Source organism: Aulonocara sp. 'chitande type north' Nkhata Bay, linkage group LG23 (genome assembly GCF_057382095.1).
Source record: "Aulonocara sp. 'chitande type north' Nkhata Bay isolate Kocher_YH1m ecotype deep benthic linkage group LG23, A_spYH_male_GT1.1, whole genome shotgun sequence".
Classification (NCBI taxonomy): domain Eukaryota; kingdom Metazoa; phylum Chordata; class Actinopteri; order Cichliformes; family Cichlidae; genus Aulonocara; species Aulonocara sp. 'chitande type north' Nkhata Bay.
This window is the reverse complement of record NC_141365.1, coordinates 5,282,511-5,344,975: the sequence shown is the minus strand read 5'-3', so window position 1 is coordinate 5,344,975 and position 62,465 is coordinate 5,282,511. Positions and strand designations below refer to the sequence as shown.

At 40.5% G+C, this 62,465-nt stretch overlaps 2 protein-coding genes across 4 annotated transcripts; both read right to left on the bottom strand.

Annotated features, from left to right (window-relative positions):
* Positions 1 to 19,600: 19,600 nt before the first annotated feature.
* Positions 19,601 to 36,340, bottom strand: plpp2b (phospholipid phosphatase 2b). Its single transcript, XM_086283000.1, has 6 exons — positions 35,859 to 36,340; positions 26,554 to 26,705; positions 26,095 to 26,357; positions 25,822 to 25,879; positions 24,647 to 24,823; positions 19,601 to 23,724 (listed from the first exon to the last, which is right to left on the bottom strand). The coding sequence occupies exons 1-6, from the start codon at positions 35,917 to 35,919 to the stop codon at positions 23,569 to 23,571; spliced, it is 867 nt and encodes a 288-aa protein (XP_086139126.1). The 5' UTR covers positions 35,920 to 36,340; the 3' UTR covers positions 19,601 to 23,568.
* An 8,367-nt stretch (positions 36,341 to 44,707) lies between these two features.
* mier2 (mesoderm induction early response 1, family member 2) lies at positions 44,708 to 60,731 on the bottom strand. Of its 3 annotated transcripts, XM_086283692.1 has the most exons (13): positions 60,668 to 60,731; positions 59,339 to 59,510; positions 57,923 to 58,036; positions 57,588 to 57,696; positions 56,801 to 56,880; positions 56,129 to 56,198; positions 54,096 to 54,241; positions 53,507 to 53,588; positions 51,548 to 51,642; positions 51,322 to 51,452; positions 49,644 to 49,786; positions 48,957 to 49,057; positions 47,445 to 47,581 (listed from the first exon to the last, which is right to left on the bottom strand). In XM_086283692.1, the coding sequence occupies exons 2-12, from the start codon at positions 59,483 to 59,485 to the stop codon at positions 49,002 to 49,004; spliced, it is 1,173 nt and encodes a 390-aa protein (XP_086139818.1). In that variant the 5' UTR covers positions 59,486 to 59,510; positions 60,668 to 60,731; the 3' UTR covers positions 47,445 to 47,581; positions 48,957 to 49,001. The 3 variants fall into 3 exon arrangements, with proteins under 3 accessions (XP_086139816.1, XP_086139817.1, XP_086139818.1); XM_086283690.1 differs by lacking the exon at positions 48,957 to 49,057 and having other exon boundaries at positions 44,708 to 47,581; XM_086283691.1 differs by lacking the exon at positions 48,957 to 49,057 and having other exon boundaries at positions 44,708 to 47,581; positions 51,548 to 51,639.
* Positions 60,732 to 62,465: the final 1,734 nt, after the last annotated feature.

Sequence of the window (62,465 nt, the reverse complement as noted above, 5' to 3'; positions counted from 1 at the left end):
GGCGAGGAGTTGTGTGGTTGCTGTATCAAGACTCAGTGGTTTTCCTTTTTCTCCCCACAAACTCGGCAATGCATTCGAGAAAAAAAACTTACACACCCCTCACCCCGCCTTTCATCCTCGTCAGTGTGGAAATAAATAGACTTTGCACTAATGTTTGCATCATTTTAGTCATTTGTAGATGAGAAAAAAATAAGCTTGACCACAGAGAACTGGCAAAACACATTAAAAGTAAGGCATCTGAAAACCACATAAATGCAACAGTGATGATGGTGCAACACTCACAAGGCTATTCTTTTGACGTGCACTTTGTTGTTACCTGGAAAAGGAGAATTATTCTGGAGGAGAAGGGAGAAATGGTGGAAAAATTGGTATTCTGGTGGCATGACCCCTTTAGCTGGGCTCATAATTAGAGAGATAGATATTGAAAAAGCAATTTCTGACAGTGGAAATCACAACCTGCCAGAGGTGGAGCTGGAAAATATAGATGGGTGTGTGAGAGTGTGTGCGTGTGTCTGTTTGTGTGAGAATATATATGTGTGTGAGAAAGAGACAGAGAGAAAAAGGCAGAGGGGGGTAGGGAGGGAGGGAGGAGGAAGAGAATAAAGGATGAAGGACAGCAGGGGGGATGCTGAGAAAGACGAGCCAGTAGGAGGGTTAGGAGATTGAACAAGAGAGAGAGAGAGAGAGAGCACGGGTGATGAAAAAAAATGAGTGTGTGTGTGTGTGTCGCTTGTGCATGTGGGTTTTGCGTGTGCGTGCATGTGTTGAGCAGACAAGTAAGGGAATGAAAAAAGAGAGAAGGGCGAAGGGGAGCAAGTAGGGAGAATAGAGAGGGAAGGAAAGAAAGAAGGGAAGAGAGAGAGAGAAAGAAAGATTTTATTGCCATTTTTTCCCATGAATTTTAATGCACAGCACTGGTCTCCCTCCCGGATTCTGGGATCACATTTATTAGAAAAAAAAAGTCATGAGGAATGCAGTGCTTTGCAGTCTGCTGCTGCACAGGGAGATGTTTCTTGTTGTGTGTGCACGTGCGTGTGCGTGTGTGTTGGGGGCATAGGGAAGAAGGCAGGTGGGAGGGTTCATGGGATGTATGAGGCTATGTTGTGCTGGCGGGGCATAATAATATAGATGATAGAAAATGATAAGTGAAGGACACATATTATTGCTATTGGCAGGTCAGGTGAAGGAGTGCTCTAGGTGTGTGTGTGTGTGTGTGTGTTGGCTGAGCTCCAGTGATTAAACACACTCCGTCCACAGTGCCCTTATACTCAACCGCTCGGAGCAAAGGGACATAAAAAAAAAAAAGCTCTACAAAAAGGAGAGGAAGCCGTGGTCGCAACGTCACGGGACCTTTCGGTTTTACCTCAATTATGTGAGGTTGTTAAGAGAGGTCTATCAGACTCATGTGTGCCGAGTTTAAGCAAACACATAATGACCGCACACACCTGTCTCGGGGGGGACGGTGGAAAGTTCCCAAGGGAGTAGGGCTGCTTTGCTAAGAAAAGAAAACAGGAGCGAAGGCCAAGACGCTGGTTATGCATAAAGTATCACCGAGCAGCAAAACATCAGGAGGGAGTGGCGATGAAAACAAGTTCGCTTCTCACTATTCTTTAGAGACAGCTTCATTCCTTGTGGTTGCCAGCAGCAATATCAGTGTCAAACTGTGACTGATATTCATACTAAATGATGCCCCAATAACAACGGACAAAGCCTACCGAACAGACATCCTGTTGAGACGATGGACCGTTGTATGTTTTGTTTCCGGCGGGCAGCGTGATGAGAGTGGTTATTGCTGCTTTGCTTGGATCAATAACCTTCACCTGTCTGGATGTTTTCTCCCTAGACATGAGAATTTGTGTTATTATACAGTGATACTGCATCCAGAAATAAAAATGCAAGCTGCTACATGTTCTCAGAAAGTCAAGAAAGGATAGCAGTGATGAAAGGAAAAAGTCTAGATGACCTGACATCACTTCAGAGCACTCAAGCTAATACAGAAAATATAGCCAACTATGTAAAGCATTGACGGTTTCAGAGATAGGCCTTCAAAATACAGGGTGGACCATTTATATGGATACACCGTAATAACATGGGAATGGTTGGTGATATTAAAGTCCTGTTTGTGGCACATTAGTCTATGTGAGGGGGCAAACTCCTCAAGACGGGTGGTGACCATGGTGGCCATTTAGAAGTCGGCCATCTTGGATACAACTTCTGTTTTTTCAATAGGAAGAGGGCCATGTGACACATCAAACTTATTGGTAATGTCACAAGAAAAACAATGGTGTGCTTGGTTTCAACATAACTTTATTCTTTTATGAGTTATTTACAAGTTTCTCTTTGTTCACAGCCATTGACATGTTGAAGAGGTTAACGTGAGGAGCAGATCGAAATTGTGTTGATATCTGGTGAACGCAGTAACCGGGTCATTGCAGCAGATTTCAATACAAGACACTCTACGAGACCACCCATCTCCCATGCTACAGTCAGCAAACTGCGTGCTAAGTTTCGTGAAACTGGTTCAGTGTTGGATTTGCCAAAATGTGAACGCAAGAAAACTGTCACTAATAAAGAAACATCAGTGGCTGTCCTAGCTTCATTCAGCAAGAGCCCACAGCGTAGCACTCGCCGCATGTCACTGGAGAGTGGCACTAGTCGAACGTCCCTTCAGCGGATATTAGCTACTCACAAATGGCACCCTTACAAACTCCAGCTTCTGCACCATCTCAACGAGGATGACCCAAATCGGCGCACAGAATTTGCAGAATGGGCAAAACAAAAATTGGAACAGGACCCTCAGTTCACGCAGAAGATTTCGTTCAGTGATGAGGCAAACTTTTATGTGAATGGTGAAGTTAACAAACAAAACCACCGCTATTGGTCTGACACTAACCCACATTGGATGGATCCCTCCAAGACTGTTGGAACAACAAAAGTGATGGTTTGGTGTGGTATATGGGGTACAACGATAGTGGGTCCATTCTTCATCAATGGAAACGTCAAGGCCACTGGATATTTGAAATTGCTACGTGATGATGTGTTTCCCTCTTTATGCACTGAAGCTGGCACGTTCCCTGAGTTTTTCCAGCAGGATGGTGCACCACCACATTATTAGTGCCAGGTCCGAGCATTCCTAGAAGAACAGTTTCCTGGAAAGTGGATTGGTCATCGTGGGCCAGTTGAATGGCCCCCAAGGTCTCCCGATCTGACCCCCTTAGACTTTTATCTTTGGGGTCATCTGAAGGCAAATGCCTATGGTGTGAAGATACGAGATACATTTTTATTTTGTATTTTCTGTATTTTCCCCACATTTGGGGTTAAAATGTTTGCTATACACTATAAAGCTCTCAAGATGCTTTTGTGACACTTTAACTGTTTTTTTTATTAGACATTATTATTTTTATTGTTTATCCTGTTACTCTATCTATCTATCTATCTATCTATCTATCTATCTATCTATCTATCTATCTATCTATCTATCTATCTATCTATCTATCTATCTATCTATCTATCTATCTATCTATCTATCTATCTATCTATCTATCTATCTATCTATCTATCTATCTATCTATCTGCAGATGTGGATCAGTGAACTTACCACACATACTAGGGCAAGTTGACTGTGAACGCACAATATCCCCCATGTGTTTTGCAGTTTTCGAGTAAGGTCAGGCTTTGAAACCAAATGCACAAGCTGAGGTGTGATCTCTTTTTAAGTTTGAAAAGACACATGAGGGGTACTTCCCAAAGTCTGACCTGCATAGGCTGATCTGCTTAATGTCCTCTTTGGTCATGCTGGGCACAACAGTTGTGGCAGAAACACTAAACTGCTGTGAACCGAATAATTAAACTGAGGTTGCAATGCAATAACTTATCGCCAGTATGGTTGTTTATGGTTTTCATGACCAAAATGAATTAGTGTAACTTACGGAGGCCCATCCATAACACGGACGCTGTGTAACAAGTTAAATTCCACTTTCTTCTAAATGTTCTGAGATCTGAAATTGCTTGATTCAAACATTAAACACGTCTCCATAATGTAGCGGTTTACACATTCACCTAAGCAGAAAAAGATCCCCAGTTTGATCCTGGGTGGAGACACAAATCCCTTTGGGGTCGTGTCAGGAAGGGCATCAATAAAATCTGCCAAATCAAACATGTGGAGCTACCCGCTCTCTGACCTCTTATGAATCAGGGAGTAGCCGAAAGCAGCTTTTAAGCCCTCGAATAAACACCATTGTCCTGTAAGAATGTAGGCAAATAAGAAGAGTTTGTTCATCTCAACTTTCTCCAACACAGCAGCAAAGGGGATGGATGATCTTAGATTAAGGTGCCCTGCGTGGGTCAAACTTTAGGTTTCCCAGCCTCACCCCCTCTCCCTAATTTCATCAGTTCCTTTAGTTTGGTATAGAGAACGGCTCCTGCCTTGCATTGGCTTGAGTGACAGGAAGACAAGGCCACAGTGTTGTCACAATGCCCACCCCCCGCCCCACTCTCCCTCACCCCTCCCCGCTGCCTTACTTTGACCCCCACCCCCCTACCCTTCTTTCTGTCCCTCATCAGACAAGCTGGGTGTCAGCGCAGAGACGGCCCTGTGATTTATTGGTCTCTACTCCTTTGGGACCCCTCCTCCCCAACACACAATCTCATCCTCTACCTCCTTCTCATCCCCTCCACAACACCCTCCATGTTTCCCATCCCCACCCCCACCCCTGCCCCCAAACCCTCAATCCAACTCCTCCCCTTCTGTCCTCTCCTGCTGTATAGCCCCCCGGGGAAAAGAAGGGGGTAATGACCCACATCAGCAGCAGCTTCACTCACACACACACACACACACACACACACACACCTTCTCTCCTCGTTGCAGGCGGATACAAATAAATACCCTGTGTGACACCCACACATACACACATATGCGCACATAAAACAGCCGCTGACACATTTATGCCCACAGGCATGTGTATCTTAGAACTGAGGAATTCCAGTGTTTCGGCATAACATTGTGTCCCTGCTCAAAAGTCTCCCGCAGTCTTTTGCCCACATACCATAATGCTGATGAGATCAATACAGAGCAATCTTTTCCTTTGATATTTGCTAAATTGTTCCATTTGTAAATAGGACGGCATTTTCATCATGACCTGTTGTAGCCTCGGGAAGATGGAATGCACTCCTCTCCTTTTCACTGGCATTTTTTTTCTTTATAAAACAGAACAATGGAGTGATTTGTATGACGGTGAAGCCGAATAAGATCTCCTTTTGACTTTCCAAATGTCTGGCGGTGTAGCTGCTTGCACAATTTGGCCATGAAATCTGAAATGGCATTGTGTACTCAGAGGTAACGATGAGGCAAGGAAGCGTCTTAGAGGGGTTTCCTCATAGACCCCCATTGCAAAAAGATAACTTCATACGTGCCAGAGAAATTTCGAGACAAGGTCAATGCGATGGTTCATATTCCCACATTTTCTTTTTCTTTCTTTTCATTTTTTTAAGGAGCGAGTGAGAAAAGAGCATCTTTTCAGAGTTTGATTTTGAATGCAGGAAGGGAGGGAGAGTGGAGAGGTTAAATCTGAGCATTGACTTGCAAATGCTACTGACAGCACTCTGCGTGCGCTGTCACTCATCTCACACAGCGGTGGGATGCTCTCCTGTGAGAAGTATGCAGCCACTGCCACAGGTTTCCGCTGTAACTGAGTGCTGTGAAAGTGGAGAGTGCAGATCGGGTCATAATTTGTATATTTATACTTTTTTTTTTCCACAGGAAGAAAACTCACATAAACTAGAAAACAAAATCCCGTTGGGTCGATAGAATTTGCCTCCAAAATGTGTCTATAACAACACGACTCTCCTTATCAACAAAAAACTAATAAATAATTTGAGTACCTCACATTTATGCATGAAAAACATTTTAAAAGAAAAAGCACACAGTTACAGCTTAACTGTGGTCCTGTAGATATCAGGGTTCGTTTAAATAAAAGATTAAACATAGAGCTTTTCTTTTTAAAAACAACAACACAAATATATCAAACTCCTAATATGTATTTTGTGAATTTGTACTTAGACGTGCAACGAACAAGCTACCACATTGCATTATGCTGCCACCTGCTGTAATCTATAAGTAATGCAATCAGCGGCATATGCAGTACCGTAGGCTACATTGTATACTGTATCTTATTTATGTGTCATTCCAGGACGGTATAAATGAATAAATCATTGTCTACGCTGTCTGTCATACCTCATATAGCTTCATATGTTCACTGGGGGTTTGTAATAGCAGCACTGCGGACTTTGAATCCTGTGACCTCGTACAACCTGCTTTTCCCCCAGGGGTAAGGTCACGGTTACCCGCTGGGCAGCATTTTCCACTAAATCCAGGAGCTCACCAGGCGGACACAGACACGCTGACAGACTGCATACCCATCAGAAGCTCTGCTGGGCGTTTCTAATCGCCAGCTTCACTGCGCTTGTCCGTCTCAGACGTTGAAAACCTTCATCAGTGAGTGGAAACTGACGCTAAATACTGTCGCGTGCCAAGACGCCACTATCCTGTCCCAAACTGCAGTGAAGAACTTTCACCACACGGTGTCACCATTACACAGTGAATCCCGTGCTGCGTGTAGCTCTGTTGTTCCGCTCAGGAATGAGCCAAACAGAAGTTCACACTGCGGTGTACTGATGTAGGTATATGTTTGCCTGCCAGGTGCTTCACACTTATTTTTGTAAATGTAAGTGATTGACCTTTTTGTGGAAGAATTTTGGCCCATTTTTCAGTTGTTGAGGTTTGCGGGCTTTCTACAAAGATCCCACTACAGCGTTTCAGCCGGATGGTTCAGGGGCGATTCTAGGAATTTCTAAATTGGGGGGCTTCACTGGCAATCACAAAAAGGTATCAGAACACTTTTGTAACTTGTCTTATAAGCCAATGTTATATTGATTACGTTTTTTACATTAATACAACAATGATCAACATTTTTAGCTATTAAAAGCTTACAGTCGAGATTATCAGTTTTAAAGTATTTGTAACAATCATTTAAGTGTATTTGCTCTCAAACAAATCAATGTTCTCAGCTTGTGCTGTATAGATTTTAAAATTCTCTTACATGCTTTGTTCCCTTACAAACCACAAGCTTTATTTAAAAATACAGATAAATTTAAGCTATTAACAGTTATGCAGCTACAAATCCAAACAGAAGTAAGCCAGTCACATGAAGTAAGATAACAGCCACATGTTTTAAAATCAGTATTTGCCCTCATAAAAGCTATTCTAAGCATTACAGCAGTATTTGGCTGTATACTGTGCAACACAGAGAAAAACACAACATCCCAGTTCACAGCTTTAGAGCTTTATAACCAACCATGAAGAAAGATGTGATCGGCAGCCAAGTTGTTTGAAAAAATTATTTGAAGGGGGCATGTGCTACCCCATGCCACCCTTCAATTTGGTATAGCTTTAGCTATCAAATGGATGCAAACAGCTCCATGATCTGCTTGGTGGATGGTATGAGGTGTGTTTGTGCTGTTTTGGTTGATTTTTTCCAAATGTGGTGCTGTGCATTACAGTCCAACAGGACATAGTTCCAGAAGTCTTGTGGTTTGTTTAGATGCAGCTTTGCAAACTTAAACCGTGCAGCCATTTTTCAGAATGAAGACGCTTTTTCCTGTTAACCCTTCCAAACATGCAATACTTGTTTAATCCATATCTAATTATACTGTTGTGAAGTTTAACATTCAACATGCTATCTAAGACCTGTAGTGTCTGAGATAGGGCTCTTAACTTTTGTTTTTGTGTGTGCATGGTCTGACTTTGGGGTGGGGCAGCAGTGGCATGGTGGTCAACTCGATCATCAGGCCGGGCTTTTCTTTGTGAAGTTTGCATAGGTTTTCTCTGGGTACTCCGGCTTCCTCCAACAGTCCAAAGATATGTAGTTAGTGGGGTTAGGTTAACTAATTCTAAACCCAGCATTATTTAATCTCCTGATTACTAAACTCCTCCCATCTGCACTGATTGGTGGATACCTCTCCCCACTCCTGGTCTTACAGAACAAGCTTGGGATTCTTGAGCAGCTGCCCGTTCATATTTGAAACTGAAGCTGAATTTCAAACTAATTTGTAATTAGGTTGCAACAGTTGAACCAGATAATAAAGGACTGACATGTTGATCCTCTGTGTTTCTGTCTTACTACTGAGATGATGTCTCGCATTTTGATTGGCTGCAGAACTGAAAAGTCAGCACTGCAGAAGAGACACTTTTCTAAAGTCTGGCTTTAGAAAACAGTGTGGAGGAGGCTGGGAAGACTGTCATTATGGGTCAAGTGCAGGTTAACATGTCTTCCTTTATTTTGCTGCGTGTTCTACACTCAACAGGAAATACTGCAAGTCACCACAAAGTTACAAGCTGTGCAGATTTTTACAGAATATGATGGAAACTACCGCAAATAAAGAAAATGCTACAATAAATACTGAAAAGGCTGAAATTAGTTCTTAGTGTACTTTGGCTTAATTACTATTAACATTTCAGTTTTGCACCTAAAAGAAGAATAACATCAAATGATGTGCTTCTCATAAGAAACCCTCAAAAACAGAAGTGTGTGTGGAGATGCATCCACAGTGAAATGCGAAAGTGACAATTAGACTGAACAGCACAAATAACCTTTAATTTTTTTTAACAGTCATTCCAAACAAAGAAGAAACCAAAAAAGAAGGACATTCATGAGTGTGAGAAGATTACTGAACAACCTTCAGCTTCTTTTTATAAAAGTTACTTGCACATAAAATGCTGTATATTTGTGCTTCACATGCTGAACCATAACCATAGTTTGTTTAGATTTTTGGTCAAAATTTCAGGCCACCTTACTGAATTAGCAACATTTCCCATACTGTTCCACACAAACAAGCTCTTTGTCCCACATTTAGTTGGTTGGGATCAGGTCTAACCACAGCACTGACAGATCACTGACCAGTAATGGTTCCACCCCAGCCTGGGCTTTTTCAGCTTTGCAGGGAATTGCTGGCATTGTTTTTCCCATAGCTGTTATCGGGATCCATGATAATAACCAATTCTCCTGCTTCCCTTTCACAGTTGTGACAAGTGTGGAGTAACCTGGGGCCAAGAAGGTCAGTCGTCGTCTCCTACCAAGGATCTCGGTCACTGCACACAGCCCGAAGGAGGCAGTTTCTTTCAAGGACTTTTTACAAAGTAAAGTAATATAAAACGAAATATTTTTGCTTGAGGTTCATATATTATTAAATTGCCTGTTGCTGTGGAAGTTAAAATTACTACTATATACTAAAGATGATGATTTTGTGGTTGCTGAAAGAGGAACTGACAGGATGTGTTTGAGTGACCTTCACTGCCTAAACTTGGTCCCCGGCAAAATTTACTGCACCAAAATTGTGTAATTACCACTTGTAGCCACGTAGGCTGCTTTTGCAACTGCTTATGCTGCTACATACTGCAATTAATTTTGACTTTGAAACAAACTAAAGTCTTTTTTTTTACTTTGATGTTTCAAAAGCATAATAGTGACCTCCTGGAAAAGTTCCCGTGTCAACATGAGCCACAAAACATACAGACTGCTAAAAAGGAAAAAGACTTTAATTTTAGTGTTGTTGAAACAGTTACCCTTTGTTGGCACCTTCTGTGATTAAGTGTGTGTTAGAGAGGTAGTGGAAACTAAATGGGTCTGAAATTAAAAGCCGTAATAAAGAAAAAATAATAAGAAAGCTGTAACCATTAAAGGATTTTGGCTTCTATATACTGTATCCCACAAGCTATTTGTACATTTTACATATCAGAATAAGTAAATTCAGATTATAGTAACTAAGAATAAAAAAGCATCGTCTTTTTCTTGGAATTTTTGTGTAAAGTCTGCACAAATTGGAAATTTTGTAAATAGTATGGAAATATGCAAACAACAGTAAACCTACCCATGAAAAGAAAAAGTCATTTAACAGTCATTAAATGCTTTAGCATAAGGGCTGTTTGAGGATTTTTTTTAATTCATACAAAAGAAAAACAGCACTTCAAACTCACTTTAAAGAAAAAGCTTCCAGTATTACATACGTTACCTACCCTATCTTTAAAAGAACATAATCCTTAATGTCTCAGGCCAGACTGTAGGTTTTTCTTTATCAGTTTTACCTTCTGAGGCAAAAGGAACTTTCTTTCTTTACACCTCCTAGTAATATCTGCCAGCACTTTCCTTTCTCCAGAAGATTGTTGAATTTAAGAATATGAACCAGTCTTTCCTTCTCCGTCTTGGCTGGCATTAACTACACTAACATTTTCCCTTCTTTTATTCACTGTTTGTTCTTGATCTGCAGATTTCTGGCACAGGAAGGCAACTTGTATAGTTAAGCAGACCTGAGCCTCCAGTTTCCCCTTGTGGTCCTTTTTTCTTTTCTACAGCTACGTGCACTGCGGCTACAGAGGAAGAGAAAAGACAGTTGGAAAGATTAAAGATCATTTTTCTGACAGTCTACAGAGAGGAAAAACTGACTTAATGTTATTCATAGCGAGAGTGAAATCTTTTTCAAGAGTCAGAAGTCAAATACTCGTGTATATGTAGAACATCCTCATTCTGCTTTCTCCTTCTGGTCCTGCTGTTTGAAGAGATCATGTAATCTTGAACACAGTCCAATAGAAAGAGGGGAAAAAATCTTGCGAAGCTGTTGATTTCATATTTGGCTCTTTATGACAGACCCAAGTTAGAGTCGCAGTATTAAATGACAAGCTCTGCATGATATACAACACCTCCTAACCCCATTGAGGTGACTGTCTGTGTACTGATTTAACAACTGGTCAGAACGTTTAGTTTTCATTCCCAAAAAATGCTGTTAAAGTGTTATTTAAGAAATACGAGAATTGTGAATTACCATCTCGACACTGTGCAAATGCTGAGTTAGAGAGTTTGAACTGTTTGTCTTGGCCTTACTGTGGGGTTCAATCCACAAATACAGTGCACTGACGCCTGTATCTGCTCTAAGTTTCCAAAAGATAGTACACATCTCTCTGGAATCTAAATCTGGAAACTCCAGCACGGCATAACAAAACTATAAAACAGACTCATGGCTCTTGGCTGATGAGATGGGTGGTCTCTGTAGAGTCTTTTACAGTCTGTTACTGTATATTCGCATATTTTTCCTGTGTAAACATGTGACAGAAACAGAACTACACCTTTCCGGATTAACCTTCTTGTGCATTAATACTAAGAGATGAATATATGTGGCCTCGACTACATCGTGCACTTCCATTTGCAATGACATCATTTGAGTCTGAAACAGAACCTTGGGCTGTTTCCCAACGCAGGCCGTGTCACACATGGCAAGGTTTGTTTACCTCTCTGTGTCACTACTATTCCACAGTGGGACACGTTTTCCCCTCAACCATAAATCTACAAAGTCTTGCATGACTTGCAGAGTTGAGGTGGAGGGACATGAAGCCCATGGTCAAAGCAAGTAAAGCAGTGTGTGTGTTTAAATATATAAATCCCTCATCAGGGTCACTGGTGGTAGTGGCGAGGATGGCCAGCAGCCAGATAAGCTGCTTCTGCTCTCTCTCCTTCTGACTCTCTCTGAGCTGCCTGAAAGAAATGTGCCATTATCCAGCGAGGCCCCTGCAGCCGGGCCCCTGAGCACAGAACTAGTGTCCAAAGCAACATGCAAATGCCAAGACACTGGAGACTGGAAGCTGCATGGGAGAGAGCTTTAGATACCTCCTCAGACTGTTTACGACCACCTCTGCTACAGCCAAAAGTTCCTCCTGCCTCACTACCCTCTCTTTACTACTTTTTTCTTCCCAGCAGGCCACTGCTAGTTAGAATGAAGCGGTTTCAGTGAAGCTATGCAGGCTTTCCTCAGCCAGTGTGAGGCTGATCTCCAGAAAATTTAAATTAGTCTGGAGACTTTAGAAGGCTTTTCTCAAACCAAAAGTCTCACTCAGCTGTCCAGACTGCAGCTAAGATTGCAAGAGTCACAAATAATGCATTAAATGTTCCTGCTTACTATATGTTCATCTGACCGTTAAGCAGTAAGACAGGCCTCAGTAATTCCTTTACTCACTTATTTCTCTTGGACACTTTGTTTCAAGAGCTTTGATGGGGCAAAAAAAGGTGATGACTAAAAGCATGCTGTTCAGCAACAACTTCACGACTCTATATGGATGCTCATTCCTTGATCCATTCTATGGTCTTTAACTGAGAGACTCAGTGGGCTTTCCAAGCAGTGCTTGGAGCCAGGATACGATACTGGTCAAAGTCAGATCGCAGACATATGTGCTTCACATGCAAATATTTGACAAGAGGTCAAAAAGTTCATTTAATCATTAATACAACAATGGCTTTAGAGTCCTATCCTTGGACAAGTAATGGGCAACTGTTCGTTACAGAGCAGTGCATCAAATAAGAAACATGATACCACTATATAGTGGGGCAAAAAAGTATTTAGTCAGCCACCGATTGTGCAAGTTCCCCCACTTAAAATGGAGGTCAGTAATTTGCACCAGAGGTACACTTCAACTGTGAGAGACAGAATGTGAAAGAAAAATCCATGAATCCACATGGTAGGATTTGTAAAGAATTTATTCGTAAATCAGGGTGGAAAATAAGTATTTGGTCAATAACAAAAATACAACTCAATACTTTGTAACATAACCTTTGTTGGCAATAACAGAGGTCAAACGTTTACTATAGGTCTTTACCAGGTTTGCACACACAGTAGCTGGTATTTTGGCCCATTCCTCCATGCAGATCTTCTCGAGAGCAGTGATGTTTTGGGGCTGTCGCCGAGCAACACGGACTTTCAACTCCCGCCACAGATTTTCTATGGGGTTGAGGTCTGGAGACTGGCTAGGCCACTCCAGGACTTTCAAATGCTTCTTACGGAGCCACTCCTTTGTTGCCCGGGCGGTGTGTTTTGGATCATTGTCATGTTGGAAGACCCAGCCTCGTTTCATCTTCAAAGTTCTCACTGATGGAAGGAGGTTTTGGCTCAAAATCTCACGATACATGGCCCCATTCATTCTGTCCTTAACACGGATCAGTCGTCCTGTCCCCTTGGCAGAAAAACAGCCCCATAGCATGATGTTTCCACCCCCATGCTTCACAGTAGGTATGGTGTTCTTGGGATGCAACTCAGTATTCTTCGTCCTCCAAACACGACGAGTTGAGTTTATACCAAAAAGTTCTACTTTGGTTTCATCTGACCACATGACATTCTCCCAATCCTCTGCTGTATCATCCATGTGCTCTCTGGCAAACTTCAGACGGGCCAGGACATGCACTGGCTTCAGCAGCGGAACACGTCTGGCACTGCGGGATTTGATTCCCTGCCGTTGTAGTGTGTTACTGATGGTGACCTTTGTTACTTTGGTCCCAGCTCTCTGCAGGTCATTCACCAGGTCCCCCCGTGTGGTTCTGGGATCTTTGCTCACCGTTCTCATGATCATTTTGACCCCACGGGATGAGATCTTGCGTGGAGCCCCAGATCGAGGGAGATTATCAGTGGTCTTGTATGTCTTCCATTTTCTGATGATTGCTCCCACAGTTGGTTTTTCACACCAAGCTGCTTGCCTATTGTAGATTCACTCTTCCCAGTCTGGTGCAGGTCTACAATACTTTTCCTGGTGTCCTTCGAAAGCTCTTTGGTCTTGGCCATGGCGGAGTTTGGAGTCTGACTGTTTGAGGCTGTGGACAGGTGTCTTTTATACAGATGATGAGTTCAAACAGGTGCCATTCATACAGGTAACGAGTGGGGGACAGAAAAGCTTCTTACAGAAGACGTTACAGGTCTGTGAGAGCCAGAGATTTTCCTTGTTTGAGGTGACCAAATACTTATTTTCCACCCTGATTTACGAATAAATTCTTTACAAATCCTACCATGTGGATTCATGGATTTTTTTTTCACATTCTGTCTCTCACAGTTGAAGTGTACCTCTGGTGCAAATTACTGACCTCTGTCATCATTTTAAGTGGGGGAACTTGCACAATCGGTGGCTGACTAAATACTTTTTTGCCCCACTGTATGTGTATGTGTGCTTTGGCTCTAGTTTCTTCTTTTGCTAATGTGCTGCAGTAAACCGTGCGGTCAAAGTGGAGATTTTGAGATCAGCTTATCTCGTCCACTTTGTTGGCAGCCACGTCTGTGTTGTCTGTTAATACAGTGTCATAGAGCTTAAGACGCCTGGTAACTACCGATTATGACCTTTACTTCTCGAGAAAAACATCTGCAAATAAAATAAATACAATTTTAGAAAAAGAGTTATTATCATAGTGGTAGCTTCTCATAAAATAGTCTTGATATAGTTCACATGCACCAGGCACTGTTGATGTTCAAGAAGCTGTGGCTTCCCTCCGTAGAAAATGTCCATAACTGACCATCAGTGAATTAAATACAGGGAGAGCCTACTTGTAAACTTTATATTACAGGCGTAGTTGGGGTTGTAGTGTTGTCGGGCTCTGGCTACAGTTACGCATCACAACTTTTGCTGCACAGTAATTCAGTCAAGCATATCAAGGTCAGAAGTTGGTATCTGTTTGTAGTGTTGTTGCCCTCACCAACATTTTAATCACTCCCATCGTCTACCAGTGTAATTATAATTTACCAACAACTGCCAGTCAGTAACAGAATTATTCTGGTATTTCAAATAGAAAAACATGTAAGAACAATCAACCATCCCGTCTTCTGAATAAAATTTAAAAATGCATTCAGTTTGGGTGAATATATGGATGTACCAAAGACAAGCAACGGGTTTGTAGGCTGGAAATAAACCATTTAAATGCACATAAAAAGGAAAATAGGATATTAAGCACAGCATGTTAAGAACAAATATTCTGGCTGAGCTAAATGTAAAAGAAATACATTTTACTTTGAAAGATAATGATATCTCTTTAAAAATAGCTGGGCAAATGTTTTAAGAACCGTAGATGTTTAAATTATTTAAACATATGTTTGGTCTTTTTGTCATTGTGCAGGAAGACAATAGCACAAACAACCAGACAGAAGTGTGATGAACCTGACAAAGAGATATAAAGTTTCCCTTGGATAATGGATGATTGGGTCAAAGGTAATTGTTAAAATATATTTATACAGAAAAACAAGACTCTTGAGATTGAGTGTAACACATAGGACCTAAAAAAAGAAAAAGAAAAAAAAAAGATTAACTACTAAAACTCTAACCATAAAAACTACAAAAGGGTCACTCCAAACTATTCTTCAGACTAAAACTTGAGAGCCAATTATACTTTAACCTAATGGTTGATGATCCTGCATAAATAATGTAGGTATGTTTGAGAATGTCCTTTTGTATGAGGAACAGAGTGGGCTCAATTAATGTGTCTCTTTGCAGAAGCATAGCGTTTAGCGATGATGAAAGGACTAGCTGCTGTCTATAATAGGAAGAGAAAAACAACAGAGACTAGCTGCTCATTTCTGGAGGCATTTTAATTGCTAGAATACAGAGCCAAGCTAAAAATGTCTCCACTGGCTTCCAGCATGAGAAAGTAACAAAAGCTGCTCCCTGTAACACCTCCAAATCAATACTGGAGGGGAAAAAATGGTAATTTTCAAAATTAACATCATACAGCAATGTACTAATAGCGCTAGATGAAACTAGTTTTCCGCATCAAAAAGCAAAAAAGAAGGAAAAAAAACCTGCTAAAGTTTACAGAGTAAAAAGATATTCTCAGTCAGTAGCACCAGTAGTTCCAATAGTGGTGCTCCATGCATATCTGTGGTTATGAGACTCTAAACACTAATTGATTTAGATGCCTGCCCCCCTTTAAGTGCTGAAAATATGATATAATCAGTTCCAGCTCAATAGAAGCCACAGAACAATTAAATTAAACACTGGAGCCACTTCTGCTTATATAAAACAGCTCATGTCTGATTCCGACCTTCCCTTTTCTACTTGCATACTCCCTTACTCTCTGTCCATAAACTAATAGATAGACAATACAGATTATTGTGATTGATTATCACTTCCCCTCATTATATTAAAAACTATAATTTTTCCATCAGAAATTCACTCATAGTTACAAAGATACAGCAAGAGGAAGAGAAAAAAGGGACGAATTAAGAAGAAAAGAGTTCTAAATAAGATGATTTTCATTGTGTGAAATAGGATTTCAAGCAGCACCCCTTCCTGTTTTAAATATATGGCCATCTTCCACGGGGACGTTGACCAAAGTGAGTATATAACATCCAGCGTTGTCTACCGCAGCATCAAAATACTGGCAACTAAGTCTTTTTCTGTCATGCGTTACTGCTTTCAGTGCTGAGGTTTTTCCAAAACCAGTCATCTCAAGAGCCACTTCGCACCAGACTCTCAGTCATTCACATAATTCCATCTCGGAGGACGGGACCATTCATGGTTTGTGATGGCTTCTAAGGAATATTTTTCAGCTTGTTTCCGTAGAGTAGATCCGATCCATTTGTTGTTTTTTGTTTTTGTGCTTTTTGAACATGCCCTTGAAAGGAGTGAAATACTGGAACTGCAGAAAGTAGCTTAAGTACAGATTAGAGTGTTTCTATTTATTCCCATTCAGCTGACAAAAAACATTGTTCTTACTTCTGCTACACTTGAGCAGGTGATGAATAGCTCTATGATTTATTTTGGTAATAATATAGACTTTTGCACACCACACTCTCCTGTCTGTACACAGGATCTATGGAAACGGCTTGTTAAGCAAGCTTCCTAGTTAGCTGATAACTTTACACACCACTGTTTCCTAAACACTAGCAGGGGCCAAAGGGCTAAAATAAAATGATCCAAACAGGAGTTCACCAAACAGCGCGTGAGTCATGGGTCTAAGTATACATAACCATACACAGAGTCTATGGTTGGAACTACCACTACTACTTTTAGTTAAGTACAGGATGTTAAGGCACAATCAAATTAGGATTTTGATGCATCACTACCATCATTACTGAATATTTCTTCCTCTTCTTCTTCTTTTTAAAAAAATCTAAAACCAGTGGAATCTCTGTCTGCACTCTACCTGAAATATTTCTTTAATCTTTCATTAACCTTTAGTTAATTGTTTAGTAAACTCATAAATGCCCTGGTTACCAACATCTCGTGACACAAAGGGTTATATTTTTCACCAGACCTGCAGGGTAATATATTCAGTAGGGGTATAGTATGCATTTCTCTGGAGAAATTAATGACACAGCGGTGAACTCACATATTGTAAATCACCCTGAAGAAGAAGCAGCTAAATGGCTAAATAGTCACGTAAATAGAAGACCTTAGTGTTTTCCATTTCTACTTGTTTTGACATCGCAGTAAAAAAATCACCCTGTGTCTGCGTAACTTTCACAACATGCAAGTGAGTAATATTGTTTTAAATGAGGAATGGTAGTGGTTTTCAGTACCGCTGCCAACAAAACTCCCACAAATGTACCCCGTGGGTCCAGTGTTTATTTCGTTATAAATATATGTGTTTATTTTTGTGGCTTGTTCCATTCTCCAGCCGAGACGCACTGAGACAGCAGAGCGAGGCTTGATTAACCCTTCCTGATTCATCAGCAACAGGATTTTTTTTTCATGATGAAAAGAAATACATTTATTCAGTATGTCTCCCAAGGTAAAACTAAATAAGAATTTCAGTGCAGCAGCACTCAAAGCATTTGGTATATCTGAAACCTCACATACTGTGCGAGTCAAATATTCCCCATTTTGACGTTTGAAAGCAGCAAAAATTCCCTAAATGTGATTTATTTACTATAAAAGTCACTGACTTTTCCAAAAGTGACCACAAAAACACAAAAATGAAAATATTTTTTAAATTTTACACCACTGTACAAGTGCACCAAATTTGTGTATATTGAGGCTGCTCCTGTTCAAATTTCACCGGTGTGGGTCAAATCAAGGAAAATTGTGGTTTAGGGAATCTTGGAACCGTGAACCAGTCCATCCCTATCTGTGTGTATTTGTTTATGGGACAGTGGTGACAGAGATTATACTAAACCTTGACACTGTCAAAAAGAAATATTTGTATTACAACCACATTTTCCCATGTTTCTGCAGAGAAAGGTACCTGCTGCCATTTGAAAATATGAAATAGTAAAACACTAAAGGACCAATCTTACGTGGTGCACACGTGGAACAGAGGTCATACAGAGGTTAGAGGGTGCCCTAACGCAGACATGAGATCTGCCCCTGCAAGCACTATACATAATCTAAAAATAAATTAGAACCAGGCTGAGATAAAACCAGAGGGGTTTAAAGGCACCTGAGTATATTATATGAAGGTATTTAAAATCCCATCCAAACAGTTAACAGCATAACAGGTTGTCCATTTTCTTCTCCTCACTTCTAATATAAAATATTCCAGTCTGTGAGTTAAAAACCTGCTGTGTTGTAAACTGTTTGGATGTTTCTGGGAAAAGAGATTATTTTATTGTATAAAATAGCGCTGCTGCTCAGTAAACTCAGCCAGACAAGGAAAAATCCATCTTTGACTCCAGCCTGTCGACGCAGTGAACTCATTCTCATTTAAAAAGTGCTTTACAAAAAACGAACATTACAGCTGATGCAGCTTATTCGCAGCATCAGGTGGCCCTGAATCCTCCCTGAGTTATGCTGCAATAAGTCTTGGCTGCTGAGGGTTTCCCCTGATGCACCGAGAGCTTCTTCTTCACTCACTATATTTTTATACACCACTTTGCATTTAATTACTATTATTAATCTCTTTTTCACAATGTGTCTTTTGTCACGCCATCAAACCTCTGGCAGAACAGGTTTCTTTCTGTTAAAATTCAGTTTTTCCTTCCCACTGTCAACAAGTGCTCATTGTTTGGCTAATTGGGGTTTTCTCTCTATTATGGTAGGGTCCTTACAATATAAAGCACGTGGCAACCGTTGTTGTGATTTGATGCTATATAAATAAAACTGAATTGAACAGAAGTCAACTGAGCAGTAGAGGTTTGGGAAATTTAATGATAGATACCATCTCTTGTCTCTGAAACTTTAAATAAGGATCAATCATTACTAAAGTCAGAGGGACTGACATTTCAATATCTAATATTTCAAATAGATCTCTAATTTAAGATTAATTACACACAATCATTATTAGTAATTCTTGAGTCAAAACTGGCCTATATAATACTGAGAACACGTGAAATATTAACAGTATCTAGAGCTAGAATTATGGCTCAGTACCTTTATGTGACCCTGTGATTCTTTCACATAACTCTCTTGCTGGCTGATTGGAACCCACACCCAGTTTCACACCTTGGCTCAGGCAATTAGAGGATCATCAGGGGGTCCTTTTGTCCCTCTGTGGGGGGGATACTCCCACTAGGTTTAAATCTGGGACTCTCCACCATTTGACCTTAGAACTGAAGAAGCTTCTCGGATGAGAGGTGAAACGTCTTCAAGCAACTTAAAGAAGTCCAGACGCTTTTCTTTGCAAGCTCCTTTCACATAACTCTCTTCAGCAACCTAAACCTGAAGTAATGCCTTTATAAAGCATGGCAATATCTATATTATATATGAAATCTATGAAGCTTCAAATCTTATTGTTAACGCTTTTCATAGACAGCTCTGCTTGTATTGCAACATCAGTCATGCTAAAGAGATACATTCCAACAATACATTTGAAGTGTAAATTATAACTTTATTTAAAATTTGCTGCTTTAAAGACTATAGATATAATCTATAGGTTACACACAAGCAAACACAACATGAACCACAGGCACAAGTCGATATATAAACAGAAGTATCAAATCTAAAGTATTAAACCAATAAAGCATACACATGGAGACTTATCGCCAGCTGAGAACTTTAGTTTCCAAAAAGCTTGAGGGGAGTCGAACACCATGATACCTCTACACCGTCATCCTCATTTTCTGCTAGGGATGGGTATCGTTTAGGTTTTATCCGATACCGGTGCCAAATCGGTACTTTTGAAACGGTGCCGGTACTTAAACGGTGCTCGAACCGGTGCTTAAAGAATGGAGAACACAAACTTTGTCCAAAAACCTCTCACGTTCAGCTGGTTTTTTTTGTAAAAAGATAACAATGTTAGCCTTTTCTGCAGCTATGTGGCATATCTCTGCAGCTATGTGGCATCACTCTTGGCTGGAAGCAGTGCTTAAACAATGGAAAAAACACAAACTTTGTCCAAAACCTCTCATGTTTAACTGTTTCCCACTTTTTCTTTGGTCATTTTAGCCTTTTTGGCCAGGGTGAAGGGAGCATCTGCCATCAAACAAGAGGACAGCCGCATGTAGCTATGATGATGTTTGCTAGTTCACCTTACATGCATTAATGTAATAACGTGGTTAGCCTACTCAACGTAAATTACACACGAACAACATGAAGCTACTCATGCAGAGAAGAACGGCTGCTGCTGCCATCATCATCCTCATCATTTCTGCTACACTGGCAGGGCTAGGGGCCAGGACTCTATTCTTCGGGTTTTTGGGGGATGTTGCTCCGGGCCCGATAACTGGCAACCCACCCGACGTGCACGGTGTGAGGTCTCGCAGCAAGCTATCAAATACGGCGCATTTCTGGGCTTTTAAAAAAAACGCTATGCGTCGCCAGGTGTTTCATCGGATTTGAGGTGTTACCTCCTTTGACAGTATCACAGTATCAGCTTAAAGCACTTGTTGCAGGCTGCTGAGTTTGCATCTTTTGCTGTGAAGTACAGCCAGACTTTTAACCGCTTCGCCTTGGACATTTTTAATCTGTAGCTCTGCTCTAACAGAACGTACGTACCTGGCCCCGCGTACTATCCTCGGAAACGTAAAGTGATTGGCTAGACTTGTATCACAGCCCAGGGGAAAAAAAGCACCGAAATAAAGCACCGAAATGTGCGCTGCTTTTCGGTCTGGTTACTACCGTTTACGTCAGAACCGGTGCCATGACACCGGTACCCATCCCTATTTTCTGCCATTCGTCAGGTTGAGTTATATACACATGCTTTAGATATAAGTAGCAAGCACAAGCAGAGCATTGCACATCTGTGCAACCACTTCCAGATGCTTCTTGTTGTAAATGTGCACTTTAAATGTGTGGAAATCCCTGTGGACTAAGGTTTGCCATAGGATACCCCACCCCCACTACAGCACAGCTTTGGGGCCTCACAGTCACTGCCAGTTAAGATTCCCTCTGTGTTCTTTTCTCACCAAGTCCATCAGCCTATCAGGTTTGTGGTCTGTCTGATCTATTGTCCATCATCCCGGTGCTTGTTTATACACTGTACAAGATCTACACATGAGACCTTATGCACACCATTCATCAGCACAGGAAGGGGAAAAGGAACATGGACCAATGTTTGAAGTGGAACCAGAGCAGTGTTACAAGCTTCAAATACACAGCTGGGTATGTAACTCTTCATCATTACAGCAGCCATTTAAGAGCCCTGCCAAGGCATCTGGCATCCGTTTGGACCTGGAATTGGATTTGTTTGTGTAGCAAATCCAACAGGCACCAGTCTGAGAAATCCCGGGCCAAAGCACACTGTACAGGTAAGACTAAAACATCCCTACATTTGAAATAAAAGCATACAATTTATATATTAATCATTCTTTTTGTTGTTGTCTGTTATTTATTTCAAATATAGGTGTATAAACACACACGTACTTCACAAAACTTAAAAACATGTCTTATAGCATTCATGGATACAGTATTTGTGGCTCATAGTGGCAAGCTGGGGTGATTGCACAAAAAACCTTAGAGCTGGCACTTCCAACCTTATAAAAGTACATAAAGAACATTTTATATTCAAAATAACTTATTAACCACTTTCAAAATGGCTGTCTCGTCCATCTTTGATTATTATTTGCTAAACAAATTTTTTTTTTCTAACAAAAAATTAGAAAAAAAGTGGAAAAGGGACACAAGATAGAGGCAACGTTTCTTAATATTTGATTGATTGTATAGTAGTGGTATGACACATCAAGTCCAGCAGAAATAAAAGCTACAGGCATCAATGGTGTCTGCTACTGCAGTCCATTTCACATAGGTGATCAAACAAATCATTAATCTAATCCACAATTACATGTTTACATTTCAGAAACTTTCCAGTCTGGACATGAGCCTAAAAGCTGAAGATTCGATGTGTCCTCACCTTAGCTCAGTTTCATGCTAAACGTAATGAAATCAGTGATATCACATGACAGTTAGTGAAGTCTGCCAACATGAATGAGCACTAATCTAATTAGTGTGTTGTCAGCTGGTAAACCTGTCTAGCACTTTAAGAACAAAATGTTTGTTCTAGCAGAGACACAGATCTGTTTGTACGGCAGTTATGAAACATTACTGGATGTTCTTGTTTCCCATGTTGGTTAACCGGCTCTACAGCTCATGTAAGCAGCTCTGGATGGTCTATAGCTAACGTTTCAGGAGTTTTTAGGGCCACATGCCAATAAGATTTTCGCCAGAGCCAAAGAAAAACCACCACAAAATCAGCAATGTAATAAAAAATTATAACAACATTGTTAATTCGGGTAATATTTACTCAAGCATTTTAAAAATGTGTTTATCAAACAGGCAGCAAGATCCATAGATGTCTGTTGAACGAGGTGACACGGACTCCACGATTTGGTCGACTGCCAGGAAAAAACCTGTATTTTAGCTTTTGAGACATGCTGTCAACATGTCAGAAATTCAGTATTCTTCTACTGTAGGTCCAATAAAATGACATGAATCCACCAACACTTAGAAACATTCCTGCCTGAACATTCTTCTCGTTACAATTATTCTAGACAAATTTGGTTTTCTACTTTCACAAATCAAAAAATACACTCTGATGTTAAAGCTCCATTAATCGGTGTAGTTTTAATTAAAATTAAAGAACTCACTGGAAGTGAAATAGCTGCTTTGAATTCTGAAACCGTGCCCAGATTCTGGTGCAGTTTTTGGCACTTTTCAGGCACTTTTAGGTTATCACTGCATTCGCTCTGTATAACTGAAATCTAGGTGCTGTCACTGATCCATTCTGGAACAGATAACATGCATACTGTATAATAATAACAACCCTAATTTGCAAGTAATGAGTAAAGAAAGTAGAATATGTATCAACCCAAATGCAGAGAGACTTTTATCTGACATTATTTTGTCAGTGTGCTGGAAAAAGACACTGGAGGCTTACAGCTATTGAAACCTGCATTGCTAACAGAGGTAACAATGTTACCCATGTTGCATTTGGTAAAGCTTTTTTTGCTTTACCGTTAATAATGATAGCTTGAAAATATGCTTCTTTCTCTCTTACAGGAGAAAAGTGTCATGGTTGTGTCTCAGGTGCCTAGGGATGGGCTGCATCCCTCAGTCCAGTGGAGCAGGTGGAAAGTGAGTGGTTGATGCAGAGAAAAGAGGTTGAAAGTTACAGGCCAGAAGTCTAGCTTTTCCTTTCTTTTTTAAAACACAAATACAAAGGGCCGATTGCAAAACTTACCAAAACATTAAAATTTGACACAGTTCCAGGACAGAAGGCATCCTGAAGAGTCAGGATTGCATATAACCCAGGTTATTACCTGATCTAACCAGGTTGAAGCCCCTGGATTTGACGCTATCACACAGGTTTGTGGTCTGCAGGTTTGCAGTCTTTGTTCCTAAGTCCACTATCACACAGTGCCACGACTGTGGTAGTTGTAATGGTTGCTGTTCTCAGAGTCTGCAATCTGCACGCTGGGTTTCCTTTCTGGTTCCTCACCATCGCGAGTGCCCGGCCTCTTGGAACGTTTAGGACACTTCTCGAAGAAATCCGACACAAAGTGCACCTGCAGAGGAGAGGAAAGGAGAGATTAAGAGGGGACAAAAAAAGGAAGCCAGACAAGATTGCAGGTCACTTAGAAAATTATTTGTGCTACAGAGATTGGAGTATAAACAAGTAAGGGACACTGAGGAGGTCGGGCAGAGCTGGAAACTGTGATTACACGTGTCTGGAGAGGACTGTGAACAGCTGTTAAATGACACACTAACGCAGACTCTCACACACATCAGAGAGGAACACACAGAGAGCAGGCACAACCCCTGCAGACCATAAAATCCTATGCCCAGGAGGGTCTCTAATTGCGCGCAGCACTGTGAAGGCCAAAGGTGCAGGCTCACATCCCAATTAATCATGCATGGACACACACAGACACACAAACACACGCTCTACCACTCCAGAATTTCCACGAGGCAGAGCTGACAGTGGTTCAATCATAACAGGGAAGTGGCCAAACAATAAAGAAGCCCAGCTGGATGAAGCAGGTGAATGGACTTGTTACCTGCCAGCTGTGAGTATGTGGGTTTGTATCAAGACACACCATGCTGCTGTCACACTTCACTCTACTCATGCTTCCTCTCTACATGGCTTTTAACTTTGGGAATAAAATATATGTTTTGAGCTATTCTGCTAACGTTTCCACTAAATGTCATTTTTATGATTTAGACGGTCACACCCGTGTTTGCCTTTCCAGCACTTGGAAACCACAGGACTAAGATGCAAAGTTAATATGTCATCAGGTAGGAAGCTGGTGGTGCAAAAAATGTAATGAAAAAAAGTCTCCATGTAATCATAAATTCTCAAGAGGAGAAGTAAAAAGAAAAACTGGCAAAAGTTCCCAGGCGTAAGCTTTTAAAAGTAATGGCTGTGTTACTATAAAATCACTAATTTTTGTAGCATTTATCTTGTAGGACGTTGCCGTGGAGACTCACATTTAGCAAAGCAACAAGCGCTCCCTGCAGCAGCCCCACCAGCACATCGCTCCAATGGTGCTTGTAATCAGAGACTCGGGTGTAACCCACATAAACCGCGAAGGCCACCAGGAAGAACTGGATGGTGGGCCGGAGAAGTCTGGCCCACTTTGCCACAAATCTCGCCTGCACGTAAAGCTGGAGGTGGAAACAGAGAGGAAAAAGAGAGCAATGATGCTATTAGCACTGCTGGAACCTAAAAAGGTTATCACACCAATACATAACAGCATAGTCACCAGTTATATTATGGCAACACTGCATCATACATCATAACTGCAATGTGATATGCTAACAAAACAGTAAAGTAGGGAAATTTCTGCCATTTCTAAATGTGCTTAAACTGCAGCACTATCAAGATACTGGTTGGATCCTTTAAAAAAAAGCCTATGACTTTGGTGCTTGAGTTTGCAGTGAAAACAGTAGCTGGCACCTCTCAAATTAGATTTAACTTTAAAAAGGTGCTGAGTACAAATCTAATTTATGTTCTCCACAGACTCGAACCCCATTTATGCTGGAAAGCACCGATGCCAACAAAATATGAATCTGGCAATAGTTAAAAACTCTGCTCGGCTGCTGTTAAAGGTGTAAAAATTGGCATCGCACCACCGTCCGCCTGCCATACAGCTACGCTGCATTCAGCACTATAGCATACTCTTCCAAGGCAGCCCAGAGGACAAGGGCTGGATGTCACAGCTGAGCTCTATGTTTGTTTGCAGCATATGCCTGCAAAACAGAGAGTGCCAAAGACAGGAATGGACACTAGCTGGACGCTCTTTTCTTGGAACTGAAAAAAATAAAAGCTGCTTTGCTTGGAGCTTGCTGTCTAGCTGCGGTGCCTTTTAAAACAAAGAGATGGGGCCAAGTGGAATGAGCTGAATAGGCCTGGAAGACAGGTCAGAGCTCGTGCTTTGCCTTCATCATTGCTGGGAAAAGGGTTGCAGACTATTCCAGATCATTTGTCTCACTACATTCTTCCCCTGGACTCCACTTTTCCCTTTTATGTCTCTGAGTACAGATCTAAATGCATGAGAATGCTCTTAAAGGAGCCCAGAGGTTTAGGAGTTTTTTTTATTTAATTTTTTTTAACTGTACAGAGAGATGGGTTTTATTTCTTGAAGCTCACGTTCTGTACTTACCGCTAGGAAAAGCATGCAGTACATGCTAAAAGAGGAGTGACCAGAATAGAAGGACAATCTAGAGAAAAAACACAATTCAGATGTAACTGCTTTACACAGGATATTTGTACAGTAGCATTTTGCAGCATCAATATCATGTAAAATGTGTTAGACTTCCTTTTCACAGACAATGTCTGTTTTTTTTTTGATTTACAGTATGTTACAATCTGTGTAATTTGTGTGAGGTTCTTGTTTCCTCTATAAAGAAACTGATGGAAGTTCTTTCCCTCCTACCTAGACTCTGTGACATCCTCAGGAGTCCCAGTGCAGTTGATCACCAGCATGTATCCTGTGCAGACTTTCGGTGCACATACTGCCATGAAGTTTGGCCTTGGACGCCCAATAGTGTACTTTGCAAGGTCAGTAAGTGACTGGCTGACAGCTCCTCCAAACAGAAAGGTGCCTACTACCTTGTAGAGTGCAGCTATATACTGATTGAACTGTGTGTTAGACTGAATCCTCTGTCTGTAGACCAGATAAGCCTCTCCAGATGAGATCTGAGGAGAGAGAATAAAAAAAATCAAAGATTATTTCTTGGGTTTTTTCCCCCACATTTTTCCTCCATTACATAAAAAGTCTTCTCCTACTTCTATATCAACTTATTGTCAAGTGCTGGCAAAATGCATCCATAGAATCGTGTCAAATGAGTAAAGTCAGCTAGAACAATGTCATGAAACGTCCTGTTACACTTACAATGACGAGAGTGCAGCAGATGGTGATAGCTGCCAGCATACCGGGGGTGATGGTGTCTAGTTTTAGGGGATACTTGATGCTGTCATCATTGCAGTAAATGCCTCTTTGGTATGGCTTGGAGACAATGGTCATAATGATGAAAGGCAGTGCCGCTGGAGGGAAAACAAACCAGATGAACAGTCTTATTATGTTAGACTAATTGCATATCTGGATAAATTTTGCTCTTGCTGGGATGAGATGGATGCATAGGTGTTCGACTGTGATGTAACAGAAGTTCCTGGGTTTCGGCCGTGATTGGGCGGCACATAAGAGGATCCCAGATCCAAGTTAATGTACTTTAAAATCAAAGACTAATGAGGTAGAAAAACACATTTGGCTATTTTTCTGTATTTTTCAGACATTACCTCATGTCCTAACTTGGGGGATGAAATTTTTTTCTAAGGATAAATGCTAAGTTCACAAGGATGAAAACAACCCACAAGGAGAAACACATTTTGTGCTTTAAATGTAGGCAAAAATACACAGTGGGAAATAGATTTTATATTCATGAGCATATGCAAAAAGAAAAAAAAAAGATCAGACATCAGACATATACCCATGTGTACAATATAAACAGTTAAAAAACTGTACACAAATTCCTGCAGGCATGTGGTTGTGTGCAAAATAAGCCCAAATATAGCTGCTTACAGCTCCCCCGAGAATGCATGATGTCCTCGAGAGGTTCAGAAAACTCAATTCCTAAACCACACGCTCACCATCTTCCTCTCTGTCTAACAGACACTCACTAACAAGCACATTTCAGAATGTGAAGAACTAATAAACAGTTTCTGAATACATTTTGCAAATTGCTTCTTTGCTATGTGAATCAAAAACCTGTTAAATTTGCAGAAGCTCAAATGAGACTTGAAGATATGAGACTGCTGAAAAACAGCTGATACTTATTTCTACATCTTAGCAATGTGACCCAATTAAAACGAGCTTCTAGCTGTCTTTGGCGATCCCCTTTCAAGGCTACAATGCAGAGTGGTGAAGAATGACTCTAGGGAGATTTAGACAATATGTGAGACAAAGGCCTTATATGCACAGGTATAGGTATCTTTTGTCCCTCACATGGCACTGCAAACTTGTAGTTTTATAGGGTTACGGGTATTTCTGACATTCATTAGAGAAGTCAAAGACTAAACAATCAACTGACAAATGGCTGGAAATGATCAGGTGTTCCAGCCCTAGTAAGGAATGTGTTCTCCACCCTAATACTGCTATCCATAGAAGGCGGACAGTCTTGGGCCCACTGTGAAAATACCAAGTGCCTGCATGCGAAATGCAACAAAAACAGCAATGCAAAAGCATCGCAAGAACTTGAAAAGTTCACTCACCAATAGCATTGAATTTCTGCGTAAATGAACTGTGCACCCCTCCCATTTAAAAGCAAAAAAAGTCTGCCCTTGACATATTTCTAGGAAGACTTCCAGTGAGCCTGACTGATGAGAGACCATTAAGACTGAAACTAAAGGAAAATATACAAGAGGAAGGCGGATTGGGATTCAGCTGAGATAAATGCTCTGTTGATTCCATGTTTAATTCCACCTCGTGACAGATATCGGAGAACAGCCTACTGCAAATGTATGAACACTGTCACAAAGAAAAGCACTACTTAGTTTGTAAGTGGACCCGAAAACTGTCACTTCAGTACATTTAACAACTCAAATTCTTAGAAATACCCCTCGCTATTGTTCAGTATTCTCGGCAACAGGCCATGTATGATGACAGAAGAAGAATAACATGCACTTGATCTTATCTCTCTATGTCGAAGGTGACACGGGATGAGATGGGATATAGAGACATATCGCCTGCACACCTGTGGACAAAGGGTTTTATGGGCTCAGTGAGCAAAGGCAGCAGCAAAATACAGGCTTTGTGCTGAGAGCAGAATAAACAATAGTGCTCAATTGGATGAACACATGATTGTGCATTGACCCCTGCTGACCTGGCCTTGATGGAGCTGGATTTAGACTAGACAAACATTGAAGGAAAAAAAGTAGAGACGTTACCTTTAACAAAGACAGTGTTCAGTCACAAAGTAAATTTATTTAAAAGCCTTTTGCCAGACTAGTCTTTCTAATCAAAGTACCCTGGGGAGGACGTGGGAAGCTTTCCCACTATGCGTAAAAACAATCAGAAACATTTTCCAAAACATGCAACTATTGTTACATGCAGCAGCCATAAATGTTTAAGTAATTTTAGTGCCTACAGGCAGTTTAAGTACATTTATTATTTTATTTCTAAGACCAGTAACATTACAAGCAGCAGCTGGTTGTCACCTTTCACTGTGTGGCAGATTCCCACCAATCACTGCATGAGCACAGGACTCCAGTGTGCAGGATGTGGTAAACCAGGATTTTAAAGTCCTATTCCACACATTTTCCTGTTACAGCCACCAAATCCTGTCTGTGATAACTGTAGTGTAATACAGTCTCTTATATTTAACTAACATCCTGTCTGAAGCACCACAGGGGAGCTCGCTGATGCAGATTTACTGATGTGGCTTTTGGGTGGCAGCTTATCCATCTGTATCCTGCATCCTGCTACCAGCTGGAAAAAATGGAGCAAACTTAAAAAAAAAACCCAACAACTACTACTTTTTATTTCTCTGTGGAGTCAGGAAAAAATAGTTGCACTAAAATCAGAGTCAGGTTTAAATGAAACCTACCTCCATGAATACATAGCACCAAGTTTGAAGGTTTTTATAAGGTTGGCCTAGACAAACTCTAGAGAGAAGTTTATTTACCTAACACAGAATGGTAAATGTCAAGCAGCAGTACAACATAATTATTTCTATGCTGGAGTCGCATGATAGAACCAGGCCATTAATCACAGCAAAGCAGGAGAAGAATTAAGGGGGAAAAAACCTTTAAAATGATGTGCCAGCTAATGAAATATCGCACAAATTCACACATGGCTAAACAGCTTTTGCATGTCCATCATCACCATTATTCTACTGCCTGCAAAAATGTATTCATCTCATCAGCTCAATATCTTTATGTTTTTTAATGCTTACTAAATCCTCTTAACAGGACAGGGTTTATGGACTGAATGAAGTCAGCCTGCAGGTCTTTAAAAAGCCCCTCTGACTTGTAAAAAAAGTATTAATTTTTCATGTCTGTTTTCATCCATGAAGCACTAATTCAGCTGACACCTGCCTTTAACTTTTAAGTCATGAATCAGAAGCTCAGATGAAAAGGGGGGGAAATGGCAGAAATAAAATGATGTAAGGAGTCTGGACTGCTCTCATGGGCAAAATAAATGGTACGCCCTGAGGTGCGTATGCGAGTGTGTCTCATGAGCAGTCCCCCTGCGTATAATATCTGCAAGAAACAAACCAGCCAGTCTCTGGAAAAGCAGACATACTCCAACACAGTTTTCAGACAAAATTAGACCCATCGGCACACAAAATAGGCCTCCAGCATACCACGAGACAATCCCACAACCCAAACTGACATTGCTCCAGAGCTGCCTCCACTTAAAGACCGAGCAGTGTCTCTGACTCTACTGGAGATTTTTCTGTTGAGAAAATCTGAAAGAACACAGAATACATGGAAGTAACAATAAAAAGAGTACACTTATTTCTTTAGCGTGCGAAAAGCCTTGTTTTTGGATGTTTCCTCCAAAGATTGAGGGAGGAAAATGTGGCCAGGAAACGCTCCTGCCTGAGCCTCTAATGTGCAGTCCTTCTGCCTCCGTTTAAAGAAGGTTCACTTTAGAGTCTTTGGTTCCACTTTGCAGTAATACCTTGGTGACTCCCACTGCTACAATGGATACTAGAGCAAAATGAAGCTATATGAGAGTAACTGAGAATGACTGTCTGAGGAATCCAGCTCAGTCAGAAGGAGATTTCTGCATTAATTGATACATGAACAACAGCAGCTTGTTCATTCTTTCCACCGCTGCTGAATCACATCCTCTCCCCCTGTTTCTCTGTCATGCTTAAAGCCATTCATTCTTCTCTTTCTGTCACTCACTCGATCACAGTGTCCTCCCACACACTTCTCCCTCTGTTGTAAATATAGAGGCCTCACTGGGTAATGCTTTATTTAGCTGGTAGATGTGCAATTATGCAGGACCATTTGGACCACAATCGCACTCTGGTGCTGACATTCAAGGCCCGTCACATCCTCTGCTAGCTTAGGTCTTTTTCTTCCATTTCCCTTCCCTCCTTTTCATGTCTACATGTATTTGCTGTACAGGGTCCATTTTTCTGCTCTGGAGACCTTAGTCCCTTCAGTCAAACTGCCATGATTATCTGGAAGTCATAGTTTGAGAATAACTGACACCTACTCACCGTGGTTTCTCTGACATAACTTGCTGCACCTGCATAACCACACAGATGGACAATTATGTTCCCTAATTTGAAAAACATACAGTCTGGGTTTTTATTATGCATACCTAAAGAATGCATAGCCTGTGTGTGGCGTGAGATGGGTGTTCCCATGCCCTTAGGATGCCCTCCCTTCGGGGTCGTAGCTGGAACATTTGCTCTTCCATCTAATTTCTTCCACTCTGGTTTCCTGCCTTTGCAGCATGAAGGTCACCTTCTTCTTATTGTATTTCTAGCCTTCTTTTCTTCCTGTTGACTGTTTTACTTTCATCTTACATTTCACCGCTTCTTAGAAATCTGTGTCACTCTTTAGTCATTTACTCAATTCCTGACTGCTTCCAATTCCAGCCTGCGTGGATGAGGACAGAGGGAGGCTCTCCCCCCCTTTCTTTTAGCTGGAGTGTTTCCACTTTTTATTCCTTTGAATAAAAATTTCTCTCCTTCGTTTGTTCCCTCCAATTCAAACATGTTTTTATGTCAAAGCAGGTCATGCTCAAGAAGATGTGTTGCAGTTAAAAAACCAGCTAAAGCTCTCTCTCCTTCTAACTGTCGCCCCTCCAAGCTGGACTGACTAATGTGGAAGGTATGTGCTGAGCCTACAACCTCTGCCGGCGTAGGCCTCTGGAATTCTAATTCACATGAGGAACGCCCAACTTCACCAGTCACACCAAATCCTGCTGCTGCTGTGGTCCATTCTTTATTTTTAATCCCACTGTTTCACTCCGTCCATCATTTACGCGTGCTTAGCTTCAAGCAGAGCAGAAGGAGACATGGCGGCAGGCGAGGCTGTGCGAGTGGTGGGAGAGCAGCTAAATCTGGGTGAGCAATCAAAGAGTCTGGGTTTGGAGGGGATCAAAGAAGTAGGCCACACAGGTTTCAACCTAAACCAGAAAGGCCTGCGGGAGGAGTTAAAAGGCAGTCTGATGTGTGCAGCTACAATGAATAATCCTGACCTTACTAAATAAACTGCTGCCTTGCTGTGTCGTACTTTATCCTGTATATATTTGATGTTGCCTTTATACGTTCCCAGCTTGTTTGGATTAGTCCTTAAAATCTAGTTTGGATCGACATTAACAAGAAACATGTCTTTTAGACTGCGTTTGGCTTATTTACAGCTCGTATCTTTTTCTAGTGATCAAACAGCACTGTTTACATTTTTGATACTCGAGGTTTTATATGATGTCAGTGACAGCTCTGGCAGTGAGCACAGCAGCCCCAAACACCTGCTGTTCATCATTCAGAAAAAAAGGTTACCTAAGGAGAGAAGTGCTTATAGAGCTTATTCCAGAGTGCACGAATTGGGGGGTTACACCAAAACAAAGATTATTTTGAACTGTGAATCATGCTAAGCTCTGCTAAAGTCCAAAATAATAACGTAGATCTGCAAAGAGCAGTGGGTATCCTGTAATAAACATCAATAAATATACAGAAAAATAGAATATTGGATGTCGACATGGCAGAGCTACATAAAAGAACATACAAATAAAAACTTAAAAAAACTGTAGAAACAAACAGTCAAAAATAATCAATGTATGCCTATAAAATACCTGAATTCCACGCTCAACCTCACTTTCAACGATTTAAAATAATTTGAATATCAGCAACCAAAATATAAAGAAACTAAGTTCTCTCAGTGGAACGTGTCTGTTTGTTTAAAAGGGCTTCAGTTTCCATGACATGGCTCTCCTAAGGAAAACCATTCCCATCAAGCATCTTCATAGCTTTGCTCTGAGAACTCAAGCCAATCAGTCTTACCAACAAAAACCACATGAGAGGCCCGGCTCCCAGAAGACTCCGCTGGATGGCTTCACCGACAAACTAACCAGGGTTGGCAAGCAACACAGCAAGGGGACAGAGTGCATTTAGAGTAAAAAATGCAATGAAATGTGTAGAAAGTCTGACAGTTTTCCTGCCGTGGGAATCTGTGAGCAAGCGCTATTGTATGTGTCACTGTGATTGTGATCATATAAAATACTGAGAACAACTTGATATGTGCAGGCCAGGCGCAAATCAAAAACTCTGCTGCCATTGTTCTTTAGCTGTGCAAAAGAAACCAACAAATGCAGAGTGATAAGTGATAAGTATACAATTCTCTGAAAACAAAATTATAAAATACTGTAAATCTTAGAGATTGGCTCCAGCCCCCGTGACCCTAATTAGAATAAGCAGAAGAGACGGATGGATGGACTCTAACACCATTTTAAGAAATGCAGGTATGTTTCTTTTACATAATATCAACTTTTACATACTGTACAATACATACATAACACGTTTTGTAAGTGGGTCAGCAATCAATGACACAGAACAGGTTTGGCACAATCTTACAGACAATAACGAGCGGACACATGGGAAAACAAGAATGCGTTGGCAGTGCCTCGCCCCAAGGCCATTTAGTCTATTGGCCTGGTGTATTATCGAGCGCATTACTCACGATTCAAAATGTCATTCATTTTTCCAACAGGAGCACCCATGAAATGAGGTGAGCTGTGACATACATGTTACACCTGCAGAGCTGTGGGCAGGGAGAGGTTAAAACCCGGTCTTTCCTTTCTCGAGCCAACACCCAATATCTATTTGTGCTGAGTGTAGACTTACACAGACGGGGTAGGGAGAGTGGGAGGAAGGGAGGAAGAATAGACGAAGAACCGAGGCCAGAAGCTCACAATAAACAAGAAATTCAAAACCAAGGTAGATCTTTGACGAGTACAACAACCTCAAATGTCCCTCACAAAAGAAAAAGCGACAGGAGGCTTAAACTAGACAAATAATACACAATACGACAGACCTCGAGTAGGAAGGCATCAGTAAACTACCACAAACCAGCTATTTTACACCACATTCATCCATTAAGGTGCTCAGTAACTGTGTTGTGGACTGTATTAAACAAAAAACCACAACAAAAAAGACAGAGGCACATCTATTCGTATGATACCACCAGTTATCAGTGTAGTTTGACCTGGGCAGGGCAGGGTGAAAGAGATAGAGAGCATGCCAAAGAAATCTTTCTTTCATGTTACCATTGATTTTGGCCTTTGGATTCCTGAACAAAGGATAGATGAAGGCAGTCTGCTGAATGTGAGACATATTTCTTCGGCTGAGCAAAAGTCCAGAGAGAAGAAAAAGGCAGATTTGAAAGGCTCACAAATTCAAGAAATGTAAACAGTCTGAAAATGCAGAAGAAACCCAACTCAACACTGTTTCCATACAGGCTAATGGTCAGCATAATTATAAGCTCTATCGTGTTGTTATTACACGCCTGGGGAAACCTCACATAAACTTGGGGTTGACTTGACGATTATTTGGGTGAATGACATGGGTGGCAGTAGGGAAAGCGAAGGCAAAAAGGGTGGATAATCCATCGAGATCTGACCAACCATCCGACCAACCCAGACATTAATCCCAGACTTGTGACAATCAAATGGTAAGGCTGATCATGTTCAGCAGTCTGTGGATATTCCCACTGATGGAAAATACTCCTAAGCTCTTTGTAAAGCCCGGGATGGAGTGGGGGCCCCTGGAAGTCTTTGTCCTGAACTCCTTCCTCTTTTGTACCTCACCGGTAGAACCGAGACAAAACAAGTGATAAACAAGGTGCCAAACACCAGCGAGTTGCAAAACAGATGGCTGTCGTGCTCATGTGGCATTAACACAGTGAACCAACCTCCCACCACACTGGTATATTCCACATGTGCATATTATCCTTGTGTCCGCATCTGAAAACAACTTCTTCTGGACATGTCAGCTCAGACTTTTTATGTTTGTTGTTTTTTTTGTTTGATAAAGTTGATCTAATCATTATCTTTATGATGAAAACATTTGTCAGATTATTAAACCCGGTGATTTATTTATTTTGGCATCTGTATTTATATGTTTTTAACAAACCCCCTTTGAATCTCAGCTAATTATTAAAAGATTCACACGTCTGTCAAAAGTCTGTACAGTATGTACATGGTTATTTTCATCATGCAAATCTGAATACGGTGACATTAATATTATCTTTATAATGCATTGAGTTATTGATACAGCTGCACTGATTAAGTAATTTCATACAGTTCGTGTAAATCTCCAGTAATGGATTCATTGTTTCTTCCCTAATCGTGGTCCATACCTTGAAGATGAATGTCAAAAGACTCTCATCAGTGTGGAAAGCTGTTACTACAATGTTTGTTAGTATGGTGCATTTTCTGACACTATCCAGAGGAGGGAGGAGACGAATCCGATACATATTAGTTCATTGGTTACAGCAGAAAATACTGTTTCTGCCTGAAGTTAAACGCGGAACATCCGTTTCCGAGCGCAGCAGAAAGTCAAATGTACCAAAATGCACCAAACGTAGGAAGTTGGGAGCAGTCTTTTTAGGATTCCTGGCAGACAAAATATGTGGAATAAGCGGGGCGCACACATGCGTATCAGATTTCCATAAACAAATATTCAGCTTCCTGGGGCACTGTAAAGTCCTGCAAAGTTTTGGTGAGTAGGTTGAAGCATGCAAGCTTGCGAGGAGGATGACACTGAGATTTCCTCTTATGTTCTGCCATGGTGAAATTGCACCAACATTTAAGGCCGGGACGTTATCCCAGCCCGGATCTCCATAAACAAAGTGAGTGACAGGCTGCTCATTTAGCGCCAGACCCGAGTGTGGCAGTCCAGCTGCTGGATCAGCAACAGAGATTAAAATCAGCAGCCAGCCAGAAAACCTTTTGTCTGATTAAAAAAAAATCGCGCTTGAGTTTAACGTGCAAATAAACAAACACCGCTGAGTTCCCATTACTACAAGAGACCCTAAGCTGCTGTTATCGGTGCAAAACACACACAAAAAATGCGAATTATGAGAAGAAACGGATGTAGCCACAAATATATTACCAGCGACGCCTGCCGACTTTTGCGCATTGTCCGTGTGCTAAATAAAAGGAACAGGTTGTTAACTTACCAGCTGTAACGCACAGCACATCCACCACCACGAACAGCTTCTTCTTCTTCTGATCCTTCATTTTCTTTCCGCTAATTTACTTTACAATCAGAAACTTTGAGAGATAATTTTTTTCTTGAATAAAGTAAACAAGTCCATCTGAGTTCGTTCACTCAGAAACGTACAAGTAACTCTAAAAACAAAGGGTAACCCGTACAACGAGTTCTTCCGGGATCCTGGTTCGTACCTGTGCTGCGATGACAGTGACAGCGGAGGTGTGTAAGTTTCTTATAGCGCCACTTTATCCAAACTCCTTTCGGAGCAGCACACCTCTGACGCTCTGCGTCCTTTTGCGCACATAACTGATTTGGGTATCAAATAAAGACCAGAGAGAGACCATCCGATTGAACTGTGACGGAGGCGTCCGCAGAATCCAGAATAAACTCCGGTCAAACCACGCCACTGCTCCTGATCCCTCCTCCTTGCTTCCTCGTCTGGCTCTTCTCTTCATCCGATCACCACCAGGCACCGAGCTTTTGCGCACATGTGCGCAGAAAACAGGGAGGAAGAAGTTTTTTTCTCTTTGTGCTTTTGCCAGTGTTACTCCTTTCATGTATGTTCAGTAGAGACGACTCAATTACTGCTTTAATTGGAGCTGAAAAAAGTGCACTCGGATTTAAAATACGAAGGAAGAAGGAAGATGCCATTTCCCGAAACGGATAAATGTATTAACAGAAGGAATTGACTGATGGGGTTAATTATTAACGTTTACTTAAATGAACTAAAGCAGCCTCACGTGAATATCCAGCTCCCATTTCTTAAATCACACCCACACAACAAACTTGGTGCCATTTTCTCTTGAGATCTTTCTTCCCCCAAACCCCTCTCACACATATAAAAGAGAGATATTAAAGTATGGCTAAGAAGTAAACATATTAGCCAACCCTTTTATATAAGTTAGGACTGAGCACACTTGGTAGAAGACAGAATTTACATCCCAACAAAACCAGGGAGAGTTTTACAAGGCATCCTGCGGCTGAAGCAAAATTAGCATGACTTTACATCAGTAGGACTCCAGGCCACAGTGCTTTATGCCCCAGGCAGTCAGGATGTTTCCCCTCCGCCAGTCATTACAAGGTTTGCTGTCTGCATGCAGTCATGTGTGTAGAGCTTTAAGTCATGAGTGTGCATTAACAGTTCACTCTGTTTGCATGCCAAACATCACGTTTACCCCCCGAAGTATATTAGTTCAGCATCCTTGAGTTAAGCAGATAATCTTGCATGCACACACTGAAGCTTTACTTGAATTTTACACGTTTTTAAGCAGTAAAATCAACTCAGTAGATAAATTAAAATGTTATAGCGTGCAAAGTAAACATCAACAACACACAGAACAACAGAGAGCTGCATACTTGGAGTCATTTTAAAGCTATGGCTTCTCTGCCCCCTTCTGGTTGTTCCTAACCATAGACGGCTTCTTTTAGGTGCCAGAAGAAGCCAGAAATATGATCCTCCCCCCAAACCCATTCGCCCCCAGTTTACAGTACAGAAGCTAGAAACAGGGATTCACAGAGTCATTCATATACTGAGCAGGCAAGAGCTTCACAAGTGTAGTATACATTCATACGGGAATGAATGGTTGTGGTACTTGTTCATGCTCAACAATCCAGAAAAGGAAATCCCATGTGGACATAGAAATGCTGCATCCAGATGAACAGATTCAAATTTCAGGTATAACATTAAATGTGTACACTACTGACCTGAGCGTGTAGATCAGTGAGTTATCAGTCTGGCTTTCTTACTGTTTAACGGAGGTTTTTCTTTCCCACTGTCACCAAGTCCACACTTACAGGGGATAATCTGATTGTTGAGGTTTTCTTTCTAATATTGTTGGGTCTCATTTTTACAATATAAAGTATAAAATATATATAATATATTTTTTACAATACAAACTAGAAACTTGAAGTGAAAACTCAAGAAATTCAAACACATCAATACAGAGATGGAGAACAATGCACAAGGAGCAGATTGTCGTATAAAACGCCAAGAATACTGCAGAAATATTATTCCTCTTAAACTGACACATTCATGAACACTGCAGGGAAAATGTTAACATGCTAAAATCAGTGGAACTATTGTTCATGTTTGTTGGGAAACTTGCTTTGCATTTTGGAGATTGTACCGTTACAGTTATGGACACCAAGCATTTTTGAGTGCGATCAGTCTCTTATTATTTTTATGTAGCTGTAGTAAATATAATGCAGACAGGCATATTTCACTGACCAGCTTTAAGAAAGCAAAAAGTGATTTGCAGCCAACAGGAGTCTGCAGGGTGTGCCAACACAGACCTCCACCAGGAACAGAGAGGTGAAGCAGCCAGCTACAGCACCATTAATGTGAGCCTGCAAGCCATCAGCTGGCAGCTTGACACCCTGCAACTCCAAATTCATGAGCTCAACAAACTGTTCCAGAGTCACAGCTTTTCTGATGAAATTTCTAAAGCTAATGAGGAGCTGAACTATAAAATTCACACTCTGTAGCAACAAATTTAACAAAAGCCTGAAAGACATAGCCATGGCCATTGACTTTAATTAAATTAAAGCAGAACGTGAAGCCATAAACCAGCAGCATGAGGTGCTCAATAATGAACTTGAGCACATAGAGGAAGAGGTCCACAACAAAATAGCCTTTGAGGAAATGTGTGGTGAGATAAAAAAAAGTCCACAGAGAAAATTAGACAACAAAACACAGCAATGCAAAAGGAAATCCAGCAACTCAAGGACAAGCATGAGCAACCAAACTCACTGGATGTCACAAAAGCAGCAGAATGAAGCTTCGCAACAGGAGATTCAGGAGATCCACAGACACATCCAGAGCAAAATCTCTGCAAGAAACCACAACAGTGTAGTGTCAAAAGAGGCCTTGAGTCATCACAGTGATGCCTTACGACGGGAACGCCAGAATCTCTTCAAGAATGAAAGAAAAAGTAAATACTGGAGAGGCTCTGTGCGGTTAAACACAATGAAAAGGACAAATTGGAAGCTGTTGTCAACCATCAGCTGCAGATCGAACAAACTTTAAAGGACAGATACCTTTAACTGGAAGCTGAGGAGAAGGTGGCACCATGCAGGCACAGAGCAAAGTCCTAATTAAAACTCACGTGAAGGTCTACAGAAAGGTTCTGAATGAAGAAGCTTGGAAATATAAGCACAAGCTGAGAAAATAACGCTGATGCCTTGAAGAAAAGAATTACTCTCAATGAAAGTCAAAGTTTATGAAACTTTGAGTACTTATAAGACTAGTTATAAGTCAGGAGGTGCTGAGCAACACACTCTCAAAGGAGAAAGGTTTGCAGGAGAAAAATAATGAGCTAAAAGCTGAGAAACTCTGCAACAGACTCTGAGGTGAAAAAAATCTATGGTTTTATGTATGACTCACTGAAAACAGAGAAAGATGCCACCAGCCAACACATTGATTCTTATTTTGTTTCCTCCCCAAATTGACCACAATTTGTCATTTCATTAAAGTAACCAATTAATCAGTCACTCGGTCAATCAAACAAATTTGGAGATCCATTAAAATAAACAACTAAATAACTATTTTCATCTGTAAATGTGTGTTTAGTTTTCATTTCAAAGTCTTCTAACACCCTGGTGCACCTTATCGCCTGGTGATGTGTCAGCATGACTGTCCTATCAGAACGAAACAGCTGCACATCTTCATGCATGTAGGTTGATCCAAGCAGGAGGTCCTGTACTAAGTCATCATAACTCTTAACTGCAAGTCTGCTTGATGTTCAAGCAGCTTGTTCTGCTTATGTTATTTCTGCAGATCGAGTAAAGAGTCTGAACAAAGAAACCTTGTCTTTTCCTGTCTTTACACGCACGCTTAATGTGATCCTTAAGGTTCTTAATAAGTCAGAAGTGGTCAGACTCAAAATGTTTTCCCAAGACTGAGAGCGCTCTCTAGTGGCAGATCACTGAATACAACGTCCACATTCTCACTCCTGGTTTGTCTCAGAAGGTGGTAAACTCTCAACATGTATTTGGCATTTACCATGAAGCTGTGTAGTCAGAGTGCCCACATGGCAAAGAGTTTATGTGCAACTCTGGCAGGCTAGCATCCTCAGCGTGGACATAGTTTGCACATCCAATTGAGGAACCTGCTTTAAACTGATGGGTGGTCAGATCAAGTCCTGGTGCTTCCATCAAAGCAAGCACCAACACTTGTAATCAGCTGCTCAAAAAAATTAAAGAAAGACTTTGAAAACACGTGAGGTCACAAAAATAATGCTGAATAATGTATTAGGAACAAAAGGATGCCACATCAATTGTCACCCTGCAGATCAAAGTGACAAAATGATGCGGCAGGCGGGTCCCTTTTGCAAATATTTCATTGCAGCATCTGTGAATGGTACTCACAAGTTTGTTTGACTTCCACGTGCCTGTATGCATGTCTGACAACATCAGGGCATGCTCCTAATGAGAAGACAGATGGCGATCAGGGAGATCTCCCAGATCTGGATCAGGGTATCACTGAGCTCCTGAAGCTTGTGTCGTTTCTTTGCATCCATCTCTCTTTTTTTGTGGTAGGTGAATGTAGTATTATTTGAGTGTTGAGTGGTGGATACACACCTTTGTGAACTTTTAACACACATGGAGCTGATGCCTGGGAAAGAATGCATGGAGCTGCAGTTTTCTACTGGTCCAATCTTCTTCTCGTTCTCATGCTCAGCTGTTTGAGAGGTGACCTTGTTTCTTTCAGTGTCTCTTTGACTTCTCACGGTCTGATGAATGAAGAGAGTGAAAGATAGGACTGTAGGTGATCTCAGCTTCATTCAACACAAAGGTATAAAGGTCCTTGAAATTCTTGTGTTGTGCTTACACTTTCTGTTACTTGCCAGATTTCAGATTCCAGTGGGAAGCTTTCCAGTCTGGCAATTAATGAACAAGCTTGTGATGTTTCTCACAGTTAGTCAATGTCAAGCCCCTTGACATGAAGCAGGGCATCTTAACAGACAGTTAAGAGTCAGCACAGAGAGTCTAAGATGTTTCAGAGTGCTTAAGCATTCTTTGCTTAAATTCTAGGCCACTGGGTGAGTCTCTGAAAGCTGTCTGAGTGTCAAATATCTTGCTAAAGCAACAATTCAGGCATGCTAGTAGGCTTCATTATCATTTCTGTAGAAGGTAATGTCCATTTATTTTTTCAGTCTGAGTTATTCAACTGGAGTGATTGTAATTTCATTAATGAGGAGGATAAATACTGCAATACTCTCATGAAAAAGTGTTTGAATGGAGTGGTTTTGAATTGCTCTGCAACTGGAACCTTATTTAAGGTGACCCAGTTTGGTAACACCTGAGCAAAGGTGGAAACATCTACATGAGAAGGTGTTGGTATTGTTGTTACTAGCATGTTTTTTGCATTCATGTTTCTTTGTTTTTAATGTGCTTAATGTAGCATATAAAACCACAGTTTTGTCTCATATTTTATTACAATGAGCACAGAACACTTATCAAATGTTTAAACTGAGACATTTTACTACTTCATGGAAAATATTAGCTATAATATTAGTCTCAAAATACTGGAGGAACGTTTTCTGACTTATTAGTTTCACTGGCAACAGGTCAGTGAGATGATTAAGTATATAAATGGTGTCTTAGCTCAATTCTAAATCCTACATCTCTGACAGTATAGAGTTGCATTAGTGCCATTAGTTTCCACATCTGGAAAGCCATCATTTGTGATGAAGAGAAAAAAGCATTTGCCTCCTTCCCTGAGTTCTTTGTTTCTGTATTTATCACACTTTAATGTTTCAACACATCAAATAAATTTTGATATGAGATTAAAAAACACTTAACCCAAGTAAATATAAAATGATACTCTTTATGAAGGCCGTATCTTGCCTGTTGCTCACTAAACCCGTCATCTATGGCTCTGTTTTAGACAGTGTTGAGGACTTCTGTTGTCATGGATATGTATCAACATGTCTTCTTGAGTCATTTCAACGTATGATGAGATTTAACACTCAAAAATAAATGTTTTCTGTGTCTTTCTTATTTTTCTTAGGTTTCTTTGTGAGATTTCTTACTTTGCACACATGAATCTTCCATTGCTCATACACATGCAGCAGCTTGGGGACCTTTAGCTAGATTGCCCTCCTTCGGATTGTTACCTTGGAGAGTATACACCCACTACCAAACATTGGTGTGAATGTAATACTTTCTTTCCTTTGCTGTACTTGATCACTGCACTGAATCCATGAGGGTACTGCTGAAATTGCCAATTAGCTCACGCGCTGTTGTGTGGGAGCACACGCTGACCCATAAATCCACACAGACAGCATGGAGCAAAGTAGCATTACCAGCAACAAACAAGACCTTCCATCATTTATCTGAACCCAGCTCATAAATGTCAATAAATGAAGGGCGTACTGTCGGGAACCAGGCCAGAAAACAGTATGCTGAAATATATAGAAGTTCTGAGAAGTAATTATATTCAGTTTTAAAAGATAAAGACCATAAAAAGAAGGGAAATATATGGATAAAATATTATCAGTGTGGCATGTCAGTGACAAACCTCTTTACTGTTATATACGTCAGCTCACACAGTCATAAAACAAACACTCCCGTCTTCCCATTTGAGCTTTAATATTAAAAACTTTCAGGCCTTAGGTTGCAGAGTAGACTCGCAGCATAACTTTGCTTCTTGTTGAGAAGAGTCTGTTAAATATTTTAGTGCTGCATCGTTAATCTGTGAGAAAAGGCCCCAATATGTCAGAAACACAGCTGACAAATCAGTGGCAGTGGCGGAATTAGGTTGACTTATTGTAAACCTTCCTAAAAATTATATATAATATTTAATTGAACTTTCTTTTTTTTCTGCCTTTGTTTTTACTGAGTGATGAAGTCCACGCTTCTCCACGGGGCCATGGTCCGCGTACAACGTAGGAAAGCTGCACTGCTGTTCTGGGTCTTTACCTGCAGCCTGGTACCACAAGAGGGCGCTAGAGAATCAAGTAGTAAGAAGGCACAAAGCTGTTTAAATAACAGTGGAGAGGACACAAAGGCAAAATCTCTTAAGATGGTAAAACACAAAATCTAGAGGGGTAAAAATTTGGGCAGAATTAAAGTTGTACTGACAGCAAACTCTGTTCTGGTTCAGCTTCTGATTTCCCAACATAGTCTCCACAGCGGATAGATCCACATGTGATCTGGCACTGGTTTTATACTTCCTGACACAACCCAGGCTTGGGATCAGCACTCATGATCCCCTGAAGGTGGGTTGGTGTTTCCTTGTGGACTATTAAAGTGAATGTGTTAACAGCTACATTTGGAGCCAGGTTAACCAGCAACAGGCCCATTAACAGTTGCTGTTTTACTATAAACAGAGGGGGATAACACAGCAAAAATATTGATATAAACATATAACAATTATATTAAAGAAAAAAGAAAGAAAGACAGAAAAAAAGGAAAACAAAGAGCTTTTCTTAAGAAAAGTGGCCATCATTAAAGATCAAGTCTGAGAGCTACTGGAGCAGCTGAGCTATGGCTCTTTTGCAATCAATTTCTCCCACCGCAACATTAGCTGTTAAGATTTCATATTTTTGTAGAACACTGCGTATTGCACAAACAAGTGGTGCCACATCACCTGTGAAAACCAATAATACTTTAGGAATAAATTGAACATTTCCATTGTTCTATTTATTTATTTTTTAACTTTTTCAAAGCGATTACAAACAAATAAGAAAGAAGCAGAAGCTTATAGATGGATAAATATGCTAATAAAAAATAATAATGATAATAATGAAGAAAAGAGAAATGCTGTTAAATTAACTCCTTTTCCTTTGCAAATAACAAATGTAGAGAAAAAGGCCAGATAAAAGTCTGCTTTTTTCATGAGTAAGCCATTTATGTCTTAAAAGCAAAGATCATAAAGACAAAGAAAATATACAGACAAAAATAATAATATAAAAATAATTGTACTAGTTTTCCTTTATTGTCTTATCCAAAGTGCCTGCATATATAAGCATTTAACAACCAAACAAGCACTGATCTGAAACCAGCATTAAACCTGGAGGACTGAAAGGCCCAGCACAGAGAGAAGAGAAACAGGGATAGATGGAAGGAAACAGCTGGGGCCAAATCTTTGTTTTCTGTGCAACTTGGACTAAAACTTACAGACATGCAAGTTTAGTACATTAATGTACACATTACATATGTACAATTATGATTCTGTGAAATTACCAAAAGAATCCATGAAATTGTTCCAGTAAGAGTCAATTTAATAGTATGCTGTGTATCATGCACTATACAAATATATATATATATAAACTGGCATTCATCATCTCTTGAGTTATCATCATGTTCGCCTCTTTTTTAAGATTTGTTAGCTGAGTGCTCTTTTCATTCAGTCGAGGCTCTCAGTCACTTTGTGGCTTGCAGAGGTTTTGGGACATGCCAGCATGGTTCAATAAATGATCAATTATAAACTAAAAACTTGTCATTTTAAATATATGAGGCTCGAAGAGAAGAACGGGGAATTCCTCAGATCAAAGGTGGGACTTACCTGGGAACTTGAGACAAGCAGGTCTCTGAACTTCTATGATGGCATAATCTTCACACACGACGTCTCGGACCAACAAGCTGTAAATATAAACCACTTTCCTCTCTGGATGTTCGGAGTGATGACTGACTTTACAAAAAGCATAATTTTACCAGAAACTGAGAAAACTGTTCACCTTCATTCATCAGAGTGGAAAAAGCATTAAGTCCACTCGTGCAGCATCACTACACTGTTGAATGTTTAAGTCAAACTTTGGGCAATTGGGTTTTATGCTAAAATAAAAACACGAGCAATATATGAGTTTGTTCATCTTCTGGATTCTTTGTTGCTTTATTTGAAGTGCCCTTTGGATGGGATATACATAGAAAATTAAAATAAAAAACAACAACCTCCAAGGCACTAGCTGGAAGGCAACACATGTAATATCAATATTCTTACAGCAAGGTCACATTTAATCTATAAAACTGAAGTTTTTAATTTTTTTTAAATATTTTATTAAAACATTTAATTTATTATATTAAAAACAGACAAAACAGCAACAAAAATCTTGATTTTTTTAATTACTCAGCGTGTTGGCTTCAATGTTCGACAGTCCTCTCAGCTGCTCCTTGTTGCTCTGCCTTTCTCTTTAAAATACTCATATGGTGCTCTGTTGGATTCTGATGTGGTCGTCTCAGTTTAAACTATTTTCTTCCTATGGTACTTTTGGCAGTGACAATCTTTTTTGAAAATTCTGGAGACTTGGAGTCATCCTGTCAACCAGTAATTTATCTAAAGACATTTATCAAGATATCAAGAAACATTCCCCCAACACTTCATCCAGCCACAGTCCCACCTCCCTGCCTCACTGCTGGGACTGTATTCACTGTGGTGGTCTTGGCCCAGCTTATGCTAAACATGCTGGAACAAATCTAGGGAAAACAAATTCATCCGTCATCTGACTAAGAAATCTGCTCCTAATAAGCGTCAGGCTTCTTCTCATGTTTGTAACAGTTTTGTGCTGGAGAGAGACTTCCTGTTCGTTGTGGTGAACGTATGTGAGTCATCTAACACGTGGCTGTGTTTTCAAGAGCTAGCCCGTGCTAGAGAACAGCTACTGTGGTTTGATCTACTTCTTCTGATTATTTATACATCTGTTCTTTTGCTGATAGACACCCATAAATAAATAAACTGTACGTTCTGATGCTCATGTTAATGGATCCAGGCTAACTGGAGATCTGAGAAGGACTTGTTTTGGTTTCAGTAATCAGATTTTCTGACTTGTCGCTGATCTTTTTGTTGTGGTCAGAAGTTTACATACATCATGGGTATGAACTCTACCAAATCTGCCAAGAAGAGGGGAGAAATTTACAGCTGGAAATGTCAGCTACTAAGGTGTCTGGTTCAGCTGCAGGTCGATAAAGGAAATTTAACCAAATGTATAAATCTGAAAAGCTCTATGTACATTTTTGACATTGTGTGGATTAGTGAAGATCGAAAACAAATTCAAACACAATTCATGTTTGTAAAGTCATTAAAGATGACTCCCCAGAAACTGAACAGTTCAAAGAAATAATTAAAAGCCCCAGATTTCAATGACATTCATGCACATGATGACTCGTGTGTAAGCTTCTGACCACAACTGCGTTTGTTTGTTTTTGTGCTTATGTATATTTTATGTTTTTGTTTTATCTTTATGTGGTGGAAATATTTCACTCGTGAACCGTTTTATATTTCAGCGATATTGCACACGGGTATTCTCACTTCTGTATATGGCAGCTTAGCATGTAAAGTTTTATATTTCAGTCTTTCATTTTTAAGCCCATTATATGAAACAGGCTCGTCATGGTAGCAGTTATTCATCATACGAGAAATGGTGTTCATGACTGATGACAAAACCCTGCACCTTTATAAATCTATATACATTTTCAGTGGTGGGAAAAAAGAGGAAAATTTCCACAGAAGCAAAAAGAAAGGAAATTTAAAAAAGAAATAAAATACAATAAAACAGGAAGTTATTGCGCCCCATTAGGCTCCTACATTGCTGCATATTCAAATCAACCGTAGAACTTTTTTTCCTTTAAGGTGTTCATATTTTTTTAAATCTTAAGAAAGATGAACTTTTGTGTAGAATAAAGACAAAGCAGATATGTAGGGCCAAGAAAGGAGAAAACATTTTAAGTTAATGTTTAAATAAACTATTCTATGTTGTATAAGTGGACAGATTTTACTCTGTAGTCAGACCCCCCCACCCCCGTATTACATCAGGTGAGGTACAGTCCAATAGCAGATCTGAAATGGCTGCAGCAGTGAAAATGCTGACTGATATGAAGAGCATAAAAACAGTCATGTTGTCTGTATTCACGGTAAGAATCTGGGGGGGAAAACCAAATCTGAGCAGCAGTCAAATTTGTCTGTTCTGATAAATAAGAAAACAAAGCAGCAGTGGTCAACATTGTCAATAATCAGTTTCAGGAATAATGGACAGCAGCACATAATCAATGCCTGAAAGTAGTGATTAACACAGTCATCATTCCACAATGGGCGTAGGATTCGAGCGCCTCCTTTTAAGAAGAGGCACACAAGTCACCTGCTAACACAGGTAATAGGTCCATCTGTTTTCAAGCAAGTTGCATTAACGCACTTTTTGTCCTCTCATTTCTTTTTCACCCTGCTGTAAAAGATCACTACCAACCAAAAACACACAGGGCAAATTACACAGAGTACCACTTAGATATCTCCATGTCCCCTTCACTGTGTGAGAGAGCGAGGATGCTGGACGGGTGAGGGGTGAAGCAAACTGCTGAATGCCTGGAAGTGTGACGGGAGGACAGCGGTTGAGGATGATGAAGAGGACGGCAGGCTAAATTCCACCTGCAGCATGTGGGAAGCACTGGCCCCACCGCTCACTGTGCCACAGTCAGGGCCCTCGGAAAGTAAATGTTCGCCACGCATGTGTAGCTGAAAGAAACAAGAGTTTGGGAGCCCGTGGTTGTCATGGAGGGCCGGAGAGTTCCCGCAGGCCCACTGGGAGGTCTCAGCAAAGAGCTGAGACTGGAGCTGGACTGGAGCTGAAGGACAACAACTATCTGAGCCAGATTCCTGCAGGCCGTCTATGGGCGGGAGAGAGAAAGGACATCCGAACAGCTGCTGAGGACACTCGTCGCCGCACAGCTCTGACAAGCCCATCACCAGCTCGCCATCTGGACAGACGTATAGAAATTCACAGGACGACAGATTAATAAAACCTCCATTACTGTTGTCATATATTCTAGGATGTATGTTTGATGTCTATGGTTACAATGGCATCTGAGGAGTGCTTTTGTGCTCTTCTAGCGTACCTATTTCTACTACAGAGTACCCAGCAAACATTTAAACGGCTGGCGGTCTTTTCTCGAACGATAGTCATAGTTCCAAAATGAAAGCTGAACCGATATCAAGAATGTTACCTTCACATCAGCACCAACTTCCTAACATAAACGAGGTTCTTGTCGAACGTCCTTGTTAGATTTTCAAGCACGAGAAAGTTTGTGTTTAAAAATTCTGTTTTACTGTCAGAATAAAGGAAATAGAAATTAAATTCTCTCAAGAAAAGCATGAGAAGAAAAGAAGAAACCTTAGTGGTGACTCAAACTCGTGACCTCACGCTTTCAGGTCGAGAAAACCGAACTTCATGTTTGAATGAAGCATTCCTGAGTCGACGTCGCAGACAGAGAGGGAATAATTGTCCAATGTGCTAAATTCACCAACAAAAAAATGAAAAGAAATTCAGATTTACGAAACTGAAAACAACTTAAAAGTGTTGTTTATTTAAAACATTTAAAAAGATTCCAGGAGCACGACTCTGTGAGTACGTGACGATGTAAAATCCACGGAAATATTCATGTGGATATCTGCTCACAACCACATATTAGTTGTGAAAAAATAATGAATAAATAATAAAAATGGCTATCATTCCATCTTTGCAATAACTTAATATTCATTTCTCACCGTTTAAGAGACGAGCCGACGTCCCTTTTGTTCTATGCGGAAACAACATCTACATCCATCACTCTACATCGGCGTCGCACCCCGACCTGTCCTGACCAGGGACGCGACGTCGCAGTTTGAACCATGTTTGCTGGGTAATCTCCTCAAACATCTTCCTCATATGAGGAGATTATGAACTATCTGAAATATCTACACAACTCTGTTTACTGCATGTTTTATACTGTGAATTCTACACATGCTGTGCTGTGTATATCAGCGAGCCACTGCAATAAATGCATTTTTTTTTGCTACACTGATTTTGAAGTTTATTTTAATACAGCAGTCTTATTTTGAAAAGATGTGACGGTATATAAGGGAAAAAACTGTATTTGGAAAAAACAAAGGGAAAAAAGCAAAAAGCAATATTTTAAATAACATCTCCAACATTATTCAGACACTATTTGCAAATGCGCTAATTATTACACAGCCAGAGGAGGCTGTTTACATTAGACCCGTTTCTTTCCTTTCTCATTAAACTTTGTCTATTTATTTGTCTGATTATTTCCCAGTGACCACATTATTTTAGTTTTCTGTACTCATCCTCTTTACCTGCAGGCTGCTCAACCTGCTGTCTGTGGCCTGAGTGGACTGAGGTCATGGCTTTAAGAGAAAACGGGGAGTTCGTCTGCGCCTGGGGCGGCCCTCTTCTTCTGGAGCACCATCAACATGCACAACATGCCCAAGCGCGCACACACAGACACACGCGCAGACGTGCATACATGCGAGCAAAAACACAACACAAAACAAATGTATACCATGAAAATATTGGGGAAAACAAAGGAAGGGAGACATAAAATGTTTCATATGAGACAGGGATAATAAATATGTCAAAATAAACAGGAAGAATATATAAACAAACAGGAAATCAATGGAGCCCATGTATAACATGACTGAAAGATGATTTGGCATGTATGTTTCACATGGCATGTAAATGGTTTATGTACAAAAAGATGGGTAAACATACATAGCTTCAGTTTTATCAGACACTGAAACTTTTGTTTATCTACTTTTTCTTTTGTGAAGAAGAAGAAGAAGCTTGTGTCTTTACTTTGAACTTAAGGCCACAGTTAATAACACTTTAGACTGAAGCCTTTGCTTCACTATTATTTGAATATTATTTTAGTTCTCTGTAAGAAAGGACATTTTGTGTGGCAAGAGCTCACCAAAGTAAATATAAAGAGCTTCCATCTGAGCCATCACGTCAGGTGTTTTTATGAGGCGACCTCTGGTTTTTACCTTGTTTGTCCTGGTCCAGGTTCGACTGTGGAGGTAACGGGGACTCCAGCTGCCCTGTGCCCATGGAGCTGTGAGGCAACAACCTTGTGGAACTGTTGTTTCCCTCGAGTTCCACAACCTCCCCATCCTGGTCTCCATCCTCCCTGCAACACACAGCAGAACTACTTCCAGCTCTGATAAATTATGTGTTTGCGACCTACAGAGCTCACAGTTTTCACTCAGACAGTAGTTGTTGTAAAATCTGTTCATATAACTTGGATTAACCAGCTCTTTGCAGACCACCAGCATCTTTAGACGTCCTTTGAGGTGAGAGACTTTAACAGATAGCTCACGAAAACTTTATTTGCTTACAGATCAAGTGAGGTGGAATTTGTCAAAATGCTGTTAAAGTGAAGCAAAAACATGTGGGAATGAAGAATTAGGCCCTTCCAGGTTCCAGTTGTAATAGGTCATCTGGTGTAACCTGATGTAGTTTTAGTGTAGACCTTTTACTTACCTGTACTACATTTATTTAATTTATTCGGTGGACTGGAGAAAGAGCGTAACAATGGTTTAACCTAATAACGCACTAAAAGCGCGCATCAGGTTTTCTAATTTGCAAGTTAGGTCAACAATTTTTATTTATCATGTTCTTAAAAATTCTGCAACATCTAGACCAGTTTAATCTAAAACTGAGCGAGCAAGAGATCATCAATACCATCAGGATCATCAGTAACCCACAGAATATTAAGGAGGCCGTGTCTCATGAAAATACTGCCCAATGGCAGCATGTAAGAATTAAAAAGTAAGAGATTTAGAATTGATCCTTGAGCTACCTGACAGGTCTCACGCTTAGAAAGTAGACCTCTCTGAAGTCCAAAGCCTATCTGGCAATTTTACAGGAAGTGATTCTAGACATGTACCAAAGTGTAAATTAGCACTTCCTTTACCCGAACTCTACCTCTTTATCAAGTGTCATGAAAATGAGCTTCATAGTTTTTGTATGATTCTGTTATGAGACAGAATCATACATACTGTCAGTGCGCCCCAGGGTGGCTGTGGCTACAATGTAGCTGCCATCACCAGTGTGTGAATGTGTGTGTGAATGGGTGGATGACTGGATGTAGTGTAAAGCGCTTTGGGGTCCTTAGGGACTAGTAAAGCGCTATACAAATACAGGCCATTTACCATTTTTACCATTTAGAAAAACAAAATACCAAAATTTTTGCAGGGATCAGAAAAAAACCAAAAATCTTAAAGCTACTTTGAGCTACTCTGGAGAGCATGTTTGATATGGCAGAGTTTGGAAGTACTTCCTGACACATTCCTAAAAGCAGGTTTCCCCTTCAAGGCTGTCTCCTTGTGCAACACTTTAACACTTCAGAACTGCTCTCTGTAAAGTCCCACTCGGATCACTTGCACATGTACATTTGCTGGATTTCTGTAGTCCAAACTGTTTCCATTTAGATTTCATTGTGGAGTACAGGACAAATTCACAAAGAGGTTTGAGTGAATTTGTTGGCCATAATTAAGATGCAAGTGGACAGATGGGAGCAGCGGGGAGCAGTGCAGTGCTCCACAAGGAGACAAACCTGAAATCCGATGGCTGTTCTTGCTTTTTATGTGCCGTTCTTTCTGATTGCACCTTTTATCTAAAAGACTCTGGTTATCTTCAGATTGGTGTCCCAGCAACACTCACATGCTCCCTGATTGCAGGCTGTACTTCTTGCGGCTCAGCCTGGTAGCCTGCTGAGTAAAGTACTTGTGACGCTCAGACTTCTTCCACATGTAGTAATATTCCACACACTCGCCCACTGAGCGTGTTCGTACCTGTGGATAAGAAGAGGTTGTTTTTGCATTAGCAGAAAATAGTCAACCCTTTGAAATCAGCATATCAGGTAGCAGGTCATCCTCTGGGTGCTCACCTTATTTGCCTGAATGAGGTGGAAGTTTTTCCCATAAACTCGATACCCATGCTCAAAGTTCCTGCACTCCTCCTCGCTCCAGGAGCAGAGCTCTTCTAAAGACAGCGGACATCAAAAATAAGTTTATAAAACTACATAATAATTTTACATTTTTACATAATTGTAATTACAATCACATAAACTAAATAGAACAGAAAAACTGAAATGAAAAGTGACACTCTTAATATCATAATCTGTTAATTTTGCTTTCCTGTCATAATAAAACTGGTCTTAAACTGGAGGCTCATTTCTGATTTGAAGGTCATGAGGTCACATCAGTGAGTTATTCCTTCTCTGCAGTGATGAAGTTGGCAGCTATAGTTCCACCGAAATGGTAATGAAACGTCATACTTTGCACCGGAAAAGAATTACACTGGCCTTGGGTTGTTGAATAAGCCTGCATTTCTCTCTTTTATTAAGAATACCACAGATTTTTCATTGACACTGGTATGCTGTTACTGCAGATCTAATTCTAACACAGGCTTTATTGAGAAGACCAGGGGAGGCTGACTTTCAACGACTGAACTTTTTTCATACTCGCTTTTTTGTCATGGATACTTGAAAATGTTGTGGTAACACAACTATTTACACATCTACAGACCAATCAATTCTTTTCCCTGAAACAATTCGGCTTTAGACCAAAATATTACGCAGAAATAGTAACCTGTTATTTTACTAACACCATTAAGGGCTTTTTTGGTGGCAGTTTTGTGGGGGTGGAATACACACAAACTTTTGAGGGTCTTGTTATTCTTGATCTAAAAAACGCATTTGACACTGCCAATCACAATATACCCAAATGTGCAGTGTGTGATGGATGAACAAGAAAGAAAATTAGTGAAACTATTGAAAAACAGAATGGGCATTCCCCAAGGACTGCTACTTGTTCCAATGCTTTGCACTCTGTTTATCAGTGATTTGCCTGCAAGCTACCCAGAGGCTGATGATAACATTTTACGTTTTTAATAATAATTTGAGATCCGCAACTCAAATTTGATAAACATGAAACAAATTCAAAGACTGTTAAGACCAATCTGAGTGTTTTCAATCTTATTCAACACTAGATGAACTTTGCAGCAGCCCAGCTGTTTATGCATTCTTTCATATTTTCGCAATTTGTGATATTTTATGACAGTATGGGTCTAAGTATCACCATCTACAACTAAGCACCTTCTATCTTTTTATAAACAGACTCTAAATAATGAATTTAAAAAAATACAGTCCACTTAGTTTTGATGTTTTCATTCATATCTTTTGTGTTAAAGTAGTTTTTAAATGCAGACTGGCCGCATACCTCTAGATGCATAAGACGGTGACGGCAGTCACTAGGACCATGTTGGACACTGTAAAACACCACATCAAAGATCTAAATTTGGGCAATCAGCATTCGCCATAATGACCTGTCACCTATTCAGGAAGCATGTCCTGTCAGGCCTCCTGAAATCAAATTAATTATAGATATTGAATCTTATTAAAAGTCAAATTTTGGTTAATGGCAAATAAAAACCATTTGTTAATTTCTGTATCGTTTTATGTGCATTTCATTTTATTTATGTTTTTCCCTAGTTATCTCTATTTATTGACTTGTATCTATATTGTATAGTATGGTAACGGTTTTATGTAACTAAATATGATAAAATTTTGTGTGTTGTGGGTATAAATGCCTAACTAGGGTCAATGGTTGAAAATAGGCCACAGTTTCATGTCTGGGAATTCCTCAGTTAAGTTTTGCCCTTGCTAATGGATTAAAAAATTGTATAAAACACTGTAACTGCAAAAACCTGTGACATATGGGTGCAACGATTTTCTGATGACTTTAAATTTACATACTATCAATCATTATTACAAACTTATTCTGGGTTGTTCACAAAGGTGTAAAATGCCCAGTTGGGGAAAGTAGGACAACGGGATAGTTCTTACCACTGAACACTTTCACGTTGAAACGAAATCGCCTCAGTGCTTCTTCGACATTAAAGTTGCATTTCACTAACTCGTACAGTGCCTGAAGGTTTAGAGGAAACACAAAAACTGTCACTCAGTGAAGACTTACCTCTCGGTTTAAGGCAAGTTAAAGAAAACAAGAACTCTTGATTATGGACATAAAGGCTGACCATGTTTAGCCATGGTCCACTATGAGTTCAGGTAATGCAGACTAAACGAGACAAGTAGAAGAAGTCTTCTGAAACGTCTTAAGGAGATTGGGATGAGGTTAGTAATCCAGACATCTGAATAACAAGACAAAAGTAAAATCTTCAAGTACACAGATCTAATAATACATGGACTTCTTTTTATCCAGCTGTTTGTTTCTTTCAGCGTGTACAGAAGGCACATTTATTATATTTTACCACAGCTAAAAACTGGTTAAGATGAGTCATTCGCCTTTGTGTGGGGGGCAGTTGCGACATTGCCATGAAGGAAGAATACTTCGTTACTGAAGAGGGGCGCTTACGTGTTACTACAGACTAGCTTAAACAAACAAAAGTAGCCAGCAGTGTTTGCTGAGATGTACCTGTTCATTGTCTTGGACAATGACCTCCTCGGTTCCTACTGCCTCCTCCTGGCCACGGGGTCTTTGTGCATTCAGCAAGAACTCCTCCACTTCATGCACTGGCAGAACCCCTGGCCTCCACAACAACTGGTCTTCGGTGCTGTAAGCTAGAGGGTGACAGGCACAGTTTCTCAGACTTACAGCGGACACATTAGACACGTTTACTCTGTATCGTGTTCGTGTTTGCACTGTGCTTTACATTATGGACTTGAATACACCTCGGTTTTTCTCAGTGCCTCAGCTCTTCTCTTTCACACTCACTCTCTCTTTCATGCATCAACATGCTTTGAAAGGCAGTCTTGCCGAGCACAATGAGGTTGATGTATTTTTTTGTGGATGTATTTGGGCGGTTTTTTAGAAGCAGTGACAAATTGTCCTCCCACATTCCTTATAGATTTGTTAATAATGTAACAGCAATTTTTAATGAAGGCAGCACGACCACACTCTGCACACTGAGCTGAGTCCAACAGAACTGTGCTGGTCCTACATCTTGAAGCAGGTCACAGCACAGTACACATCAATCACACCAACTCTGGGGAGTCAAAAGTGCTTGGACACAGTACTAAACACGTAATCCCCTCTTCCATTAGTACCATCTGATCAACTCGCCACGGTTCACCACAGTTTTCAGGATTTTCCATTAGATCATTCCTAAAAAAACGTACCAGGCACAAGGTACACATGCTTGGCCGGGGTTCCAAGTGATCTGAGCAGATACTAAAATGTGACATCGTCAGACTGCATGCCACCGATTGGCTGGTCAGCGGTGTCACTTAATGAGTCAAGAGAGTCTCATTCACGAAACTCAACATCGCCATTTTTGAAACCCGGCAACGAGGGAAATGTCTACGGAAAACAACACTGTGGTCCCCGAGTGTGATGAAAAGCCACAGACAGAGCAACAGGTCTACTTCCGAGTCGAGTATATATATGTATATATATATTAGGGGTGCAACGATACTCATATCGATATTGAACCGTTTGATACAGTGCTTTCGGTTCGGTACGCAAATGTATCGAACAATACAAAATTTTTAATTTATTTTATCAACTTTCCTTCTGACGATGCTGTCTGTGTTGAGAGCTCAGTGGATCTGCGTTCGACTACTCCGCCTAGGCTGCACTGTCGAGCGCAGATCCATTACTGAGCGCAGCGCAAGCTAGCAAGACAGAAGCTCGTTGCAACATGGCAAACTTCCTCCCCTACCCTCATTCAGATCTGGCCTTTGGAACTATTTTGGTTTTCATGTGAAGTATGACCCTGAAGGTAAGCGCGTCATGGACAAAAGTAAAACAGTATGTCGGATGTGCCACGCAATGCTCAATTACATGGGTGGGAACTAGTGTGTTAGCGCAGTTTTCTCGTTAACGTGTTGACGCTGGATGGCAGCACGTTAACGGAGATTTGCCGTGTTGTGGCGTTAACGTCATTTCAGATTAACGCTGACAGCACTAGTGGGAACACAACGAATATGACTGCACATTTACTCCGACATCATCCTCGTGCAAAGACAAGTGGAAGCAGACAAAAACAACAAGCACGCATGCTACAAACTTTACCCGAGTCATTTAGACAGCCGTTAGCACAGGATTCTCCTTATGGGGACCTGATATGTTTAATATGCTGCTGAGAATATAGCCCAGAAGAAGCGTATAGTATAGCTTTTATTTTGGAAAGAGCCATTTCTCTGTAATAAACTCTCTTTTCCAAAGATGAGTGATTTCTCGATCAGATAGATTTATTTTTTTTATTACTTTGTTGTTTCAGCAACATTAAATTTAAAAACTGTACGTTTGAGTTAAAATATATATTTATAATTTTAATAAATGACAAATTAAAAAGGCATGAACATTTTTTTGTATCGAAAAAATATCGAACCGTGACACCAAAGTATCGAACCGAACCGTGAATTTTGTGTATCGTTGCACCCCTAATATATATGTGTGTATATATATCAGAACAACTGTCAAAAATGACAATTTCAGTTGCTTACCTCTCTCCTGGTAGGTGTACGGGCTGATTGGAGGGATTTTTGCCTGATACATGGAGCCAACCATGATCTCCTAAACAGGAAATCCAAACATGAATAGTCATAATTGTGAAACGTGTGATCATGCCTATAAAAGCTGAAATTTTATTTTAAAATGTACACATGTTAGTGTTCTTTGTGTCGACCTACAACCATGAGAAACACAGGCCTGTCCAAAACAAGCTGTTACATTTAGAAAGCTGAGCCACTGTGGTTTTAGAACTTGGGAGATTTTTTTCCTATTAACCATTTCTCTGGCTTATATGAATTTGAATTTTCTTAAGTAGAGCATTTTTGGCCAGCCCATTAAAAGCATCGTGGTTCTGTTGAAATTAGGTCTCAGCTCAGTAGCCTAACTTTGAATTATAATTAGTGCCAGAGCAGGAAAAAGTGTCATGTTTATATAAATGTAACCAAAGCCTAGTGTATATTTAGCCTTTGATTGCACTGATCAAAAGAACCATTACCAAAGGGTTGATAACCCATATTTTATTGCTGCCTAACTGTCTTGCTATTGGCATTTTATCTGATTTGCTTTCCCATAAAGACAAGTTGCAACGTAATGTGTCTCCCTTAAACTTAAAGGTGATTGAGAGTCACTTAGTCAAAATAAGATTACTATGCTCAGTAACCCACCTTTTGCTCTTCATTGGATGGAATAGAGACATCATCAGAGTCTTCATCTGATGAACTGATCAACGTGTCTTTGTCTCCACCTAAAACACATGAAATATTAGAGAAAGATCAGGAGAACATTCAAATAACGCCACAAGATTTTCCATGCCATCTTAAAAGCCAAATCTTTCTGCTGATTAAGAAAGGGAATCTTAAGCATATTTAAAACCACAATTCTTTATAGTCATGATAAAAAATAAAATGACTATACACTGCATCTAACTCAGTATGAACCACAATTCAGTATAAAGCAGAATATGCACAACATCAATGAGCAAAGTGGCACCTCCTCTTTTTAACCTGTTCAGTGTGTTCAGTCTGTGCACCATGAACAACACTAAAGCTGCATACCTGCTGTACATTTGGTTTTCATGTTTTATAGAGTCAGCACCTTTCACATAGAATCACTATCTGGATATGACTGTTTCAATATATTAAAACTCCTGTAGATTGAAATATCTCTCTGCCTTTGATTTAATGGTGTCATATGAAGAGTGACACATATATGCTATCAGACAGGAACATCTCATAACAACTTCCACAGAACTGTATAAAATCAATGCTTATTATGAGTGCATTTCCCTAGGATCACAAACCCTGACAGGTTGTGTTATTTGAAATGTCATCAAAGCACCAGAAATTCGATTCGATTCAATTTCAAACTGCGAACCTTTCTTTAGCTCAGAAAATTTCAGCGAGTTTTAGTGTTATATGAAAATGTGTTAATGCGTGTCTCCCTGGGTGTTACCTTGGATGCGGCGAAGCAGATCCGAGGTGTTTGAGGTGACTGAGGGGGTGAGATCGTCGGCTAATGATTCTTCCTGCTCCCCAGGGAAGAGATCCTCAGTTATCTGATCCTAAACCAAACATATAATAAGACAAAAAAATAAAAACAAAAGACAGAACAGTAAAAATAGAAAAACAGAGTTAGCATATTCATTAGATGTACAATCATTCAATTTGATATTTTTGACTGATTCTCAAAAGTTCTCTGACCAATTCGACCAATCAAAATCTGTTTTGATGAATAAATGAAAGATGAATGAGGCCACGGGTGTGTTCTGTGCACCTCAGGTTGTATACCTTGTCCAGTGTCATGTCTGGCAAACTGGCAGCCATGTGACAGGTCTCCTTCTCTGGATCTGATACTGTATAGCCATAGAAAGCCAACAGCTCCTCCAAGGGAAGCTCACTGGCCTACAAATAAGGCACAGAGGGAGGCAGTGACAGGTGGAGGGGAGGTGATGGGGTATAAGAGGGAAAGAAACCACAGAAATGTATAAATAACACCCACATTTCTTGAAAATCATCTACATGTCTGTCAGTTTAGCTATCTCAAGCACACTTGACACTTTTCCCTGGTCTGTCCAAATAATGCCATCAGACTGATTGAGCAGTCTCCTTGTAAGATGCCTAAAACACCCCCAGAGTGTACTCAGTTTACTCAAAGTAATTGAACTGTTCTGTAAAAATGTCAGAGTCAACATCTGCACGTCCCATGTCATTTCCTGAACACGGTGTTCAGAATTTCAGCATTTTTAAAGGTAAAAATGAATATTTCTTTACTTTACATGTTATGACAACAGACGTAGAGATTATGAGAAAAGTAAATGGTTGCGTTGATTATTTAAATCATCTTCTTCTTTGACTGCTCCCTTTAGGAGTCGCCACAGTGGATGATCTGCCTCCATCGCACCCTATCCCTAGCATCCTCCTCTGTCACACCAACCCTCTGCATGTCTTCCTTCACTGCATCTATGAATCTTCCTATTTTCCTGCTGCCTGCCTTTCTCTCCTCTGCACATGTCAAAACATCTCAGCTTCCCTCTAACTTTTTTCTCCAAACTGCTCGACCTGAATTGTCCCTCTGATGTACTCATTCCTAACTCCACCACCTTATTGCCATCTTATAAACCTTTCTTTTCACTCTTCCTGCTATACTTCTGTCACAAATCACCCCTGACACTCCTCTCCACCCACTCCACCCTGCCTGCGCTCTCTTCTACACCTCTCTTGTGCACTGTCTGTTGCTTTGGATGGTTGATGTCAGGTACTGAAACTCATCAACTTCAACTTCATATTTACTCCTCTGTTAAACTACAATTTAAAATAATTCTGTTGAAATGTTATATTGAAGGCAAATAATGCCCATAAAAAGGGGGGTTTATTAAGAGTTATCGATGCTGCTGGTTAGAGTAATTATTAAAATTCACATTCACTTGCAGTATGTTGATAGATTTTGGTCCTCAGACTGTTTTTCGTTTTTGTCAAAAAACGCTGCTGTTAAAATTTCTATGAACTAGTAACTGAATTATTTCAAAAGCAAATGTTACATGACTTTAGAGTAACAAAACTGTACTGAACAATAATAGTCGATGCCATTACTGTCAGTGATGTAGTACACCCTGCAACTATAAGGTTCCCATAATCACAGGAAGCTATTTTGCTGAATATTTTTGTGTTTATCACACATATAAACATGGCAGAACGTGATCATACAGTGTGGGATGGTGTCGCCATCTTCATCGAGCGAGGACTCTTCTCCTCCTCCAACTCCTCTAAGACCCGTAAAGACTTCTGCTTCTCCAGATGAGGGCCTTCATTGCTGTATCTCCTCCACTCTCCACTAGGCCACAAGCTCTGCATTCATGTTTAGATGCTTATCACCCACCTACAAACATGCACATAGATAAAGACAGTATGTCTGTTATGTTGCATTCAAACTCATGTAAAATAGCACAGTACATTAAAATGGTGCCGTGGCACTCGCACAAATGAACACATGAACAACACAGGATCAAATAGTGGCTGATCCTGGCTCATCCCATTACAGGTCAGCTGACTCCTCACTTTTCAAGGGCTCTTCTTTCAACTTATGAGACCTTCTGCTATCCAGACTTAGGTGTTAAACTTAATAACAGATTGATCATAGCACTTGTGGGAAGTTTAAGCGCAATGTAATGTAACTTTAAAGATATTTAAATGTCCAAGAGCTCATTGTGAATTGTCACCACAGGATGGTCGGTTTTGCTGTGATACTACATTAACAAAAAAAGCTTCACGGTGGTTTTCCTGATTCATCGACACGATTCCAGGCTCGGCTTTGGTCTGAACTAATCAGATACAATGTACGTACAGGATGAAGGCCACATAAAGAGTTTATAACCATAGTGGGAAACTTTGGGTAACACGCTTACAGCAGTAACCGTACAAGAATCTCGCCCAAACCTACTTCACATGAAGTCCAAGCGCTCTCTAAATTAGATTATAATCTACTTCTCACGACGCCAAAAGTCACCAAAAATCTCCCAACCCGTCGGTCGCTGTCTGACTGACCAGGGGCGCTTTCCTGCGACTTGGTGCTGAACGCCTCTTCCTCTCTCCGGCTCGCTACGAGTGGCAAGAAGGAAATAACTACTTCTCAATATTTCTGAAAGAGACGGTCGGAGTTTACCGCCGCCGAGTCATGACATGTCTCCCAACTTTTTCACTAAACCCACTTCGCCGGCAAGGCACACCTGAAATAGTTCAGCACCCCCGTGTTAGACCCTACCGGGCTCCCTATTGTTTTCTACGGCTTTACTATCAAGGCTGAGGGAATGTCTCTTTAAAGCCAAGAACGCGGAGAGAGGCGATACGCTGGAGAGGTTCTCCATTTCTTCCGCCGCTTCCCAGTTAAATAGCCCCCGTAGCTCTCTTTCAGCGGTCGTTCACCAGCCGGCCAAACCCTCGGCAGTCTTGTGTATCGTACGGAGTGACAGAAGTCTTAAATTCGGCCCAGCTTCTCTAACATTTGGGTCATTACATTTCTCGTTTTCGCTCACTTACCTCCGCCATTCCGTTTCTGCGCAAGCTGACTATTGCCCGGATGTTGTAGGTCTACTCTTCTCTGCTGCTCCGTTTATTGCCGCAACGATTCAGCAACAGCGGCTGCAGTGCAGCGTCGCACACAGTTACAATGACTTTTTTTCAGTAGTTTAGTTCATTTTGTTTAAGTTTACAACTTTTTTTAAAAAAAAATCCTTCATAGTTTTAAGTAATTTTTTTAAATCGCCCCGAACCAACACTTTCGGTATCATCTCTAAAAATGTTGTTTTACTGTAAGTAACAATTCTAAAAATATTACTAGAAAAAGAAAAGGGAAATGTATCGACTGATCAGTTCAATTATTCTTCGCGTTAAAACTTAACATAATAGTGACCCAATTTCTGCTCCTCTGCTATTAAATTAGTAAACAATAGTTTGGCACTGAACGCATCTTTAAGTTAAATGTAAATGCCCCCCTTTACCAACACGTCCACGTGCGGTTGCTGAAAGACACTACGGTTTGTGCTGATTATGCGAGTGGAGGAGGGGACAGGACATGGCCAAAGCAGATAAAGATTGCTTATATGGCTTTGTCCTCAGCCAGTGACTGCTCAAAGTTGTCAGCGATTATAGAAGCATATAATGTAGCTCTACGTGTTGTCACCATATTCTCTGACATGCCTCAACTAAACTTGAATATCAAGCAACGAAGGTGAGAATATTAAAAAAGAAAAAAGAAGCAGTGGGAAAACAAAAAGTATCAACATTTAACTAAGAAGATTAAAAAAAACTTGTTAAATACCGTTAACTGAAGAATGTCTGCGTAGGATGGCATAGTATTTGCATAAATACTATTCAACGTCTTCAAAGTCTTGCGCCACCTCTTATCTCTTTACATTTTGCTTTCAAGGAGCCAGACTTTCTTGTAATTTTATAAAATGGTTTCTGAAGGTCCTTCAAAATTTTTCTTTGGACATTGGTTGCTTTTTCAATTATTTTTAGTCCAGTTGTACCTGACCATTTCATGAGGAAGCTTTTTCTTGTTCACTTTACCTTTGAATCACCGAAGCAGAGAAAAGCACCTAACTCATGAGACGAACCAGACAGCTTAGCAAAGCCCTCATTTTAAATTGTGTCTTCAGGCACTTTGTTACTAACAGCTGAAACACATATAATCTGTTCCTATTTCTTTAGTTGAATCTGTGTCGAATGCAAAAGATAACACGGGCACAAAATAATATTTCTGGACCATCAGGGTGCTTCCCAAAGAGCTATGAGCCAAAAATTGGTATACCTTGGTATAGAAACTTGGTGCAGTTTGTCTTTTACAACAGCTGGACATGTGGAGAACAAAAGTAGAAGTGGGCTAAACGCTATCTACAGCAGATGAACAGTATCTGGAATTCATGTCCCTAAGAGATATGAAGAAGACCTGACACAGGATCTGAGACATGCATCAGGCCCTTCAGTTGATCCAGAAGCTCATCTTAATGAGGGAAAAAGAGAAAAATTATACCAGAGCTGAACTGAACATCGGTGACAATAGGTCTCACGAAGTGGTGAATACAAATTTGACATTTGTGGTTCAAATTGTTGTCAGTATTTGCAGAGGAGGTCAGGAGAGAGGTACAGCAGTGAGTGTAAAGCATGGTGGAGGCTCTGTCATGGTGCATGGCTGCATTTCAGTCAGTGGGGTTGGGGATTTGTCAAAAATTGATGGAATTTTGGACACATAAAAGTAGAGTCAAATTTTAATGCAAGATGGAAAGCATCTGGAAAGCATCTGATTGGCAATGGCTTTGTGACAGGGTTCCCAAAC

Excerpts from the sequence above, each read along its gene's own strand:
- plpp2b (XM_086283000.1), bottom strand. The coding sequence starts at position 35,919 with ATGAAGGATCAGAAGAAGAAGAAGCTGTTCGTGGTGGTGGATGTGCTG. Across the intron at positions 26,706-35,858 it reads TGTGCTGTGCGTTACAGCTG|CGGCACTGCCTTTCATCATT; the intron begins GTAAGTTAACAA and ends TTTTCCCTCCAG. Across the intron at positions 25,880-26,094 it reads GAGGATGTCACAGAGTCTAG|ATTGTCCTTCTATTCTGGTC; the intron begins GTAGGAGGGAAA and ends TTTTTTCTCTAG.
- mier2 (XM_086283690.1), bottom strand. The coding sequence starts at position 59,485 with ATGCAGAGCTTGTGGCCTAGTGGAGAGTGGAGGAGATACAGCAATGAA. Across the intron at positions 58,037-59,338 it reads TGGCGACACCATCCCACACT|GCCAGTGAGCTTCCCTTGGA; the intron begins GTATGATCACGT and ends CCTTATTTGTAG. Across the intron at positions 56,881-57,587 it reads TCTGCTTCGCCGCATCCAAG|GTGGAGACAAAGACACGTTG; the intron begins GTAACACCCAGG and ends CATGTGTTTTAG.